We start from the raw sequence: 60,948 nt of genomic DNA on the forward strand, positions 1-60,948 counted from the left end.
AAAATTCAAAGACTAATGTATTAAAATCAGTGCAGTTTTCCTATAATAATAATGCCTATCACCTTGCTTTGCATGATCTACAAAAAAGAAGGCAGAATTCACAATTGTTACTCTGAACTTTATTGTTGTAGCAACATTCCTGAACCTCTGACATACCTTAATTCAATTCACAATTCATAAGAGGCTCTGATCTATCTGCTTGTACACCAGCCCAGAAGCTTCCTAGGGGCATCTTTGCATCAACACAGAACAATTTTTAGAAGTTAGTTAAGTTCTAACTACTAGAAAATGCACAGGTCCTGCTTTCAAGGAACTTACAATCTAGTGGGAAAGATGGAGTTAGCCCAGTGAGACCCATTTCAGACTTCTAACCTACAGAACTGCAAGGTAATATGTTTTTGTTGTTTTAAGCCACAAAGTTTGTGCTCATTTGTTATGATGGCGGTGGAAGACTAATTCCAGGTCACAGAATTAGTTCCACCATACTGACGTTTCATGAGAGATGACGAGCCTGGGTGCAGTGAAGGGAAACAGGCTTTGTTAGTTAAATCCCAGTTCCTCAAGGTGTGGTGCCCTCTGAGAAGCACTGGTGGAAACTGGTCTCTTTTTTTTGAGTAAACGGTCAGGCCCATCCCAGACCTACTGAGCCAGTAAGCACATTAACAAGATCCACAGGTGATTTGCATTCATATTAAAGTTTGAGAAGTGCTAGGTTAAATTTATTAAAAGCTACTTCTAAATGTTGAGAAATCTTTGATTCTTTTCTGGCACACAAGTTTGCTGGGAAAATATATGTAAACAAACCACTATAAGAATGTGAGGTTGCTGCTTGTTACCACTGACAAAAGAATATGTATTTCTTCTCTTAAATCATAAAGAAATCCTCTCAGTAAAATCCATTTGCCCCACCAGCAAAGGACTTTCCTTCTCTGAAAATTCCCATAAATTAAAAGACTATAAATGTCAAAAATTTCGTGTCTTTAAACAAATAGAATCCCTGGAATACTACTCATAGAGCCATTACATGTCGGACAAAATAACTTCATTCACATAATACATTTTATTTAATTAATATAAAAGACAGCAATGTTCCATATTTCACATAATATTTTAAAAGCTGTTTTAAAACTCTCTAATAAGTATTTAATGAAAATTAATTTATTCCAGGGTAGCCATGACTACAAAATTAACAAATCATTACTGATGCCTTTTGCATTAACAATTGGAAGATAGGCAGAGAAAACATTAAACAAAAATATGGGATGTTTTAAAAGTACACTCTATCCAGTCTTTACTTTTTGCTAAATCTTGTGCATATTAGAAGGAGTATTGAAGACAGCTGTAAAGATTTATATGGCATTGCAAATCTTCCCATCTGTTTGTAAAATTAAAACAATGATCCAGTAAGTCTTTCTAGGTAAAAGAATGAGCTAAAAGAGAACTTTAACAGAGAATTACTGATGGCAACCAGAATTAGAAAATTAGCATAACTGAGAAAGACATAGAATTACTCAACATAATTTATTCTGGTTAGATCACAGCAACTCATTCAATAAGTAAATTGACTGCCTTGGGAGGGAAAGAAGTAACATAAACCAGAGTCCTGTTTTTAGTTTTAATTTATTTTTAAATTTTTTTTTAATTGATTTGAGAGAGGGAGGGAGGAAGAGAGGGGGAGAAAATCATGTGAGAGAGAAACCTGGATGGGTTGCCTCTGGTACTCACCGGAATCGAACCCGACACCTTTTGGTGCATGGGACAATGCTCCAACCAAATGAGCCACACCAGCCAGGGCATAGACCAGAGTCCTGTTTTTAAATTCTCATCTAATAATCCTATTTCAATCAACCTGTAAAATAAAAGCACTAAATCCACATTAACCTTGTAACATACATCTTATAATAATACAAAAACCAAACCATTTTCAATATATCTTTTTCCTTACAGTGTACAATTTAAGAAAATGTCACAAGAGTGTGCACTTTTGAAAGTTATGATTAATGTATACAGTATAGACAAAAACAGGCGCCTCCACTGTAATCTTTTTAAATAAATAAAACCACATTAACCAAAAAAGAAGGTAAACAGCACCTGAAGCCTTTGACATTTGTAACTAAATGCTGGTATCCAAATGGTCTAACTGGTTAAGTTTTAAGAGGAGCAAAAAAGGAACCAATTTTGACTTAACATTTTAATTCTAGTAGAGACAAGACCTTGTCTGGTTACAGTCCTTTAAATGCCCTAAAGCAGGCCTGACTCTGGAGCACTCGCCTTAATCAGATTCTAAACGTCCTTGAATTTCGGATGGTCTTTGTCAGCCACCAGCTGGAGCAGAACAGCCTCACTCGAAGTCACTATGATCCCAGTTTGAGCAAGACACTTTAAAAAAAAATGGTAAAGACAAATCAAGAAGTAAGCACGAGAATGAACACTATATTAAAATAGCAAAAAGGATGCTGGGGCACAGTAATTAGTGTTCTCGATTGAAACCAGGGTCCTTAGCCACTCGCCATCAAATTCAGTGATGGGGTTAGATTCCAAACTAGCCACACCACAAACCCATTATGATTACTCTCAGTATTAGTAACATGGGCTAGGAACAGGTAAAGAAAGAAAACAGGTAGCCAATATTAGGACCTAAATGTGCCAGGGACAGAAGGGAAATCAAGGCTAATGATTAAAACAATGATGCGTAATTTTTTTCTGTCGCCAAGCATCTGACATATAGCACGTGTGTCCTTTCCATAAGTAAGAAATGACAGGTGGAGGAAGAGTCCCATGTGAGGTTTAAGAACGTGCCCCCGGATGATAAAAGAAACCATCACCACTGCCACTGCCACCAGGATGACAGAACCACCACCACTGCCACCAGGACGACAGAACCATCACCACTGCCACCATCATTCACTTTTTAGAATCACGAAACCAGAGGATAACAGTTAAGGCTGCTTAAATTTCAGTGACAAGTCAAAGAACGTCCTTGCCAAATTGCTCCAGTGGAATCCGAATAAAGAACTAAGGACAGCCCTGGCATTGGGCTGGGTCACAGGTTCAATTCCTGGTCAAGGGCACATACTTGGGTTGCAGGTTCCCAGTCGTCCCCCCCAGTCAGTGGGAGCGAGTGTGGGAGGCAACCAGTCGATGTATCTCTCTCTCATCAATGTTTTTCTCTCTCTCTCCCTCCCTCCCCATCCCTCCCGGCTACTCTCTCTAGAAATCAATGGAAAAAATATCCATGGGTGAGGATTTAAAAAAAAAAAAGGAACCAAGGACAAAAATCTCAAGGAGGGGGAGGAGGGGGAGAGTGAAGGAGGGAGGAAGAGGCAAGAGGGAGGGAGAAGGGCAAGAGGAGAAAGTGGTGGTGGTGGGGGGAATCGGGCAAGAAAAGGATTCTAAAGATTCAGCCTCTGGGTGTATTTGTTATCAGAAACCCCAGGCAAATAACTATCCCAACTGGGCCAACCTATGTCCCAATAATCACCCCCTGTAAGAACCGCGGAAGGTGAGGTGGTTAGAAAAATCCCCAGGCAAGTCAGAGGAAAAGACCCAGGTCAGTGTCTGGTCTTAAAGAAGGGGCCACTTGGAGAGCCAGGGCGTCACTGTGCAGCGCAAGCCATCCTCCCTCCGGTGGCCGTGGACCGCAGCCCCGGCCTGTCCCCTGGCATTCCCTTCCTTTCACCCCCAAGGATCAGGAGGGAGCCCGGGCCAAAGCCTCCCAGCAGGACGCAAGCCTAGGCCCGGCGACCAGTGCGGGAGCGCCTGCAGAGCGCGGGCCAGGCGCAGGGAGGCGGGCAGGGAAGGGGCAGGGAAAGCCAGGCTGCCAGTGCCCTCCAGCTGGGGCCGACACCACAGGGGGAGCTATCTCTGAGTTTTTTAAAGACTTCTAGAAACTCATTTCCTCCTATTTGCTTTTCAGGCAGCTCCTGGCTATCCTATCAAATCCCTCGGAAATCTCAAAGGTGTGCGTGCTTCAGACGGAAGGGCAGGGAGTCATTGTAAGGCTCCTGCAGCTCAGTCATTCCTCCCACCCCAGCCCCTGCCCTGCCCCGCCCCGCCCGCCCTCCTTTCTGCTCATTGTTGAATCAATGGGCTTTCGGTGACTCAGTCTGAATCTGAATCACGCACTTTGGATGTCTGTGAAAGTGCTTTATATACTGCAAAGTGCCAACAAAGGTCAGCTGTCACTAATTTTCTAGTTCTTGAGTGACGCAGGACGGGCAGAAAGCTGTTCCCAGGCCTGAGGAAGAAATCTGACGACCGGGGAAGAAGCCAGCTTTCCCTGGTGCTCTGCTGACCAGAGCCTGGCCCCCTCGGGGCCAACCACCCTTGGTGACGCTGAGAGCCAGGTCACCGTGGCAGGGGTGGGCTGGGAGGCGCTGGGCCCAGGAACACATCTTAGGAAACTGAAACCTGAACAGTATTACTTGACTTCCAGGCTGAGATATGGCCAATATCGACTAGATTCAAAAGCACTCAAGCCAAGAACCTGTATTAGGGGAAGGCATGGCTCAGCAAAATGCAAAGCTTTTAGATCAGGCATTGCCAGCCCAGCACCAGCCGGAAAGGTGCCCGAGCTGAGACGGAACAGCAGCTTTTCCAGACTCTGGCAGGTCTGGGACACCTCCCTGAGTTATGAGGACGCCCACAAACCTATTAGATTTCCAAGCAACACTAACAACTCCCCAGAAGTACAAGAACATCAAGTTCAAGACAGGGTTTTATTCTACTTTATTCTGCATTTACTCTACAATTATTGGTTGAAAGAAACAATGCCTGACAGATGGCAGGGGCTCAAAAAATGTTGTAGAATAAGCACTCAGCTCAGACCCAGGCACAGAGGTTTCAGTAACGGTAACTATAAATCTTACTAGTAGAATAATCGTAACGGGCAGAAGGGGAGGGCTCGGGAATTATCCTCAGTAGTTGTGTTCTAAAGGAATAAAGAAGAGGAGGTGGCCAGATTGCTGTTTAACATTCACAGTCACAGATTAAAAGAGAAAACTTAACATTTCTCCCCATCATTTCAGGACAAACTAAGAGACCCCCATATCGACTTCAGACTGAGATGAAAAACCTGAAATGTGGCACATCTTTCCTTCCCATCACTGCCTGACCTGATTCTTTTTCCCCTTTCAACCCCAACACCTTAACCCAAAGCAATGTTGTTTGGTCTAGGCTCTTCCAAATCCAGCCCAAACCATATTCTTTCCTTCCTTCCTCAAAACTTCTCAGGACTAGCCCAGCTGGTGTGGCTCAATGGATTGAGTGTCGACCCATACACCAAAAGGTCACCGGTTCGATTCCCATCAGAGTACATACCTAGGCTTAGGGTTCTATCCCCAGTACAAGAGGCAACCAATTGGTGTTTCTCTCTCTCCCTTTTTCTCCCCTGTCCTCTCTCTCTATCTCCCCCATCACCATGGAACTTTGGGCAATTCCCTGCATGCTCTGCTCTTGGAAGAGTTAGATTATCAAATAAGAAACAAGCTTTGGGTCTTATCCATGTTGGTATTCATGGTACCCAGCACTTATAGCTCTCTATAGTCTCATCTAGCCATAAAGTACCCATGTCTCTAGGATTATATAGCTAGGTTCCAAAAACATATAGTGCCTGTTTTCAAACCGATAACCCCTCTGGTCCAGGTACTGCTGCTAACGTGAAGCAGTGGAATCATAAACATCAAGAATCACTTCGTTTGGTATCTATGCACCCTCAATTAGTCAAATGTTGCCAGTTTCGTACTATAAACTTTATCTTTTATGTATACCCATAAAAAAATGTCCACTGGCACTTTAAGATAAATTTTCTTTGTTCAAAGCTTTGTCTGATTTCACCCATTATTTCAAATCAGTTAAACCTGAAAAGGAGTGAAAATTAAGTGAATTATCAGCTGTTAAAGTGTGTACGCATTTTTTGGGACACCCTATATATACACACATACATGTATATGTATATGCATATATATGTATATTTCTTATGCAGATACAAATAGGTATTAGAATAGTTATATGGATATACAGGGTGGGGCAAAAGTAGGTTTACAGTTGTGAGTACGTGAAACAGAGTTTATTCTTGTACGTATTGTTATTTAGTAATTATTGTATTATTTCCCATACAAACAACTGTAAACCTACTTTTGCCCCACCCTGTATGTAGGGGGAGGGCGTATGTATGTGTGTGTATCCTGCCAGATTACCTATTTTTAAGCTGGAGGAGGTACCTGGCTGAAGAAATCCAAGTATTGTGATTACTAAAGTGAGATAATATAAAAGAAAAATAGTTTAAAATATATAAAGTACTATATAACAGATACTTAATAAAGTGAAAAAAAAACTTTTAAAAGGATAGGATGGAATAGTGATTTTATTATAATCATTTTAAAGCACTAAAAACTAAAGATTTCCTATACCAAGCAAATTATTTCAAAAGCCACAAGTGACCTGAACTATATTATGCCTTTTGAGAATGTCTCTTGTATTTTGTAATACAAGACATTTCAAGTATACACATATACATTATTAATTTCCAGAATGTTTAATTAAAAAGAGTTGTCAGCCCTGGCCATTGTGGCTCAGTGGTTGGAGCATGGCCTGCACACTCAAGGGTCCCAGGTTCAATTCCTAGTCAAGGGTGGGTACCTAGGTTGCCAGTTGCTCCTGGGCGCTGTCGGGGTGTGTGCAGGAGGCAACCAGGCCAGCAATCGATGTGTCTCTATGGCATCCAGGTTTCTCTCTTTCTCTCTCTCTCTCTCTCCCTCTCTCTCCTCCTCTCCCCCTCCCTTCCTCCCTTCCACTCGCTCTAAAAATCAATGGGAAAAAATCCTCGGGTGAAGACTAACTAGAGTTGTGAGACGGGGGCCTTGAATTTTTAAAAATAAAAAAATCTTATCTGGGGGGGGGGGTACCTTACAGATAAGGGGAGGTCTGCCTCCTCGGGAGAGCCCCAGCCCTCCTCAGGCAGTATTTGGAAGTCACGGTCTAGCTAAAGCTGATATTTAAGGAGGTATTGCTGTCCTGGAGTCAAAGGACTTTTTTAATGTAGGCGACACATACGTATTCAGCAGATTCAGTTCCGTTACTAGGAAGAAGCTAAGCAAATGGTTATTTCCCTTAAGTTTAGGGGAGGCTGAAGCTTAAAGAACTGAAAATTGGGGAAGCGGAGGGGAAAGGGTCTGACTCCTGAAGTTTGTGTTTCCCCACGCGGTGAACACAACTCCAGGGACAAACCCTGAAGGCAATACTCCCACAATCTCTTTGCCCCATTCGGCAGCACCCCGAATTTTTTTTTTAATTAAAAAATTTTTAAAAACGGCCACTCCTGCACAGCCCTTTGGTCACGCAGGAGGCTGCGACTTGCTCCTGCGACACCAGGCGGATGCCCGCGGATGCGGACCACACATTCCCCGGGGCGGGCGCGCCGCAACCACGTGGGAGACCCACGTGTCTCCTCCCACAGGCGACCAAAAACAGCTGGTGACCGTCACCTTCGGACAGACACATTCTCTGGGCTGTTCCAGAGGCTTCTGAGAGCGGCGCCGTCGTTCCAAGCCGGCGAGGCGCGCCAGGCCAAGCGCCCCGCAACGCAGGCCGCCAGAGGAGCGCGGAGGGTCGGGGACGCCCGGGGACCGCGAGCGGCGCCCCCGGCTGCGCGCTCGCCGCCGCGCCCTCGGGCAGGGCCGCGTACCGGCCCCACCGTCCGCGAAGAGCTGCCCCGCGGGCCTGCGGCGCGTGCCGAGCCGGTCGCCAGGCGGAGGCACTTCTGCACCAGCAGCTCGCCGGCCGAGAAGCAGGAGAGCGCGGGGACCGTGTCCAACGGCGCTCCCGGGCCCCGTAGGGAAGCGCGGGGACCGCCCACCTCCGCCGCCGGCATCGCCCTGTCCCGGGAGCGTCGGCGGACTCCGAGGTCGCCGAGCCGTCCACCCAGCCGGGCGCCCCGCCCCGCCTCCCCGCACAGCCCGCGGGCACCCGGGGCGGAGAAACGCGCCTCGGCGGCGCGGGTTGGGCTGGGCGCGCGCGGGCCTGGGCTCGCCCCCGGCCGCCCCGCCCACCTTCCCGGCGGCCGCGCGGCTGCGCCCCGAGCGCGCGCCCCCTCCAGCCTCCGAGAGCCGGGCGCCTGGGGGACACGCGCCCCGCCGCGGGCGCTCGAGGCCACGAAGGAGGTGTGGCCCGTCTCGCCCGGCGTGGCCCCCCGAGAAGGCGCGGTGCTCTCCGGGGGTCTAGGGTTATGCTTGGGACACTGGGCTGCCCCCTGTGCGGCTGGGACGCGGTACCTTTGGCCTCGAGCGGAGGCGCGCAGCCCTCGAAGGTGGCGGCGGGAATCTCCAAACCAGTAGGACAGGCTGGTCAATATTCTAAGAGCAGCGAAGGTAAAATCCTTCCTTGGGGCCAGTATTGCGTGTGTTACCCTGGAACGCAGGATCTCTAGTAATGGCTGTGAAATATTGACCTCCCTTTATCTGAACCCAATTGCCAGGAGAACTTCGGTTGGGAATTGCAATATATAAAGACGGGTAAGAGTAAAAATCAAGATTTTTCTAATCCTCTGCCCTATGAACACTGTAAGGCATAATAATTAACTGGAATGAGGTAAGCGTACACTATGAATGAAGTCTCCTTAACATTGGGTCCCAGGAAGATAGGCACATGAGTCTAAATATGAAATTATATTTTAGATATTAGGGGTTTCCTCTTCTTACAAAGTAATAACTTTTAAGGCAGGATTTCTCAATGGTATTGCTGACATTCGGAATGGATACTATTTTTTCACGGGGTCTCTATCTGGTGTATTTGTGGGATGTTTTGCAGCATCCCTGCCCTCTGTCCACTAGATGCCAGTAGCACTCCACTCCTCCCTAGTCTTGACAAGCCAGTGTTTCCAGACGGTGGGAAATATCCCCCAGTGGGGCCAATTTGCCCCCTTGAGAACCACTGCTTTCAAGTGATGCTAAGAGCATCCTTTGGCCTTTATTACTCATTTTTACCCAAGCTACTGAAAATAATCTGTTTTCTAATTTTTCATCAAACTAAGATTCCATTTTAAACTCTTGGCTGAACGCATCAGCCCCAAAATTATATTTTTGCATGTATCACTCCATTGCAAGGTCTTCCATATGCAGACATGCAAACCTGTGTGAATAAGAGAAAGATACTTCCTCTAGTCTGACTGATTGCAAAAGGTACCTATTTGGGCAGACTAAATATAAAAGTTCCTTCTTATCTGTCAACAATAACTGATGGTCAGAACCCTCTCATTCACACCAGTGCTACCACACACGATCAAACCTTTTTGATTATAACACTATCCTCATAAGTTAAGCCCACGCTTTGATTTTTGACCCCCAAAGTCCATCAGCCATATGGCAGAGTACTACTTTTTAAAAACATAATTTCAAAGTGTATCACTTTCTGTTCACAATTCTCCAATGCATAGGGACACACCTCAAGAAAATCCAAATGTTGGAATTAAGAGAAAAGAACTTTATAGCATTTATTATAAGTATATTTAAGAATGTAAAAAAGGGTCATAAGGAAGCACAGATGGGGAATATCAGCAAAAAAAATGAAAATGACAAAAAATAAGTACAAGTTTTAAAACTGAAAAGTACAACATCTGGAACGAAAATTTCACCAGATAGTCTAAACATTAGATTGTAGGTTGTAGAAGATATGATCAGTGAAATTGTAAGCAGATTAATAGAAATTATCTAATGTGAAGAACAGAAAGAGATTTGGGGGTGTTACCTCCATTTTATTTCTAATTTTTAAATTTATTTTTCAATTATAATTGACATATAATATTAATTTCAGGTGTAGAACAAAGTGATTAGACGTTTATATACTTACAAAGTGACCACCCCAATAAATCTAGTACCCATCTGGCACCATATACATAGTTATTACACTATTATTGACTGTCTTCCCTATGCTGTACTTTACATCCCATGACTATTTTGCAACTGCCAATTTGTGCTACTCAACCCTTTCACCTTTTTGACCCATCTCACAATGGCCTCCCATCTGGCAACCATCAATTTGTTCTCTGTACCTATGAGTTTGTTTATTCATTGTGGTTTTTAGATTCCACATACAGGCAAAATCCTATGGTATTTGTCTTTCTCTCTCTGATGTATTTCACTTAGCATAATACCCTCTAGGTCCATTCATGTTGTCCCAAATGGTAAGATTTCATTCTTTTATTGGCTAAGTAATATTCCATTGTATATACGTACCATTTCTTTGTCCATTCATCTGTAGGTGAATACTTGGGCTGCTTCCATATCTTGGCTATTATAAATAATGTTGCAATGAATTCATGTGAGTGCACATGTCTTTTTGAATTAGTGTTTTGGATTTCTTTGGATAAATACCCAGAAGTGGAATTGCTGGGTCCTACAGTAGTTCTACTTTTAATTTTTGGAGGAACCTTCATAGTGTTTTCCACAGTGGTTGTGCCAATTTGCAATCCCACCAACAGTGCATGAGGGTTCCCTTTTCTCCACATCCTTGACAACACATTTTGTTGATTTATTGATAACAGCCATTCTGATAGGTATGAGGTGATATCTCATTGTGGTTTGGATTTGCATTTTCCTGATGATTAATGATGTTGAGAACCTTTTCATATGTCTGTTGACCATCTGTATATCCTTTTTGAAGAAATGTCTTTTCAAGTGCCCTGCCCATTTTTAAATCAGGTTGTTTATATTTTTTATGTTAAGCTGTATGAGTTTCTTATATATTTTGGATATTAACCCCTTATCAGATATATCATTTGCAAATATCTTCTTGAATTTAGTAAGTTGCCTTTTTGTTTTGTTGATGGTTTCCTTTGTGGTGCAAAAATTTTTTTAGTTTGATGTAGTCCCATTTGTTTACTTTTTGCTTATGTTGTCTTTGCCCAAGGAGACATATCCAAAAAAATATTGCTAAGACCAGTGTCAAAGAGTTTATTGCCTATGTTTTCTTCCAGGAGTTTTATGGTTTCAGCTCTTACATTTAAATCTTTAATCCATTTTCAGTTTATTTTTGTATATGGTGTAAGAGAGTGGTCTAATTTCTTTCTTTTTTTTTTTTTTGCATGTATAAGAGATTTTTAAAATATGAAGATAGCCTTGCCATGGCCAATGTGGTTCAGTTGATTGAGCATCACCCCATGCACCAAAAGGTCGCCAGTTTGATTCCCGGTCAGAGCACATACCCAGTTGCAGGTTCGATCCCCAGCCAGGGTTCATATGGGAGGCAACCTATCAATGTTTCTCTCTCACATCAACGTTTCTCTCCCTCTCTTCCTCTCCCTTCCTCTCTCTCTAAAATCAATAAAAGACATAGTTTTTAAAAACTCAGAAAAAATATATAGATAGCTTTAGTGAGTTGTAGGATAATCTCAAGTGGTCTAACACATGTGTAATGGGAGTCCAGAAAAGAAGGGGCGAGAAAGAGTGGGGCAGTAAGAATATATGAAGAAATAATGGCTTAAATAGTAGTTCCCATTAAGTCCAGCAATTTTTCCCAGAGTCTGCTTCTAGGGAAACCAACCTGTAACATTTAATGCCAGGAATGACCCAAGAAAGTCAATGCGGATGGGATTTGGGAGCTGGATCATTCATTATCAGGCTAGTAATGAATACTTCACCACTTCCAGAAAGTGGAGCACAGATAGCCACTGGCAATTGTTAAAAGTTCAACCAATGGTGAACTGGGATCGTACACTAGTGGAAAGAAATGCCTTTGCTGTATCAATCATTTGAAAATATGGGGGAAATACTAATTATAAAGATAAAGGAATTGAGTGACAATCGCAAAGTTTAGTTGATGTTCTAGAAAAAGATAATGAGATAAATAATTCACAATTACAAGCTAAGTGTGAAGTGGAGAATTTGAGATCTTGCTTTCTGGCATATCATCAGTTTGGCTCAAATAAACTCATAAAAATTATCTACAAATTTGGATGCTCTTACATTGACACTACCATAAAAAACCCAAAAGGGCAACGTTCTGAGAGCTTGCTGGGTTGGTGAATACATGGAGCTGCAGGAAAAATGATGCACTCAGAGAGGGCATGGAAGTTCCTCACCCCTTCCTACATTCCTTTCCCTATGCAACTCTCCCATTTATCTGTTCCTAAGTTATATCACTTTATATTAAAATGGTGATCTAGTAAGTAAAGGGTTTCTCTGAGTTCTGTGAGCCACTCCAGCAAATTAATCAAACCCAAGGGGGCAGTCATGGGAAACTTCAATCTGTAGTCAGTTGGTCAGAAGCACAAGTAACAAACCTGGACTTGCAACTGGCATCTAAAGTTGGGGTGTGGCATTCCCGTAGGACTGAGCCCTTAACTTCTGGGGTCTGATGCCAGTTTAAGTTGGTTTTAATTGTAGGACATCCAGCTCATGTTTGAGAATTGTTTGGTGTTGTGTGAGAAGCCCCTCTACACACCCATACACATATGTCAGAATTGGGTCCAGGAATTCAAAAAACTGTCTACCTGTCTATCTCATCTCTCTATCTATTATCTATCTACTTATCAACTGTCTATTTAATTAAAATTTATGAAGTCATACTGATTCTTCCAATACCATTTCAATAACATACCATAAGGTTAGTTTCAGCCTAGGGGGGTGGGGGGAAGCTAAGTGTGAAAGCCAGAAGGCCTTTTTGGTAGCACTGAGAGAGGCTCTCAATTCCTGCAGTGAGAAGACAGAGAATACTGAGGACTAAGACCAGGACTTAATATTAAGAGTAGTAGAGCTCCAAAGAAGGTTAAGATCTTTAAATGATGCGTATTTTCTATGCCAAAGTTAAGGCCCTGCTTGGAAAAGGGACCATGACACATTGGATTGGGTTGATCACACCAAAAATCTTGAGTTCTCAGATTTCTTAATGACTAGTATTTCCCCATTTTTTGAAGACAATGCAGAAACTTTTCCTCAGCAAGACATGAACTCCCAGGATTTCCCCCTCATCTTCTCTCCTGGTGCCTTGGCCCATACATAGGCTTAAGTAACAGCAAAACCAGGCCATAGACATACTGGGCTTGATAAGGAAGGAAAGAGACTATATCCCAAAGGAATTGCAGACTCTAACCAGCATATACCATCAGGAGCTGAGCGATTATGTGTGCCACTAAATTAGGAGGATTTATGATCAAGGATGTGGAACATAAGGTTATCAATTAAGAAACATTCTACTAGCATATAGGATTTAACACCTTAGTAAAGCTTTTGGAAGATGGACCAAATATAGTGCTTCTAGGATAGCTCCTACGTGAGCCATAAATTTACATTCTCACCCCAAAGTGATGTTAACTGTCTTTCCCTCTATCATAATATACTCTGAAGACACATAAACTGGCTGCAGAACATCACACTTGTCAACTATATTGATAATATCATGTTAATTAGATAAGACAAGCAAAAGTGACTATCCATGGAAGGACTTCGCAAGACACAAGAGCTCCAAAGGAGAGAGAGAACGTCTGAGAAGTTTCAGGCACCCACCACATTAGTAAAATTTTAGGGTCCAGTGTCCTAGGGCATTCCAAGACATTCCTTTCAAAGTACAGGAAAAATTATTTTTTCTTGCACTTGCATATCCCACCCTGAAGAAGGAAGCACCATGCCAACCAAGGAGACCTCTGGATCGTAGAGACAGTATAATTCCCCAACAGAGAATAATACTATGACTCATTCTGTAGGACATGAAATTCTGTCAGCTTTGAGTGGGGCCTGGAGTAGTAGAAGTAGTTTTGAAGTAGATCCAGGTGGCAGTACAAATTGCCCTGTCTGTCCTACCATATAACCTAACAGATCCTATAGTGTTGGAAATAGCAGTGGTAGAAAAAGATGCCATTAGATTTATGGCAAACTCTAATGCAAGAACCACAATGCAGACACCATCATTTTTGAAACAAGGCCATGTCATTTGCCGCTGAAATGTATATTGTTCTGATAGGGCATCAAGTGACCATGTACACGGAACAGCCCATCCTGAGCTGATTTCTGTCAGATCCACCACAACTTAAGATTAAGAAGGTCCAGAAGAAATCCAAAGAAATTCTTAAGTGGTACATATAGGATCAAGAACCAGCAAGACTGGACAGAACAAATGAACTACATAAGCCGCAATCCTAGACACTGAGGTCATCCACTTCCGTTCCACCAGCGCCTCTCCCTCAGGCCACGTGGGGAAATCCGTTATCACTAGTTGACGGGGCATAAAAATATTTGAGCGTGGTCCACAAATGGATTGGCATAATATGTTGGTACAAGCCTTAGAAGACAGGAATGAGGAGAAATCCAGTGGGCAAAGATTTGGGCAGTCACCTGGTCATCTCTTTACATGGAAGGAGAAGGTGCCAGAACTGAACTTGGAAAATACACAGAATCATAGGCAGTGGCAGATGGCTTGGCAAGCGAGTCAGGAACCTGGAAGAAGAAAGATTGGAAGATCAGGAACAGGAGATCTAGGAGAAAGATATGAAAATGTCCATATGGGAATGAGCACCAAGTGTGACAATTTTCATATTGCATGGTAATGCTCATAGAAAGACAGCCAAATAAAAACGGGATTAAAGACTCGAAGAGACACTTCATTAAAAAACGATGAACAAGTGTCCAACAAGCACATGACAAAGTGCTTAACATCACTAGTTGTCAGGAAAATACAAACTAAATCAACAAGAAAAATACTACTTTACACCCACTAAAATAGCTAAAATTAAAAAGACAATGACAACAATATGGACTAGAACTTTTTTTTAAATTTTTTTTAAAAATATGTCTTTATTGATTTCCGAGAGAGGAAGGGAGAGGGAGAGAAAAAGATAGAAACATCAATGATGAGAGTCACTGATCCGCTGCCTCCTGCACGCCCCGACTGGGGATCGAGCCCGCAACCCGGGCATGTGCCCCGACTGGGAATCGAACCGCGATCTCCTACAACCGCTGAGCCACACCTGGCCGGGCTAGACTAGAACTTTTATGCATTTGCAGTGGGTGTATAAAATGGCTCGACATTTTGAAGAAATCAGTATGGCAGCTTTTTACATAGTGAAACATGCACGTGTCCTTTAACCACGAAATCTCAATTCTAAGTATTTATGTGAGAGACATTAAAACCTATGTCCACAAAAAGACCGATACACAAATATTCATGGCAGCTCCAGTCACAATATCCAAAAACTGGAAATAACCCAAATATCAATGAGATTTGATAAACAGATAGGGATGTGTTCACACATGGAACACTACACAGAAATAAAAATAAAGAGTATCTGATACACATAATAACCTGGATGAATCTGAAAAAGAACCATGCAGCCAGACATAAAGAGCGTATATTGTGTGATTCCTTTCAAATGCAGTTCAAAAACCAATAAAACTAATCTCTGGTGATAGAAATCAGAGCAATGGTTGCCTGTGGGAGGACTGAAACGATTGGAAGGGGTCACAGAATTTTCTGGGCTGATGGAAATATTCTGTAATTCATTTGTGTACTTAGGATCGGCACGTTTTGCTGCATATAAATTTTTGCCTTAAAATAATTTTAAAAGTACAGTTCAGTGTCTTACATTATTTCTCTGATCTTGATTCCTGCCTCTCACTCTCTCTCCTCCAAGCCCACTGACCCTTTGTTGCTTTTCATCCTTTGTACTTGTTTTTCTTTCTGCCTGGAAACTACTCTCCTCCCAGATAGCCACACTCTTTGAGTTTTACATGAGCCTGTATGAGTTTTCTCTCCCTCATTTAATTTAGGTCCGTGTTCAAATATGAGCCTCAAGGCAAAGAGGTCCACCCTTACTCTCTTATATAAAATAGATCACTGTGATCACTATCTATACCCATTTCCTGCTTCATTCCTCTTCTCTTTCTTAACACTTATCACCACTTGTATATGTTGTGAGGGCAGAGCCTTGCTTCTGTTGTTTGCGGTTGTATCACAGCCCCTAGGCTACTTCCTGGCACATAGTAGGCTCTCTACAAATATTTGGTGAAGAATTGTTATACTAAATACATCTTCAAGCTTCCTGTACTGAAAAATCAAAGCTATAATTCAGTCAAAAGTAATATTTTTAGATGAATACTTTGTCTAGGTATTATTAAAGGATCATGGGATTTCTTGGCTGACTCCAAACAAGATTTTCTGATTCCACTGTGTTTTATGGATGCTTAGTGATAAGGAAAGCAAAGAAAGTCAAGTACCCAAAACAGCTTTTATACCCTCCCCCATGGGGAATTCTCACGATTTTTTCGCAAAACCAATGATGGGTGTCAAGATACTCATTTTATACAGAGAGAGAATGTGGTACAATCTAATTATTCAAAGAGCTGCAAGGTAAATTTTAGACACAAAAGAGACCTCAGACATCGTCTAATAGAGACATTTAGCAGAAAAACTCAGCAAAGTGGGAAAAGAGGGAACATGCCTCATCATAATAAGGCTATATATGACAAACTTACAGCCAACATCATACTCAGTGGGCAAAAACTAAAAATGTTTCCCTTAAGATCAGAACCAAGACAGGGATGTCCGCTTTCACCACCTTTTTCAACAGAGTACTGGAAGTCTTAGCCACAGCAATCGGACAAGAAGAAATAAGAGGCATCCAAACTGGAAAGAAAGAAGTAAAACTATCATTATTTGCAGATGACATGATACTGTACATAGAGAACCCTAAAGATTCCACCAAAAAACAACTAGAACTGATAAATGAATTCAGTAAAGTAGCAGGATACAAAATAAATATCCAGAAATCAGTTTTTAAGCACCAATAATGAACTATCAGAAAGGGAAACTAAGAAATCAATCCCATTTACAATGGCATAGAAAAAATAAAAAATAAAAAACCTAGGAATACATTTAACCAAGGATGTAAAAGACCTGTACTTAGAAAATTATAAGACACTGAAGAAAGAAACTGAAGGCAATACAAATAAATGGAAGCATATACTGTGTTCATGGATAGGAAGAATTATCATCATTAAAATGTTCATACTACCCAAAGCAATCTGCAGATTCAACGCAATTCTTGTCAAGATACCAATGGCATATTTCACAGAACTGGAACAAATATTCCCAAAATTTATATGGAAACACAAAAAACCCCAAATAACCACAGCAATCTTGAGAAAGAAAAACAAAGTTGGAGGAATCAGGCCAGCTGATATCAAACTACACTACAAGGCCATAGTAATCAAAACAGCATGGTACTGACATAAAAAGAGACGTGTAGGTCAAAGGAATGGAATAGAAAGCCCAGAAATAAACCCACACCTTTATGGTCAATTAATATTCAACAAAGGAGTCAAGAACATACAACAGGGTAAAGATAGGCTATTCAATAAATGGTGTTGAGAAAATTGGACAGATATGTGCAAAAAAAATGGCCTGCTTTTAGCAGATAACAGGGGCTCAGAGGGGTGAAGCAATTTGCCCAAAGACACACAAATACACATCTGAGACATGGCTTTTTTTTTTTCTTTCTAGCACTTATCACTATCCAACAATAGTCTACCAGATGATTTCTGGGCTCTTTCCCCCTTAAAATGTAAGCACGATGAGGGCAGGAGCTTGTCCTGGTCTCTCTACTGGGAGGAAGCAGAGTGTAGCAGTCAAGAACTTGGACTGTGAAACCAAATTCTCTGGGTTTGCCCTTCTATGACATCTCCATTCTTCAATATTCTTGCCTATAAAATGGGGATAATCATGGTACTTACCAAATAGGCTTGTTATGAGAATTAAATGAGTTCATATGTGTAAAGTGCTTAGCATCTATTAACCAATCAATATTTGTTGAATGAATGAAAGCCAGAGCCATGTGACGGGTACAATGACTGCCAGCGCAGTATTTTGTTTGGGTGGCGGTTGAGATGGGAATTGTTCTTGGCATCCACATGCAGAAACCCCTGGACTTGGCATACAGAGAGGGTGGGCCCTGTCCCCAAACAGCCAGCTTAGGAAATAGGCTTGCTAGCCCTCACATGTATAATCTCTCCCCACCCTGCCCCCATTTCCTTCTTTTCCCCAGTTCCTTGAGCTCTGTGCCAAGGTCTTTGCTAGACCCAAGCAAAGATATGCAGTTGACTAGACACTTTCTCTGCCTTGGAGGAGTTTGCAGCATTGTCTTGCGGCCTCTGGTAGGGAAACACTGTGCTGAGCGCTATAATGGATGAGGGACTGGGAAGGGCAGAGGAGATACAGAAGATAAAGGTGGAGGAGTGGCACCATGATCAATCCTGTGCCCTCTTCTCCTTCCGCCAGCCTGAAGACCCCCGACACTCTGTGCCCTTGGAGGGCCCCCAGTCCAGGACCAGGGCCCAGAACATCAGCTGGAACCGAGTTCTCAGTCAAGGTATTTCGAAGTACCTTGAACTCCTGTCCAAACCCAGGGCCAGGAAGCCAAAGCTACAGATTCCCTGCTGTGTGCCAGGTCCTGGGCTAGGACCAGCTGCTCCCGGAGTAGGCGCCCTTTCTATGAAGCAAAGTGCCAGCTGTGGTGGGTCCACAGGGCAGGCCTTTCCCAGCCATCAAGAACTCCTGCTTTTGGCCGCTCAACTGTCATGCTTCACATTTTACTGGGCACCCGTAGGGGCAGGACCTACTGCTTACGAGGCTGGTCAGGATGGTAGGAGGGTGTGTGGGGATGTGGCCTTCTCTCGTTTAAAATGAGAAGTGCGGCCTTGTCCAATTGGATACTAAGTACTGGCTTCTAGAACATTTTTAGAACCCAGAAACCTCCCGAGTGGAAAGAGTTCTCTGCTGTGAGTCTCAGTTCTGACCTTGGGCAAGTCACTTAACCTCCATGAGCCTCCATTTCTTCACTATAAAATAGGAAAAATAATAATAACAAACCTCACAGATTTGGTGAAATGATCAAGTGGGATTATGAATTTGAAAATGCTTTTTAATTTTTAACTAATTATCATCAAATAATGATGTTGGGCATCTTTTCACGCGCTTACTTACCACTTACCTATCCTCTGTGGTGAAATATTTGTTCATCTTCTGCCCATGTTTTTTATCATTATGTAGTTTGTCTTTTTATTGAAGTTTGAGAGTTCTTTATATATTCTTGATACAAGGCTACTGTGGGATATGTGCTTTGTGAAGAGTTTTTCCTGGTCTGTGGCTTCTCTTGAAAAAGCTTTTAAGTGGCAATATGCTACCTACATGTTAAGAGTCTCTGAATGATTCAGAATGCAGACCCCACAAAATTCCACCTCCAGTGCAGATGATGTTGAAACCTGTATGGTTTTGTTAACTATTGTCACCCCAATCAACTCAATAGAAAACATTTAAAAATAAAATAAAAAATGTTTTGAAGCAAAAAATAAAAGAAAGAAACTTCACTTCCATCTATGGTGTGCTTACCCTAGGCCGCTTCCCTGAAGCAGGTCAGGCTCTCTCAGCAAGGTCAAGGGCTGGAGACACGAGTGCCCATAACCTGTCTCGGGGGAGTGAGAACAGAATCGGAATAGATTTATCCTGCCTCCGCGTTCCTCAGCCACTCTCGGCAGGTGTCTGCAAGGTTGTGTCTTCAGCAGCCTGGTCCTGGTCCCCCACGGGAGCATCTCATTGCCACCTCTCTGACCTTCCCCACCCTACATTCCACACAGTTTGGATGTGTAGGTTATTGTTAGGCTGCTGGGACAGGGACAGGCTGGACCCAAACCTCTAGGATACTCAGGTTCTGGAGCCCTCTGATCTGGAGAAGGGCAACTACTGCCAGCGTTGGGCCTGGAACAGCCCCTCACCAGGCACTGCCCACCTCAGACATGCCTCAGCTCTTTGGGGGGCCTCTTTAGAAGCCCAAATGCCATTTGCCTTCCTTCTCCCTTCCTCTCTCCTCTCTCTCCTTCCTTCCTTCAGGCAGCTCTGAGCTGGCTTTCCATAGAAGGGAGCAGAAGGGGACCTTCTGCAGGAAACTGCTATTGGGGTGGTTAAACAAACTGTGAAAATGAAAAGTTGGAAACAACCTAAGTGTCCATCCATAGAGGATTTGTTAATAAAGTGAAATATAAAGTTAAATAAACGTACAGTGGACATTTTTTAATTGACCATGTAAATTCCTGTTTGGTAGCACAGAGCAAGGACCACAGCATATTGGGTCTTTTTTAAAAAGGCTCTAGAACAGCTCAAGTCCATTTTGTGAACAGATGCACCAAGAGCTTATCTGAAAGGATGTTCAGCCAGCTGATCACACCCATTAGTGGAGTTTCAGGTGATTTGTTGTTAAACGTTCTTCAAATTTATCAGTGTTGCCTGAAGTTTTTTCCATGAGAAGGGCTATTCTAAGGCTCTGAAATTATTTTTTAGGAAAGAAAAAGAAAGAAATGTCAGTTGATATGTCTTAAGAGGCTTCCTTTTCTCTCTCTCTTTTTTTTTGGTTCAGAGTGGTGGTCAGAAGGTCCTTCCTGGCATACCCCAGAAGCTTCATTTCCAGCTGTTGTTCAAGCCTTGGAGGAAGGGTGATCACTGCCCTCCCAGGAGGGGCATGAAATGAAGCCTTGACAAGTTGAGGAAAGTTCAAAATGTGCCACTTGAAAACTGAACATGGATGTGGAGCCTAAGCCCAGAACCAGCCCCTTGTCCCAGAGGCCCCTGCAGGGAATTCTGCAGGGAAAGCCTGAGTAGGCCACTGCCAGAAGCTGCGTCACAGGCTAGGAGATGGCACATGGGGCTAGGACAGGTTCCTCTGAGCAGAATGCTCTGGAATTGGGCAGAGACAAGCTGAGACCTGGACAGGGAATTCTCCAAACTCAGCCTAGCTTGAAAAGTCTCTGGAGATTTTTGGACTCTGGACTCAAGCCAACTGGAGATTTTTTAATTAATCTTGAATTCCATGGGATCCCAGAAATATGGTGGTCAAGGCTGCTAGAGAGAGATTTCTCCAGCTGCGTTTCTCTCTTTTTCATACTACATTTAAAATTATATCTCAATTTTATTTTATTTGGCACTAAAGTGCCCCTTTCATTTTATCTCAAAAGCCTTCAACTTTTTATCCCTCCCTCCACCCTGCCCTCCAGCAACATTCCTTTCATCGAGAAGTATTTAGTATTATTTTTCTAAAGGAGAGCTTCTCTTTACTTTCTGTGAATCTTGCAAGGTCAAGTAAAGCCCAGTGTCTGAAAAGCTCAGATGGATTCAAACCCCAACTCAGCTGGGTAATCTCTTATTCATTCATCCATCCATTTTATCATATATCCATCATCACTCATCTATCCATCCATCCACTTATCCATCTATCATCTACCCACCCAGCCATCCATCATTCATTCATCCATCACCCATCCATTATCCACCCATCCACCCATCCATCCATCCATCCTTCCATCCATCCATCCATCCATCCATCATCCATCATCCATTCATTTTTTCATCATCTGCTCATCCACTTATTTATCATTCATCCACCCATCATCCATCCATTCATCCATCCATTCAGCATATATTTATGGGACTCTCTCTGGGGCCAGGGACTGAACTGGGGCAAACCTTGGCTTATTCCCCTCCTCTTCTCCAGCACTCTGTGAAGACAGTGTGTCCCACAGAGCCACCGCAGGGAGTGGCAGCATCCTGTGGGACACACCGTGCTGTCTTTGAATACCTACCTCACTTTCCCATCTGGGATGATAATACTATCTATTTTCACCAGGTTGTTACACAAGTTGAGACGATAACAGTGGACAAAAAGGCCCTATGTGATTATTAGAGTCTAGACACTCAAGCAGTGACAGCCGTGAGTCCTGAATTCCTTGGCTCTGGGGACCCTGTCTGGTTCACTCCTCAGCATAGAGGGGTGTCCAGTAGCTGCTCCCAGATGGAGCCTTGTCCACAGTCCAGCTCCTACAGTACATGGTGTCAGGAAAAAGCCACACATAACCCTGGGCTCATCTCAGTTTCTGCTTCTGCTATTCTGAGGCCACAATGAGGAGAAAATTTTGTAGACCACCCCAACACCTCCAGAAAAGAAAACACTTAAGACAATCAGGTGGATGAGAAAACTGGGAGCAATGGTGCTGAAACAGCCCATAAGACAGAACACAGTCTTAGGAAATAACAACTGTATGGGGGGAGTCAGGTTCTGATTTCACTGGAGAGCCCTCTGATACATAACTAGCCTTCGGTTTCCTTTGCTGTCTTTCCACCTGCCTTTTTCTTTCCTTAATATCCCCTTTCCTCCTCACCTCCTGGTTCTGGGCCAGATAGCATCTACCAAGAGTCTAAAATCAGCTCCTTAAGGGTCAGCATCTGGGAGTTCAAATCCCTCCAGAATCTGGGGACTTTCTGACACATGTGAGCACACACACACACACACACACACACACACACGCTCCCCAGTGCAGAGGCCAAGGGTGTTTAACAGCTGCCTTCATCAGGAGCCAATGGATCCCAAAGACTGACCTTGAGCACAAAACCTTCCCTGAATCCCCTGAGCAACTGGGTCATCAACTCTCCAATTTCAGGCTTCTTTTTTCAAAACCCTTTTTTATATTAACAATATAATGAATGGGCATTTATAAATAACCAGTGATGTACCAAGTTGGGGGGATGGTGAAAGCAATTGGCCAGGGGTATGGCAACAAAGGAGTGCATTGACTATGGAGCATTCAAGACAATAATGAAAACTGAGCAGAAATCAGTCTGCTTTTATTCCCACCCTGCACCGACCATCATCAACAATGTCAATTATAAATGCTCCTCCCTGCCAGGGGGCGCCATGCCCCCCGCACCACGTGCTTGGGGTGCCACTGTAAATAGCAGGATTAATGATACCACAAAAACATGTCTTTGTTTTACAGAAAGAAATCAGAAGGAAGGGGATTCTGACACATGCTACAACGTGGCCGAAACTTGAGGACATTATGCTAATGCAATAAGCTACTTGGGAAAGGACAAATACCGTGTGATTCCCCTTAGAGGAGGGACCTGACGTGGTCAGGTCGCAGAGACAGAAAGGAGAGCAGTGGTTGCCGGCGCTGGGGGAGGGGGAATGAGTTAGTGTTTCACGCGTGCAGTTTCCATTTTGCAAGATGAAAATAGTCCTGGCGATGGATGGTGGTGATGGTTGCAAATAATATGAACGCACTTGATGCCACGGGACCATACACTCGAAACTGGTTAAAATGATCAATTTTATGTGTATTTTACCACCTTAAAAAAAAAAAGTCAGGTGCAGTCCCAACATAGGCAATATAGAGCCAGACAGACCATCATGTACCCTCGGGCAGGTCACGTGGATGCTGGCAGCCTCAGTCCCCACGCTGTGAAATGGGATTGGCAATTCCTGCCACATCAGAGGAGCCAAGGCGGCTTAAACCAGGTAACGAACCATCTGGTAATCCAGTCGCGAGAATTGAATGTAAGAGTTTGTTGGAGAGGTATTACGGGAACATGCCCCCGGCCCAGTGGGCAAGTGGCCCCCAGGGCTCAGCCGGGAACAGAGGTCGGGAGGTTGCGGAGCAGCGCTCAGTGGAGGGCAGGGAGGTAGGAAAGGGGAGACTGACCAGGCTCCCAGCCTGGGCGGGCGGTGTGGCCCTTACGAGTGACCGGGGCTTAGGGATAGAGGAAGATGCCATGACTTCCATCCAAGGACTCCGATTCCACCCAAAGTGCTTTTCTGGGTCCTGTGGGTAGTGACTGTGGGCACTTTATAGTGAGTTGATCAGATTCACTCAAAGGACACCAGCTGGATACTCGGCTTGGGAAGGGTCTGAGCACTGCCCGCTGTACATCTGGGAACATCCTGGGTGATGGAGGAGGGATACCTGAACACAGTGAGGGACAGGGGGAGTGCCTGGCTTTGGGGCCAGCATCCCATGTATGCATTCAACAAAAGTAATGAGCAATGGCTATTCCAGGCGTGGGGATAAAGCTGCAAGTAAAACAGACAACACCCCTGTCCCCATGGAGTTTACATTCTATGTGGGGCGGGGGACAAGCAGTGGTAAATGTATTGCACTTCACACGTTAACAAGTGTTGCTAGGGAGGATGAAATGAAATGTCAGGCGGGAATGTAGGGTTGGGGTAAGGCTTGATTTCAAACAGGGTGACCAGGAATGGTCTCTAAAGACAGACCTGAATTTAGGGGGTGAGGGAAGCACAGGGAACAGCAGGTGCAAAGGCCCTGTGGCCAGTGTGGGCCTGATGTGTTTGAGGGACAGTGAGGAGGCCAGGGTGGCTAGAGCATGACAGTGTGGGAGTGAGGTCAGGAGGAACAGGATGGGGGGCAAGGCAGAGTATGAAGGGCCTCGTGGCTGATTGTAGGGATACTGGGGAGCACTAGAGTGTTCAAGTAGCAAAGTAGTATAACCTGACTTAAATATTTAAAGGATCCCTCAGCTGTATGTGTGGAAAAGCCTGTAGGGACATAGGCTAAAGCAGGGATAGCTGTGATGAGGTGAGAGGAACACCACTGGGTCCCAGATGGAAGTTGAAAGAGGTGGGTCGTCTCAAAGGCTGTAGGCAGGATGGGGAGGCCTGGGGCAATCCCTCGTGAGAGCCTTGGATCCTGCAGGATCAGGCCTCCACAAGTCACCCTGAACCGCCCTCTTCTGACACTACCACTCAACAGCCACTTCAGTTTAAAACTATGGCATCAGCTATGCGTCTATATTATTGTCACCCACCTCCACCTCCACCTCCAATGGGCCACCCAGTCCTGCCCAGCTCTGAACTGACTGGCCTTTGCTGCATCCCCACCTCGGTGTCCTTCAGGCACCTGGGTGTGTGGATCCAACCCTGAACTCCACACTGCACCCTCTCAGAGCCCCCAATTCTCTTCACCCCTCACTTCCTGTTACCAGCGCATCCTGGGGTCAGATCCTCCTCTCCCCAGTCTTACCTCCAGCCACCTCCTATCTATTCTTCCTCCATTCAGCCCCACCCTGGAAAGGACCCTTCTCTTACCTCCCCAAGGCTAGCCTAAATATTCCAAAATTACACACTCGGAATGATTGTTCATTTTGTTAGATGTGATCGAGGTCTTTTGGTTTTAGTTTTTAAAGTCCTATCTGTTAGAGATTTATTCTGAATATTTATGGGTGAAGTGATATGACGCCTGAGATCTCCTTTAAAACACCCCAGAAAAAATAAATAAGAAATAAAGAAGGCGGGGGAAGAAGAAAGAAGATGGTGTTGGTTGGACCTGAGTGAGGTACTCGAGGATTCCTTTTTACTGTTCTCTGCTTTTATGGATTTGGAACTTTGCATAATGAAAAAGTATAAACAATGCAAATAGAAGCACAACCCTGCTGAGGCCTTCAGGGCTCCCTGGTGCCCTCAGGACAAAGTCCAAACACTTTCAGGGAGTGAGGAATAGGGCGGGTGCTGTTCACCAACACTGTTCAGAATTCCTGGCCAACGATGGTGATAGAAAGCAAGCGGACTTGTAGTCAGTTTGTCTTTGGTTTAAAACCCTCTACCGACAGTGCATCCTGGGCCAGGATGGACAGCTCCCACCCCCCACCCCCGCTCCCCTGTACACTAGCCCGCCTTTGCCCTGGCACCTGACCCCATTGTTTCTCTGGCAATCCTGAATTGCCTGTGTTCCCAGGGGAACTGTGGCCATTTTTCTTGCCTCAGTGCCTTTTCCTATGCTATTCCCTCTGCCTGAAGCATCTTTCTCAGTTTTTCACCTGCTAACTGCTTTTCCTGAGGACTTGGCTTCAACACTACCTCCTCCAGGAAGCCCTCCCTGACTTCCCTGGCCTTGTGTTGTCCCAATTGCTGTCCTGCTTCCACTGTGCTGGGATAACCCATCTCTGCTCCTGATGGGAGGGCAGGACCAGGTGATCTTGTTCACTGTCACATGTCTGGGCCTGGCACACAGCGGGGACTCAATAAATATTTGTTAAATATATACATGAAAATCAGTTCCTATTTCCATTTCAATACTAAGCAAAGCCACCACCCTATCTCCTTGCCTACCATGGGAAGAAACATTTATTAACTGCTCAACATCAGCTTTAAGCCTAATACTCTGCTTTGAGGAAGAAGCCTCTCAACCTAGCCCTCCCAGAGCCTTAAACACCCAGAATGCAACCCTTCCTGCAGGGAGATGCCCCTGCCGCTCACCTTTAATAGTTTGTCTGAGGGCCTCAAAAGGCTGCAGCTGCAGAGCTCGAAGGTCCATGGTGCCTCTGAGGCTCCTGTCCGTACCTCACCGGGCCATGAGAATCACCTGGAGACCTTCCTCCACCCCCCCACCCCCCCCCCAGACCAACTCAGTCTCTGCGCTGAGGCCCAGGCGCAGAGTGTTCAGAGCTACTCACATGATCCCAATGTGCATCCAGAGCTAAGTCAGAAACCACCCCAGTGGGGAAGGGCCAAACGCCCCAAAACACCTGCTACCCGCTGAGGGTATTTAAGGCTGACCAGGCCGCTGGAGGCTGCAGTTTGCTGCCAGGTGAGTAACGGCCGTTCCTGTGCGTGAGGGTGCCCGGAGCTCCTGGTGTGGCCGTGTCCTCCCAGAGCCCTCTTTCTAAGGATTGACCAGACAGACACCTTGCTCTTGTTCAGGTAATGGGGCCCCTGCAAGGCGCTGCAGCCGGGCCCTTCCCGAAGCCAGCGGCTCCCAGACGGCCTCAGTGGGCTTCCTTGTTGAACTCAGCCTCGGTTTACAGAAACTGTGCTCAGGGGCCCGTGGCCTGTTTCCAGGGTGGGTGAGGGGAATGTGGCAGATGTCAGGTGTCTGTTTACTCTGGAGAGCCCCGATGGGCGCTTGCAGGCTGCGTAGAGCCGTGTGTGACCATACAGCAGCTGTGGGTGGGTGTGCCCTGTGCCTTTGCTTGTGTTCTCTCCCCGAAATATCCCTCGGGACATTTTCACCTGTGGGAATTGTCCACCCAATTTTGCCCCGCCCACAAAGCCTTCCCAAGCCGGGGAGGTGGGACCACGGGGGAGAGCGCCTGGTCCTGCCTCCACCTTTGCTGTGACACCTGCCTTCCCTCTGGGCCACTGTGAGCCCTGCAGTGGGGTCTGGCTGTGTGCCTCCCTGCATCAAACGTGCTGTCTGGATGTGTCTTAGCCATGTCGGCAAAGCCCTGCAGGGAGCCAAAGTATGTCGAGACTGGGCCCTGCTCCTGGGGCCCACAACCCCTGCCCAGGAGCCCCCCCCCAGGCCCCGGTGGCGTCTGCTAGCTGACCACTTGCTGATGTGTGCACCTCGGAGCAGAGGTCGGCTCAGTTCTTCCTGGGGAATGAGCCTCACTCGCTCCAACCCCATGTGTAGTTTTAGCTTAAAACAAATCCCGCTTTGCTTGAGAAAGTGTCTGTTAGTGATGCAGATCTCAACATGCTGACATCAAAAGATGTCCACAGTAGAGGCAAAGAGGAGAAACGTGTCCCAAAGCCACGAATCAAGTGCCCCTTCTGTAATCGGCCCCTTGGCGCACATGCAGAGCACTGAAGCAAGGAGAAGGTGGTGCGAGCATTCAAAGGTTAACTTGGAGGAGGAGTGGGGTTATTGGAAGTTAATGCTCAACACATTTCTGAAGGCTGTGTTAATTTAAAATCAGAAAAATACTGCTTTAGAGAAGCCCGCTCTTGGATGATGAAATATGTCTTAATTTAACACAGTTCTCAGTTCATGAAAGATGCTCACAGTCAAAGCTTGGCTACATTGAGAAATGCATAGAAAATAACAAAATGTCCTGGCACTGGCCTGTGTGGCTCAGTTGGTTGGGCATCGGGCCATGCACCAAAGGGTTGCTGATTCGATTCCTGGTCAGGGCACATGCCCTGGTTGCAACTCCATCCCCAGTGGGGGGCATACAGGAGGCAGCCGATCCATGTTTGTCTCTCACATCGATTTTTCTCTCTCCCCTCTCACCTTCCTCTCTCTAAAAATCAATAAAAAGATGTGTTTTTTGAATGTCCTATGATGCCTCAACCAGAAAAAGTGACTCAGGGCCATTAACAAGACTTGGCCAGGATCCCTTGACTAGGTTTCCGCAGCCAGGGCAGGGGTGTCTGAGTGGGGAGCAGCAGAGCTGGCCTGAGGCTGGGGTGGTGCGTGTGTAGATAAAGCCCTTTAGTTCATGGTGTTGGTGGCGTTTGCCTAAATAACAAATTCGGCTTCCTCTGGAGCTGAGATTCAGAAGCGACTGGTAAGGAATAGCAGGGTAGCCGGCTCTCCCAGACGCCACAAATAGCAATGTGAGGGAAGGAAGCACGCTGTGAGCTGTGACTAGAGAAGCGTGTGAAACCCAGAAGGGTTTGCTTTGCAGCTGGTTTTTGCAGAATGTTCCCCAATGAAGTGGTTTGGCCAAATCTGTGAATTTCAAACTGTTCCCTCAAGACGCCTCAGGGAGAGGAGAGAACCCTGTCTGATCTGAAGCTGAGCTTCCTCTGCTTATGCCATCTCATATTTGATACTTGATGTGAAGGAATGTGGCAGCCATCTGAACCCCCAGATCCACTTTCAAGGTTCTTTTTGGCCATACCTTCTGGAATGTGGCAGAAGGATGAATAGTTCCCATGGCCATGGTCCTAGAGCTAGGCACTGCCTTGGGCCTCCTCAGAAGCAAAAGCATTTTATCTCCTTGTACCAAACTGGCCTTTTACTTATGCACGTTCAGACAGTCTCGTGAACTGAGCTGGTTGGATCGCTTACGGTGGCTGAGCAGCACTGAGGTGGGAGCACAAAGCAGACTATTTCCGAGGTGGCTCCATTGTTTCCATTGCCTAAAGCATGTGCTTTTCTATTTTCCAACATCTCATCTTACATGTTAAGTGTCATGGTGGTGACTTGGTGTTTTCCTAATCAGACCTTTCTTACAGATTGTTTGCTGCAAAGCTTAGTGATCCAAAGCACTGACGCAGGGATCAGATAGATATAAGCTGAAGTCCTGGCCCTGATATGTAACAGCTATAGGAACTCTGGGCCTCTGTGGGAAATGATGTGGGAGATGGTTTCCCTACCTATGAAATGGAACTATTTCTACCTAACTATGAATGTTGCTTCGTTTAATTGTAAGTGTCCAACAATCCTGGAATGTAATCAATATGTTTGGGCCATTGCTCCCTGAAATGGGCACATAATACTAGTCTACTCCAGACTTATAAAATGCCATATGTCTTCTATCTTGAAGATGTAGGATATAGCTTCTCATTAAACCCAAATCTCAGATTCCCACTGATAATCCTCTTGAAACTGGTTATTACAGCAACTAGAAAACTCTTTTGAGATGATTTTTTAAAGAGGGTCATAATTAATGGCAATGATTTACCTTTTGGTCAAAAAGCAACTCTTTTCTTTTTATGGGGCACAATTTGAGATTACTTAAAAATAGATGAGAGGATATTGACATAGTTAAGCTCTGGCCTGAGCTTCCAGGGCTGAAGTTGTCCTGCAGTACATTTCTCCTCTTTCTGATATTCTGGCTTCTGATGTGTTGATGGAGGTAAATCTGCCTCCAGCTTGAACTTTTAATTGAATTAATCTAAAATCTGAGATTGTTCTAAGCTAATGTCTGTGAGGTGCTTCTCCTGCTAAATATACAGCAACTGAAGGACTATGGATGTCACAGAGGCCCCTCTACTCTGCATGGGGGGGTGGGGATTGGGGAAGTGGCCACCATGACCTTGTCAGCAGAATGGTTGAAAACGTCCTTAATGTCCTTTGAACCGTTCTGTCACTCTCCACTTCTCCCGTTGGAGCTGTCCTGGGGGTTGTCAGAGGGGTTGGTCAATTCCAGGAAGTCATTTGCGTTTTCCATTTGCAGATGTGCAGACAAGTTGTATGCTATTCTTGCCCAAGCTCCCAAAGAGACTAATGCTTTAAAACGGGCAAAGTCACCACAACAAAGCCTCAGTCAACATGTTCTCCTGTCTTGCTGTGGATGGCTGGTAGTGCTTTGGTCTTGAGACTTGTCCCTGGCCTAGTAGCTGGCCGTTACCTAGTAGCTGGCTGTTTCAGTAGAGCCTCTGAAACTGTTCTGTTGTTCTGTCTCCAGTTCCATTCTTTCTCCTGGTCTTTGGCTGGTTCTCTTGGGCCCTAATATGAGTATCACCAAGACACAGTCCTTGTGTTGCTCTCCCATAGAGTTCATTTCTTCTTAAGACGTCAGTCTTGGCTTTCTACCCACTTATGGAATTCTTCAAGTTGTCTACATTATCCTTCCAAATTGGTATGTCTAAATTAGTCCTTCCTGCCAAAATTATTCTCAGCTGTTACACACTCAAGAATAGAGTCAATAGACTCGGGTCTTCTTTGTCTAGCTTTCTCTTTTCTATAGTGTTGTCTTGCCCGTCCTGTATACTTGGAAACAGATATTCATTACACACTTTTAAGAAATGTCATTCCCTGCAGCCTTGTAGAAAGTTCAAACTGGCCTGATTTTAATAACCTTCTCTAATTGAGGGTCAATACCCTTTGTGACCTTATCACCCACCACCTTCATCCAACAAATATTTAAGTACCTACTTACTATATATCATGCATTGTGAAGGGCCTGAAAAATTGTACATAAGACACACATGGTCCTGTTGTCATTGGGAGTAGTGGGGAGGAAGACGCACAATAAACAAGAAAATATTGTGTGGTGGTGAAGAGCTATGGAGAAAATAAAACAGACTGAGAAGGTACTTAGATTCTTGGATGGGAAAGAGTTGTTGGAGAGGGAGTGGGTTGGGGACAGCTCACTCAAGGCATCACCAGGAGTTTAGGTTTTCTTTTAAGATCAATGGGCAGCCAGTAGAGGGTTTTTAAGTGGGAGAAATTACATGATCAGATTCTTGTCTTTAAAAGATCACATGGTTTCTATGTAGGAATGGATTAGAATAAAGCAATGGTAGAAGCAGGAAGGATCATTGGGAGGCAATTGCCATAGTATGAGTGAAAGATAGTGGTGGCAGTCTGCTAAAGAATTAAAAGGAGTGGGTTACATTTGAGACTGTCCTGACCCAAAAAACTGGTGGCCTGGGTGTGGGAAGAGAGGGCCATGCTCCTATCATAGCCTGGCTGGATTCCTTACTGTCCTACACATACAATCTGTGTAGGACTCCTTGGACACAGCCACATGGAAGGGTTCAGCGCTTTATTTCTAGCCTACCCTAGCTATCAAGGGCCCAACTCAAGCCAAACTGCCTCTAAAAGGTGTCCCTTCCATCTATTGGTCCCCTCTGAGCTCCCACAGTGCTCATCACCTGGTGTAGTGATGCCTATGGGAGAGGACTTCCTGAGTCTCTCCATTCCACTGTGAGCCTTTAAGGGCTTAGAACCTGGGTGGCTTTAACATAGTAACCCACACACTGGACACTGAAAATCTCTTTGTAACTGTTCTACCTACAGGTGGTTTACTTCTTCCAGTCAATATGCCAACTTTAGAAGCTCCAGAAGAGAGGCTGAGGAAGTTTAAGTACCGAGGCAAAGATGCATCTGTAAGTATGAGGCAAGAGCTTCACTCTCTCAAGGACTAGTGCAGTAAAACTACATGGTTGAAATGCATCAAATATAGAGCGGAGGGTGGGGAAAGGGAGTGACAAAGCAAATACAGCAAAATGTTCATTGTGGGTAGGTGCGTGGGTGCTCACCAAATAATTCTTTCAACTTTTCTCTGTTTGAAATTTTCATAATAAAATATCAAGGGTGAGGAGGGCAAAAGCTCAAGGACTTAGGAGACAGGCAACTGTGGACTCAAATCAAGGTTCCCATGTGATCTTAGGACTATTTCAGTTTTTTCATCTATAAAAAACAGGGTTGATACCTCCCTCTCAGGGACTGGATAACAGTGTCAAATGCCTGGCATATAGATGCTGCAGCCACTCATGTCAAGTAGGCTTACCAAGGAGCTAAAATGTTTGGAATACAGTATAGCCAACAAGCATGCCTTATAGAAATAAGACTTGGAAATGAAAAGTCCAGACTGTTCTTCTAACTGCTGGGCTGAGCATGAGGGCCTGGGGTGGGGCGCCTGAGCTGTGTGTGGATTCTAACTCTCATTCAGTTTCTCTGGGCTCAATTTTCTGGCTCTAGCTCTGTGTCCTACATCTATGTAGTTTTATGTAGTAGATCACACACATCTATGTAGTGTGATATCTATGTGATATCACACAAAGTTGGGTACACCTTGGGAATCCGAAAGACAGCTGAGGATGGGAGAAGCCACTTGGTTAGGGTACTATCACTCTTACACCCTTTCCAACAAGCATGGCTATCTGGCTTCCAAGGCCAGTGTAGATTAAAGGAAACCAATTAGAACAAAGGAATTGAACCCTCTGTGTGAAGAGCAGCAGGAAGGGCCAGGAGATGAGAGAAGGGAGAAAACACAGGGAGGGGCCACTTAGTGATGGGGCAACAGTGCAATTGGCTCGGTGGGCCCAAAGGTGTTCCTGCCTTGCCATCTAACATCACAGTGACCCTATCCAGCAAGAATTACATGGCTTGTTTAAGGAACCAGAAGTGTCTAATACATGTAAATTTTCTTAAATCAAGAAAGTCTTCAACCTAAAACTCCTCCATCCATATAGGTTAGATCATTTCTCCAGGATTCTCAATACTATAAAGTCTGAGTTTTCCTTGATATGAGAAAAGGGTTGTTTTTATTTTAAATTTTAATCTTCCTCAGTCTGGTGTCCAAGTAAAACTCTTGGGACTGGATTAAGATTTGAATGACCTAGAGAGTGATTCCCTAACAGTGGGAATGATCAGGGACATCTGGGCCTGAGCAGCCCATTCATAGCCCAACTGGATCCCCATAGTTGGAAGGCCCAGGCCTGCGCTTCAGGAACTAATCAGCACCAGTGAAGATGTCTCAGTGCAACAGGACACTTTGCTCAGATGTCTCTACTGCTGAGAATCCTGGTCTGCTGAAGGCATATGTGATCTTCCTTTACTTTGGGAGGAAGACTGACTATTCTTCTAGATATGGTGTAAGAAAGCAGAGGAGGTCAACAGAGCTGGGACTATTTACTAGCTGTGTGATTTTAATTCTTCCAGCCTGTCAAATCTGTAAAGTGAAATCAGATGCTTTAAGTGTGTTCTAAAGGCTAATTTAACAGCCTAACTTCCCAGCTCTAAGTGCACCAACTTTCTTTCCCTCACTAGATGAGGCGACAGCAGCGGATAGCAGTGAGCCTGCAGCTCCGAAAGGCCAAGAAAGATGAGCAGGTCTTAAAGAGAAGAAATATCACCAACCTCTGCCCTGACCCAGCTTCTGAAGAAGGGACCAAAGGGGTATGTTGGGAATGTGGTGTTTAGAGCAGTTGTGTGTAAAATATAACCTTGGTAAATTTCTCTGGCTTGAAATGTTTCATTCAGAACTTGCAAGCTCTAATCGAGGGTCTTGAAAGAAAGGGGTGGAGAGATTATGTTTAGAGCTAAACTGGGATCATCAGAAAGCTAAGGGTCATTATCATTGTGGCTGTGAGTCTGGGATCTGGGTTCTAGTGGGGGGGAAGTACTGCTTCTAATTGAAAATTCACTTGCTGCCACTCAGCCAGAAACAGGGAATGAGGGGCCATGAAGGTTACCTCTCAGCAGAGGCATCTAGTTACTCAACACGTAGTCTTGCCCAGGACTTGAATGCTGCCTTCTGTCTTCCCTTCTCCATCCACCCTAACCTCGCTCGATAGAAATCCTGGGTTGACTTCCAGGCCAATACTAGTTTTTGTGGTCTTTTCCAGAATGCCCTGACCAGGAGGTTTCCCTTCTTAGAACTCCAATAGCATCAGATCTACGTGCCTTTGTATCTACGAGCCTTTTGTGATCGGACACTGTGTGTCATCACTGCACTCTGCTCTTAGAGGCAGAGAGTGGCTCGATCCAGGCAAGGGGATTTGTTGATGTGTTACCAGCCATCGAACAGAGGGACTGTAGCCATTCTCTGAACTGCTATAGGACTCTAAACTGTACCTCTAGTTAGCTTCATTCTTCTAGAATAGTCCCTGAGAGTCCCCCACTCCAAGAAAGATGAATCTATGAAAGGAAAGAGTTGTTTTCCTTTTTATCCTATATTGCTATGCCTTTTTTTAAAAACTAAAATATAATTCATGTACCACAGAATTCACCTTTTTAAAGCATATAATCAGTGTTTTTGAGTATATTCACAAAGTTGTACAACCATCACCACTAGCTAACTTCAGAACATATTCATCACTGCAAATAGAAACCCCATGCCCGGTAAGCAGTCACTCAGTCCTCCTTCCCCCTACTTTCTGATAACTATGAATCTACGTTCTGTCTCTGAATTTACCTATTCTGGATATTTTATATAAATGGAATCATATAATATGTGGCCTTCCATGCCTGGCTTCTTTTACTTCGCATAATATTTTCAAGGTTCAGCCATGTTGTAGCAGGTGTCAGTCCTTCATACCTTTTATGGCTGAATAATATTTCGTTGTATGGATATACCACAATTGGTTTATCCATTTATTAGTTGATGGACAGTTGGGCTGTTTCTACATTCTGGCTGTTGTGAATAGTGCTGCTATAAACATTTGTGTACAAGTTTTTATGGGAATATGTTTTCAGTTCCCTTGGGTACATACCCAAGGGTTCTATGGTAACTCTATGTTTAACTCTTTGAGGATCTGCCTGTGGTAGGCTGAATAATGTCCTCCCACAAATGTCTCCATCTCCTAATCCCAGAACCTATGGCTGTTACCTAATATGATGAAAGGGACTTTGTAGACATGATTAAGTTAAGGATCTTGAGATGGGGAGATTATCCTTGATTATCTGATGGGCCCAATGTAATCACATCAATCATTATAATAAGGATGAAGGACAAGTCAGAGCAGAAGGTTATTTGATGACAGGAGTAGAGATTAGTGTGCTGTGCTTTGAAGGAGGAACCGGTCACAAGCCAAGGAACACAGCAGCCCTACTAGAAGCTGAAAAGGGCAAGAAAACAGATTCTCCCCTCAGAGCCTCCTGGAGGAACCAGCCCTGCCAACACCACAACTTTAATCCAGTGACACGGATTATGAGCTTCTGACCTCCAGAACTGTGAGAGAATAAGTTTGTGTTGTTTTAAGCCTCCAAATATGCAGCAATCGGAAATATGCTGGAAAACTGTTTTCCCAAGTATCTGCACCATTGTACATTCTGATATTCTAACCAACACTTGGTATTGTCCATTTTGGGACGATAGCCGTCTAGAGCATGCGAAGGGCTATATTGTTCTGATTTTGATATGTTTTTCTAATGACTAATGAGCATTTTTTCATGTGCTTATTGGCTGTTTGTTTATTTTCTTTGGAAAAATGTCTATCCAAACTCTTTGCTCATTTTTAAAATTAAGGAATTCGTCTTTTTATTCTTGAATTGTAAAAGTTCTTTGTGTATTCTGGATAATAGACCCTCACCAGGTATATGATTTGCAAATATTTTCTCCTATTCTATGGGTCACCTTTTCACTTTTTTGATAGAATCCTTGAAGCATAAAAGTTATTAATTTTGAAGCAGTCCAATTTATCTACTTTTTTTAAAGGAACTTTTAAAAAATATGTTTTTATTGATTTTTAGAGAGAGGAAGGGAGAGGGATAGAGAGAAAGAGAAACATCAATGAGAGAGAAACATCACTGATCAGCTGCCTCCTGCACACCCCCTACTGGGGATTGAGCCCAAAACCTGGACATGTGCCCTGACTGGGACAATGCTCAACCGCTAGGCAACACTGGCCAGATCAATTTATCTACTTTTTGCTTTGCCTGCATGTGCTTTAGGTATCATATTTAAGATCCCATTGCCTAATCCAAGGTCATGAAGACTTATCCTTTGTTTTTTTCCTAAGAGTTTTGTGGTTTTAACTCTTATATTTAGGTCATTGGTCCATTTTGAATTAATTTTTGTAAATGGCATAAGTACATTACGATGGGTCTAATTTCATTGTTTTGCATGTGCATATCCAGTTGTCCCTTCACCATTTGTTGAAAAGACTATTCTCTCCCCATTGAATGTTCCTAACAGCATGTTAAACATTGATTGCCCATAAATGCAATGGTTTATTTGTGGTCTCGGAATTCTATTCCATTGATTTACATGTTTATCCTTTCGTCAGAACAACACAGACTTGATTAATGCAGCTTTGTAGTAGATTTTTGAAATTGGGAAATGTGAGTCTTCCAACTTTGTTTTTCTTCTTTAAGATTATTTTGGCTTTTCCAGATCCAGATTTTAGAACCAATTTGTCCATTTTTTCAATAAACTCAGCTCAGCTTTCAATGGAGATTGCATTGAATCTATAGATCAATTTGTGGAGTATTGCCATCTTAACAATGTTAAGTCTTCCAATTCATAAGCATGAGATAGTTTTACATTTATTTAGGTCCTCTTTAAATTTATTTACAATTTTCAGCATATGTGTTATATGTTTGTTAAATTTAAAGTTATTCTCCAATTTTTTATTCTTTTGTTTTTTATTGATTAGAGAGAGAGAGAGAAAACATTGATTTGTTGTTCCACTTATTTATGCATTCATTGGTTGATTCTTGTATGTGTCCTGACTGGGGATCAAACCCTCAACCATGACCTATCAGGATGACACTCTAACCCACTGAGCTACCCAGCCAGGGCCCCAAATATTATTTTATTCTCTTTGATGCTTTTGTAAATAAAATTGTTTTTTAATCTTAATTTTGGACTGTTTATTGATATTATATAGAAATACTATTGATTTTCATATGTTAATTTTGCTACCTAGCTAAACCTTGTTTGTTCTAAATTTTTTTGTGTGTAGGATTTTCTACATCCAAGATGAAGTCATCTGCAAATAGAGATGGTTTTATTTCTTCCTTTCTAATACGGTTGCCTTTTATTTCTTTTTCTTGCCTAGTAACCCTGTCTAAAACTTTCAATACTAGAATAAAAGTAATAAGAGTGGACATCCTTGTCTTGTTTCTGATCTTAGAGGGAAAGTTTTCCATCTTTTACTGTTAAGTAAGATGCTAGCTGTGGGTTTTTTGTAGATGTTTTTATCCAGTTTAAGGAGGTTCCCTTTTATTCCTAGTTTGTTGAAATTTTTTTTTTAATCACGGAAGGTTGCTGAATTTTGTCAAATGCTTTCTATGCATTGTTGAGATGATCATGTGATTCCCCCCCCCATATTCTATTAATATAGTATACTATATTGATTTTCTTATGTTGAGTCACTCTTACATTCCTGAGTTAAATCCCAATTGGTCATGATATGTAATCCTGTTTATATATTGGTGCATTTTGTTTCCTAGAATTTGTTCAGGATATTTGCATATATATTCATGAGAGATATGGTCTGCACTTTTTCTTGTAATGTCTTTGTCTGGTTTGGTATCAAGGTAATGCTAGACTCATAGAATGAGCTAGAAAGTTCCTTCATCTTCTATTTTTTTGGAAGAGTTTATGGATTGCTTTTAATTCCTCTTTAAATGTTTAGGAAAATTCACCAGTGAAGCCGGTCTGGGCCTAGGCCTCTCTTTGTGGATTTTTTTTTTTTTCATTAATGGTTCATTTGTTACAGGTCTATTAAGATTTTCTATTTCTTCTTGAGTCACTTTTGGTAGTTTATGTATTCCTAGGAATCTGTCCCTTATTTGATAACTTCATTTGTTGTCATACTTTGTTCATCTAGTCTCTAATCTTTTTTCATTTCTGTAAGTTTAGTAGTAAACTAAAATTTCATTCCTGGTTTTAATCACTTGAGTCTTCTCTTTTTCTCTTGCTCAGTCCAGCTGCAGATTTGTTTTTGCTGATCTTTTGCACCAACTTTTGGTTTCATTGCCCACCCATTTTTCTATTCTTTATTTCATTTCTTTCCTCTCTAGTATTTAATATTTTCTTTCTTCTGCTAGTTTTGGGTTTAGTTTGCTCTTATTTTTCTAGTTGTTTTATTCTCACCTGAGTATATATTTTATTGATTTATTATTATTATTATTATTTTTTTAGAGAGAGCAGTTTGGAGAGAGAGAGAGAAACATCAATCGGTTGCCTCCCGTACACACCCCAACAGGGATCAAACCCACAAACTCTGGTGCCCTGACTGGGAATCAAACCCACCACCTTTTTCCTGTGTACAGGACAATGCTCCAACCACCTGAGTCACATGGGCCAGGGCTCTACTTTTTTTTAAGGTATAAAGTTAGATTATGAATTTGAGATCTTTCTACTTTTTTAATGTATGGATTTATGGCTATATGCTTCCCGCTAAACTCCACTTTAGCTGTATCTTATCAGGTTTTTATGTTGTGTTTGTTTCATTCATCTCAAAGCATTTTCTAATTTCTCTTGTGATTTCTTCTTTGTGTCTTTTAACATCTACAAATTTGTGAATTTCCCAAGTTTTCTTCTATTATTGGTTTCTAATTTTATTCCCTTGTGGTTGGAGAACATACTTTGCATGATTGTGGTCCTTATAAACTTGTCGACATGTTTTATGTCACGTGGTCTATCATGGAGAGCATTCCATGTGCCCTTGAAGAGAACATGTATTTTGCTATTCCTTACTGTAGATGTCTGTTAGGTCTGGCTGATTTGTAGTGCTGTTCAAGTCTTCTATGAAGTTGTTGACATTCTACAGTGGTACCTCGGTTTTCTAATGTAATCTGTTCCGGAAGACCCTTCGAGTTGTGAAACGTTAAAAGCCTGAGGGATCAGCAGCCAACAGCTGGGCCGCAGGATCTTGCCCTCAGCGGAAGCCGTGTGGCATGTTCAACTTCCGAGGCATGTTGGAGAACCGAAGCATTTATTTCCCGGTTTACGGTGTTTGTAAACTGAAATGTTCGTCAGCAGAGACGTTCGAAAACCGAGGTACCATTGTATATAGTTGTTCCATCTATTATTGAGTGTAGGGTTTGATGTTTCCAACTGTCTATGTTGGATTCTCTATTTCTCTCTTTGATTCTGTCAGTTTTTGCTGCATGTATTTTGGGGGTTGTTAATAGGTGCATATATGTTTATAATTATGTTTTTGATGGATGAATTGACTTATAAAATGTCATTGTCTTGAGTAACAACTTTTGTCTTAAAGTTTATTTTATCTACTAGTAATATACCCACTCCAGCTCTCTTTGGTTATATTGTTTTCAATTCTTTTATTGTCAACCCATTTTTGCCTTTTAATCTAAAATGTGTTTCTTGCCCGCCCGGGCGTGGCTCAGCGTTTGAGCGTCGACCTAGGATCCAGGAGATTGAGGTTCGATTCCTGGTCAGGGCACATGCCCGGGTTGCGGGCTCGATCCCCAATGATTCTCTCATCATGGGTGTTTCTATCTCTCTCTCCCTCTCCTTTCCTCTCTCTGAAATCAATAAAGATATATATTTTAAAAAAATTAAAATGTGTCTCTTGTAGACAGCTTACAGTTGGATCATGATTTTTATATCCATTCTGTCAATCCTTGCTTTTTATTGAGAATGTTTAATGTATTTACGTGTGCAACTGATAAAAATAGGATTTCTGTCTGCCATTTTGCTATTATCTATGTCTTATGTTTTTTGTGCCTCTATTTCTTCATTACTGTCCTCTTTTGTGCTAAATAGTTTAATATTTTAATTTCTGTTTCTTTTGCTTTATTTTTTAAATTAATTTTTTAGTTTTTTTCCTGGGGTTACTTAACATCTTAACTTATAACAATCTAGTTTGGAGTAATATTAACCTAATTTTAATAGTATACAAAATTTACTCCTATATAGCTTCATTCCCTCCCACTTCCTTTTAGTCTTATTGTCATACAAGTTATCTCTTTATACATTGTGTGCCCATAAATATAGATTTATAAATATTGCTTTATGCAGTTGTCTTTAAATCATGTAAAAATGTTATAATGAAAAACATTAGTATTTTTGTCTTTTTACTTACTAATATATATCTTTACTGGTGTTCTTGATTTCTTAAATATAATTTTAATTATTGTCTACTTTTTAGTACCTGAAGAACTCTTTTTATACAGAGGATTTGCTAACAACATATTCTCTCTGTTTTTGTTTATCTGGGTATGTCTTAATTTCCTCTTCATTATAGTTTGTTGGATATAGAATGCTTGCTTAACAGTCTTTCAGCATTTAAGATATGTCACTCTGCTGCTTTGTGCTTTTTAGTGGTAAATCAACTCTTAATTGTTCTGAGGGCTGGTGCATGATGAGTTGCTTCTCTTTTGATGATTGTAAGATGCTCTCTTTGTTTTTTGCTTTCAACAATTTGATTATATGTCTATGTGTGGATCTCTTGGGTTTTTCCTATTTGGGATTCATGAAACTACTCAAAGGTGTAGATTATTTTTTAATCAAATTTGGGAAGTTTTTGGAAATCATTGCTTCAAATATACTTTCTGCCCTTTTCTCTCCTTTTCATCCTTTTATGCATCACATACTGGTATGCTTGATGGTGTCCCACAGAGCCATAAGGACCTGTTAATGTTCATGTTTATTCTTTTTTATTTATCATCCTCAGACTGATCTTAACTGACCTGTCTTCAAGCTTAGTGATTGTTTATTCAAATCTCCCCATGAGCCCCTTAGTGAATCTTTTATTTCAGTTCTTGTTCTTTCCAATTTCAGAATTTCTAGTTGGTTCTTATGTATAATTTCTATCTCTTCATCAATATTCTCTATTTAGTGAGGCATCATTCTCATACTTTCCTTAGTTCTTCAGGCATGGGTTTTTTTGTTTGTGTGTGTGTGTGTGTGTGTGTGTTTCAGGCATGGTTTTTTAACTCCTTTGAACATATTTAAAGTCTTTGTCTAGTAAGTTCAATATTTGGGCTCCTCGGGGACAGTTTCTATTGATTTTTTTTTCATGTGTACATGCCATATTTTGCATGTCTTGCTATTTCTTTGGCAATGGTCACTTTCAATAATATAATGTGGCAGCTTTGGGCATCAGATGCCCTTTTGCCCATGTTTTTTTGTTGTTGCTGATTGTTTGCTTATTCAATGACTTCTGAACTAACTTTGTAAAGTCTGTTTTCTTTTATGTGTGGTCACTGAGTTCTCTGCTTAGTTAGCTCAGTGACCAGCTAATGATTGAACAGATTTCCTTAAATACTTGGAACCGAAAATTCCCCAGTCTTTGCCAAGGAGTTCGGTGTGCATGTTGGGGCATGCCTTCAATACTCCACCAGGCAGTTGACAACCCTGCCTTAAACCTCCGCTTCCTGCTTGCACAGAGCCTCAAAGTCAGCTGGAGATGAGGGCTCAGGAACTTCTCCGTTTTTTGTAAGCATGTGCACAGCCTATACATGCACATGGCCTTCTAGGTTTTCAAGACTATGTCAGAGCTTTCAAAGCCCCAATGAACATCTCATCCCCCAGATTTTCCTTTTAAGTCTTTTGGTTAGTCTATTGTTTGCCCCCAACTCTTATTCAACACCTCTCTTTCTAAAAGCAACTGTGAAGTTAAACAAATTCCTCTAATTACTTAAAATAAATGCCCCCGGGGGGGGGGGACACTTTTGCACTGAGTAATATCTGAGTCAAATAAAATACAGAAAACCTTACAAATGGGATCTCCCAGGAAACTACCAGACAGGTCAAATAATTTATGGGAATAAGACTTTTGAAAAGCACTAACACATTCTGCCTCCTCCAGTGGCTACTGAGTTGTTGGTTTCCAGGGCTAGCACTGAGCTGGGAATAGCTGGGAATAGGGCAAAGCACAATGCCACAGTACTCACTGGCTGAGATCTAGACTTTTTCTTGCATAAACTCTTTTAAGCTTAAGTAAAACAAATTGCTGCAAGCCTTTGGTCAGTTTCTAGAGTTCTGAAAAAGTTGATTCTGACTATTGTCAGTTTTCTTGTTGCTTTTATTGAGAAGAGAATTTTTGGAGGTCTTTACTCTCTCATTTTTGCTGACATCCACTGGCATGTTCTTACTGCAAGTTGTAAAAAGGTTCTGGGGATCCAAGCGATGATAGGAATCACCTCTCCCCCAGAGCATGAGGAGCATCCCAGAGATGTGTGAGACCTATGAGACCAGCAAATATTCCTCTCTCCCTTAATACAGACCAGCGTGCAGATTGAGACATATTCTTCATGCCAGCCTGTTCTAATCAGATAGATGGATAGACTAGATGACCTTCACAGTTCCTTTTAGCAGAGACTCTGACCTGAATGTGTGTCTCCTTGCAGGTCAGCCTCACACTGGAAGAAATAATCAATGGTGTGAATGCCTCAGATCCAGACCTATGTTTCCAGGCCACCCAGGCAGCCAGGTATCACCAGACTGCTGCTGTTTACAGGTTCATAGTTAGAAATGAGCTCCAATGGCCCATTTGGTTTCTTGGCAGTGGCAAAATGCCCACAAAATATAAGAAAAGGCGAGTCCATCCAAAAGTGAGACTCAGTATCTCCTCTACACTGTCCTTGAGAACAACTTACGATATACAAGTGTTGTCAGAGATGAATTGCTTAATTTAAATTGGCCTCTACAGGAGTCTTCGTGATAGATAATACCTGAAGGGAAAGTGTTGCTTCATCACTGCAAAGTGCTATAGGCTGAACTCTAGGATATTAAGTGGCTCTGGCCCAGCTATTTGTCTCATGTGATAGTTAGGAATGCCAGGAACATCTATAAAGGAGGTTCTTAATACCTGCTTCATGAGACTTGGTTTTTTTCTTTTTCTCTTTCATTGCAAAGGAAAATACTGTCCCGGGAAAAGAACCCTCCTCTAAAACTGATCGTTGAAGCAGGGCTCATTCCCAGGCTGGTGGAGTTCCTGAAGTCATCGCTTCATCCCTGCCTGCAGTTCGAGGCGGCCTGGGCTCTGACCAACATCGCTTCAGGAACATCCGAGCAGACTCGAGCTGTTGTGGAAGGGGGCGCCATCCAGCCCTTGGTGGAGCTCCTGTCTTCCCCCCACATGACTGTGTGTGAGCAGGCGGTGTGGGCCCTTGGTAACATAGCAGGTGAGACTCCATTCGGGGGGCTGAGAAGATAGTGGGCCAGGCACATGGCATGATATAGGAGTCCTTTGGGTAGTATTGTAGACATGACACTTGAAGTATAAATGCCTAGAAATGCTGAAGAAAGTACAACAGGCTTTTCCAAAATTCAGAGTCAAGTTCAGGGGCCATAAATTGAAGCTATAACCAGATAATGCAGTATGTCCTGAGCTACAGGTCACCTAGGGACATTTGCCAATACCAAGCCTTATGCCCTTAGGTCTTAATGGCTACAGGAAAAAAGGACAAGCTTTTGGCTTATGCAGTATTGGGGGTTTTGACAGCTGCACTACCTCCAGAGAAAGTTGCCAAGGGAACATACAAAACAGTGTTTTCTTAGCTTGGGGTAAAAGTCTCCCCTGAAAACACAATCCTAAGACTGGCCTTATAGGTTTGAGATGATGCTGTATTACCTGTGGGGTCCAGGAAAGCAAAAGCTGGGGACTTAGTGCTGCAGGGCTGGGAGGTCCCTGATTCTTGGCTGAATATAAATATAATGCTCTCTGGGGGAAACTAACTCAACTGGGTCCCTCAGGATTTTGACAAAGTAAGATCAGCCAAATATTAGCAATTTCAAGTCCAGAGAATCAACAACCCACAATGGCTGGCTGAGTCAGCAGAAACAGTGTGATTAGACCCCCAAGGACGTCAGATATTGGGATTAGCAAGCACAGAATATAAAATGAGTCTGCTTTTGAAATGCCTGCAGAAGTAAAGCACCTATTGCAGAGACTTTGTCTCTCATTTTGAGTGGTTCAGTAAGGAACAGGCAAAATTGGGTTGTATGATATAACTTATGCCTTGCCTGATGGTTGAAGAATTACAAACTGAAACTTGAAGGGCCTAGAAATATGGTGTTCTAGTCAAAGTCACTGATAGCCGATGCCTAACACCTATCCATCTCCCAGACTTTGTTCTGATGAGTTGCTTCTAGAAGTTACTCGCCTGTGCCAGTCTTCTGTGAAAACAGTTTGGTCTGCAGTGGCCTTCATCTTCCTGAGAACCATGCTGTAAAATGCTATTAGCATTTAGAAAGCACTGCCTGGGCCCAGTTCGCTGGCTCCTTTATGGGTCCACAGACTACTAATGGCAGTTGCTGCTGTGTGGGGCCTGCTTTCACACCAGGCCTATCCACCCAGCCGACATGTTCAAGACTCAGGATCAAGTTCATGACTACACTCTCTACTTGCCCAACCCCAGGAATGCGTTTTGGCCTCTCAGCCTTTGCACAGACTTTTAAAAATTGGTCACCTATCCCAGGATTCTCTTTGTTCCCTCTTTGAATGTCCTGTTCTTACCTATTTGTAGGTGACGGCCCAGAATTCAGAGACTTTGTTATCTCAAGCAATGCCATCCCACACCTACTGGCCTTGATTTCATCAACCATACCAGTGAGTGTCTAAATTAGAAAACCTAGCTGGTAACAAGTTCCAAAGCTGGGAAATTGAGGAAGTATTTCCAAATCAATGCTAGGTCATGTGGTCACCGTCTGGCCCCATATGACGGCAATTATAAAGAAGGCCTAGAACTGAATATCACTTTGGGTAGAAATTGATCCAAATTTGTCCTCAGAAGGCAGTAGTGCTGACCTTTCTTTTGAAAGCATTGGAAGAGGTTTGTTAAGATTATTTGCCGCTTACAATCCTGCAAAATTAGATGACTAAACTCTACCATTCAAGGGGCATAAACAAAATCGGCTCACTGGTCCTGTTCCTAGGTAATAAGGTTTAGGTTTAAAGATTAGATGTGATTAATGTGGCACCCAGGCTGGGTGGCTCAGTTGATTGGCAAGTCGTCCCATGCACCAAAAAGGTTGTGGGTTCTATTCCTGGTCAGGGCACAGACCTAGGTTGCATGTTCAATCCCCTATCAGGGCACGTACTCGAGGCAACAGATCAGGGTTTCTCTCTCACATTGATGTTTCTCTCCCTCACCCTCTCCCTTTCCCTCTTCCTTCCTCCCTCTCTAAAATCAATAAACATTTCCTTGGGTGAGGATTTTAAAAAAAAATTCGATTGATGTGGCAACAATAGAGGACTCCATGGATTAGAAATTAAATTCGGATTCTACCTTTGCCTCAAACAAAAATGAAGAGAAACCCTGGCTAGTATGGCTTAGTTGGTTGGGTGTCATGCCGCGCACTGAAGGGTTGCTGATTCGATTCCTAGTCAGGGCACATGCCCGGGTTTCAGGCTCGATCCTGGTGGGGGTGTGGAGGAGGCAGCCAATGGATGTTCTGCTCTCATGTTGATGTTGCGCTCTCTCCCCCCCCTTCCTCCCTTCCTCTCTCTCTAAAAATCAATTTAAAAATCTTTTTTAAAAATGAAGAGAAAATAGCTTCCAAAAGCCAAGGAAATATACACCCAGCCCTCAAGACGGGAGAAAACCTGACATGGTTGAATCAGTGAAAGGCTGGCATGACCAAGGGAGTTTGCAAGGAGAAAGCAGTGTAATATAAAAGGTAGGGCAAGGCACTTGGACGTCCTGGTGGCAAAAGGGAGCCTTTGGAGGATTTCAAGACAGGAAGTTAACTGGTCTGATCTTTCAGAAAGACCCTCCTGGCTGCTTGCTGAGGATTGTAGCACAGGGAGATGGTGAAGCAGATGGACCTGGGATGCTGCTGTGCTAGACATGAATGTGAGACAGAAAGAAGCAAGGGTGCCCCAGGTTGTGGCTTAGGTTCTTTTAGATGACTATCCTCCTAGAGAAATGGGAAAGATGGAGGGAGAAAGGATGAGAGTCTTAGTTGTACATATGAAGTTGAAGTGAGTGAGAGGCACTGTTGCAGCAACATCAAGTAGGTGGATATGTAGGTCTAGGTACTTGCGCACACATATGCCATCCAGCAGGGCAAGATCAACTAGAGCAGGGGTCAGCTGCTTGCTTTTGTAAATAAAGTTTTATTGGAGTATAGCCATGCCCAAATCTTTATGTATTTATATACATAATTGTCTGTGACTCTTGTAGTGTTACAAGGACAGCGTTGAATAGTTGTAACAGAGACCCTGTGGGCTCATAGAACTGAAAATATTTCCTGTCTTTACTGCCTGGCCCTTTACAGAAAAGTTTGCCCATCCCTGACTAGGTTCTAGGAGCTCTGACATTCATAAGCCAGGCAGAGCCTGCCAAGAAGATTGAGGAGAAACATCCCATACAGCAATAAAAAAAAAAACAGGCTTGGTGTCACAGATGCCAAGATGAGAACAGCTGGCAGCTAAATATGACCAAGAGGGACAGTACAGAAAGCAGCTGTGGGATTAGTGACTTGGAAGAAGCTGATTTCATCACTAACCACAAAGAAGTAGGTCAGAAACCAGACTAGGGAGGGTAGAAGCACAGATTGGGAGCTACAAGGTAGATAGTGAAATACAGATGCCTCCTTGAGGATAGACTCTGGAAAACAGAAGCGGGGTGATGGCTGCAGAGGTGTCAAGGGTAAGGGTTGAAGGTCACACAGTGTGTGTTTCTATACCAGCGGGAGTGATCCAGGAGAGAGGAGTGATCCTGGGCACAGAGTCTTTACAGGTGAAAAGTGATGGAATTCAGAGGCAAGGTAGGAAGACTAATCCTCGAAAAGAAGATCAGAAATGTGGCTATGACATTTTGGTTATAGACTAGTGGAAAGAACAAGGAACCCCTGCTTTACCTTTGTTTGGCCAATGAAAAATGAAATTAGGTCATCAGCTGAGTTGAGGGGAAGGACATTTTGAAGAATATAAGGAAATCATCTAACATTTGAATGGGCAGCATAAAGCTCATTCTCTGCGTCCCTAGTATACCAGGTGTCCCAAAAAATGTACACACACGTTAAGAGCTGATAGCTCAATTCTGAAAATGAAATGTATTTTAATAAACATTTCTTTATAATTATTCAAAGTGTGTGTATGCATGTTTTGGGGACATCCTATGTATACACTACTACCTAGAACAAATTTCTTTTTGTAGCTCAAATTCTTTGGCTCATGCTAGTCAATAATATTGATCAATGATGGCAAGGATGCACTGGCCTTTGCATTTTTTCTTCTTTGCACCTGATGCTAGAAGAAGTCTTTTTTTTTTTTTTTTAATTATTTATTTGAGAGAGAAGAAGGGGAGGGCGAGAGAGAAACATCAATTTGTTGTTCACTGATTTATGCGTTCACGGGTTGATTCTAGAAGCAGCCTCTTGTTACAGATCACATTTCTGCGGAACATCACGTGGACCCTGTCCAACCTGTGCAGAAACAAGAACCCGTACCCCTGCCGAAGGGCCGTGAAGCAGATGCTGCCGGTGCTCTTGCACCTCCTGCAGCACCAGGACAGCGAGGTGCTCTCTGACGCCTGCTGGGCCCTGTCCTACCTCACCGAGGGCTCCAATGAGCGCATCGGCCAAGTGGTTGACATCGGGGTGCTGCCCAGGCTGGTTCAGCTCATGACCAGTTCCGAACTCAATGTCCTGGTAAGTGCCCCAGGTCTTGTCTGTCTCTGGGCCTTCCGATTAGAGCTGTGAGTCATATTTACTTTAGCAAGTTCTGTTCTTTCCCCACCCCCTGGTTTCCACACTCCGTTCTCAACCTTTACCTAGAACAAAGATTATTGTCTGCATTTCCTTGGTTTCTGCTACTCTAGCCAAACACTTGAATCTATCTTGATCCAAAATCCTAGTGGGTATTAAGTAACGTACTTTTTCTTAATCAGATAACTGGAAATTATAGAGAGCACCAAATTAGAATTGCCTATAATCCCTTCACCCAGTGAACTATCCTTTTGTGGCCTTTCCTTCTAGTGGTCTATGTGTGTAGACGTTAACAAACTGGCTGACAGTGTGTGTGTGTGTGTGTGTGTGTGTGTGTGTGTGTGTGTGTGTGTGTGTAATGTAAAGCCCATGCAACATTTGAATTTCTTACTCAAGTATAAAAAAAAATTCCATCTTATCCTCTCCCCAGTTTGTTCTCTAAGACTACTTCAGATATAGGAGAAAAGCAAGTAAAACCAATACCAAATACTTTGCTATGTTATGAAACATGTCACTTACATAATATACTTCTTGAAAATGTCTTGTAAAATGTGGGTGCCCCTTTTGATTTCTATGCCTAATACTATGTATTATGCAGCCTTAGTGATCATCTGTTCTGAGATTAGCATAATATTCCTCAGCTGTCAAGGTGAGTTTGAGGAGAGTGCTGGTAGCCTGGAAGTGCGAAGAGAGTATCTATAAGAAGTTGCTTATCCTGGGGGGTTTGGGGGCAAATTGCCAGGCCCTGCAAGGCTGTGCTTGGCCTATAGCACCACTACTACTTCTCACATGAGTGGCAGATGCCCAGTATAATAGGCTAGGAAAATTCTAGAACTGTTATCTCTCACTAAAGTCTGTAGGAACCAAAATAAATCCAAAATCAACCCACCAAGGACAGTTGTCTGGAGTCCAATCGTAGACCCATCCTGGAACCCTTCAGAATTGTTGAGAGGGGGTTTGTGAATATATTTTTAAAATGCCATTGGGATCTCATTAGCTCCAATAATATATACAACAGAAACTTGACTCTGGTGCTAAATATAAATTCAATAGATATTGTTACATTATAAACACTACAATCAATTTAGCCGTTTTCCCAATGTAAGGATATAAAAGGGAGAACATCATTTCTTTTTTTCTGATTGGGTTTTTTTGTTTGTTTTAAATATATCTTTATTGATTTCAGAGAGGAAGGAGAGGGAGGGAGGGAGAGAGAGATAGAAACCTCAATGATGAGAGAGTCATTGATCAGCTGCCTCGAGCCCGCAACCCGGGCATGTGCCCTGACCGGGAATCGAACCCCGATCTCCTGGATCCTAGGTCGATGCTCAACCGCTGAGCCACGCCTGCGGGCGGGAACATCATTTCCTGATAAATGTATCCCCTTCACCTCTATCCTGCTTCATTCTCTGCTGGGAAGCTGGCAAGCACCTTCAAGCTATATAAACAGGCGCCAATGTGCTGAATTAATAAGGGTCATGGATCTCGTCATTGGTCACAGGCTTCCAGAGAGCCATCGGCATAGCACGCCTAACGTCTAGGAGGGCACAGATCTTGTATGATTGTCGCCTTCCACTGTGACGCATTTGCAGTACTTGATTACACTTCTAGCCTTGTTCTTGCAGACGCCCTCTCTCCGCACTGTGGGGAACATCGTCACGGGAACCGATGACCAGACCCAGGTGGCCATTGACGCGGGCATACTGACAGTGCTGCCCCAGCTCCTGCTGCACCCCAAGTCCTCCATCCAGAAGGAGTCAGCCTGGGCCCTGAGCAATGTGGCTGCGGGGCCGCACCAACACATCCAGCAGCTGATTGCTTGCAACATTCTGCCTCCCTTGGTGGCTCTGCTAAGGAATGTAAGTGGCACACTCAGTGTCTATGACAAAAGGCTACTTTCCAGCTGGCCCTGTGTTGAACTCCTTCAGGAACTCACACACATGCTCAGAAGCAAATTAATTGAGACCACAACAAAACTATGACACATTAGTATCCCGGCTCCACTGCCCCCCAGAAAAGGAAGGGGCATCCTGTTTGGACAACCCATGGACAATTTAGATGACTGAACAAGCATTGTTCAGTGAAAAGGTGGCCTCACAGCTCGAATATCCAGAAAAATCTTGAGCCGGTAAATAGTGTTAAAACAACGTGCCATCCACTTTTTACTTGCCAAAAGAGGAGGGAGGTTTTGTTTTGTTTTGTTTTGTTTTGTTTTGGAAGGAAAACCGTATCCGGTTATACTGATATTATACACTGAAGAATGGTGGCCTTTTCAGAATCAAATCACATTGATAAAAGTGATAATATATACAGAAAATCCAAATATAAAAGTAGATATACAACAAAGCTTCCTCTTTCCTCCTGATTTCCACTTCCCTTCTCCAGGACAATCACTATTATTAGCATTTCTTTTCACCACCTTCTCCTGAATGAGCTATGTTTTTCTGTTTAGGTGTTTCTGCTCTGAGGTTGGATGGTGGATTCTCAGGTTTTCATTAAGTATGAGAAACTAGGCCAGGTGTGCAACCCAAATTATAGCATCTTCCAAGCTATTAGACACTTCCTAACCTGTGTTCTACTGTGAGTCTGTCTGTACTCTAGTAAGAAACATCTAGCCATGAATCAAGAAGTAATCTTGTTTCAAACTGCCTTCTGAACTAAACTTGCTTGGAGCCATAAGCTGTTTGTTTTTTTATTTTTGTTTTAAACTGTGGTCACAGTTTTCCCCAGCCACAAAATGGGAATAACTTCTTCTGCCCAGGGACAGTAGGATCCATAATCATTTACTCCCATATCTCTGGAAAAATGCCTTTTATAAATGTAAGGGATGCATTGAGTGATATTTCAATGGCCTTCCTCTGTAACCTCTGGGCTGTCTCCGTCACCAAGATCACATTTGTGTGCTTAACTTTGTAGCTATAGCACTTCTTAGCCAAAGTTTTATTAGGGCAGAAAGACTAGAAATGTAGACACAGGCCACTATAACCTAAAATTCCAAGCATAATTCCTAATCTATATTGATTACCTAGATTGGTTTGTATTGGTTCTATTTTTCCCATAGCCTGAGTTAATGAAACGAGGCTGTTTGAACTTAGAACCTCCCTCTAGAACCCCATATGAGTCTGTTTGCCTCCTTTTAGGCTTCAAGTCCCCAGGGTGTTCTATGTAAATTGCACATTTAGTCCTGGCTGTCCCCAGCCTATCTAGAAACTGAACCAAGTTAGCATTACTATATTTAAGTTCTTCAGGATCCGTACAGAATGTAAATGTTCTCTTTCTGCAGGGAGATTTTAAAGTCCAGAAAGAGGCTGTCTGGACAGTGGCTAACTTTACAACTGGGGGCACCATGGACCAGTTGATCCAGCTTGTCCACTCTGGAGTCTTGGAGCCCCTGGTGAAACTGCTCACCATCCCAGACATCAAATTTATTATCATCATCCTTGACATCATCTCTTTTCTCCTCCAGGTGAGCTGTTCTGAGCAGGTCGGTTTCTAAATAGCTGTCTCCAAACTTAAGCCATTTAATTTGGTTCTTAAAACCCAAGTAGGATTCTCTGTCTTCCCGACTCCCCTGCCTCCTCCCTCTGTGCATCCATCCTACGGATAACAGCAACGCGAGGCCTTGCAAAGAAGGTAGGTTACCTTTGTCACATGAGTGTCTTGTGCCCAGCACTGTTTTAGGTGGTCAGGACGTGGCCAGGGCAAGGTCCTTGCTCTCAGAGGATATGTAGTAGTGGGGAGGGGAACAGACACAGGGAGGGAGTTACAGATAAATATAGCAGACAAAGAGGTGGTCACTGCAGCTCAGAGTGGCGAGGGGACGGTGACCTCTTAGGTGCAGTAGTCAGGAAGAACTTCTCTGAGGAATAACCGTTGAGCAAAGCCTCAGAAGCGAGTGAGTCTTGTGGCCAGAGCAGAGGGAAGGTGGTGGGAGGGCAGGCTCGAGGCACCCAGGCGCCAGATCACAGAAGGTCTGTGAGAACTTCGACTTATCTGAGTGAGCTCAAGAAACCAACTGAAGATTTGAAGGAGGGAAAAGACGGCCACATGGGTGGCTCTTTTAGAAAGCTGAAACATCGGATATCCTGGAAGGAGCGGCAAGAATACAGACTAGAGTTCCTTTTCCATTCATCTGCATGGCTAAGAAAATAGACTACAGAGCCTTGAATTATAACTCTAGAAAAGTCTTATTTCTGAAAGAAAGGGAAGTTAAGGCACTGTTTTTTATACTATTTGTCTCAGTTCTATATGGCTGCAAACAAATTACCCCTTGGTGACTTAAACACTTATTATCTCACATAATTTATTGGGTTAGGAATCTGGGAGCAACTTAGCTAGATGGTTTTGGCTCAGTGTCTCTCATGAGGTTCAAGATGTCATTTGGGGGCTTTAGTCTCGTCTGAAAGTTTGATCGGCTTCCAGGATGGCTCACTCATGTGCCAGCCAAGTTATTCTCACCACACAAAACCTCTCCTGGGACTGCTGGGGCGTCCTTACGTGATGGCAGCCGGCTTCCTCTGGAGCAAGTAATCTAAGAAAGCCGGGTGGAAGCCCCTGTGTCTCTTATGGCCTACAAAGGAGGTCATTTCAATAACACCCAGTGGTTACACACATCTGCCCTGGTTAACGCTCACACCAACACAAGGGCACGAATACTAGGAGGCAGGGACCACCTGGGCCCATCTTGGCTATTTATATACACCTGGTATTTTATATACAACTAAGCCTTTTGAGAAGTTTCAAAGTAACATGAGGGAACTCCTTTTGAAAACTCACTTTAAGCACCCTTTTCATGTGACTGTCTTGGAAAAAACTGACCTGATTCAAGAACAGATTTGAAACACAGCCCAACTAGGCACTGAGACTTTGAGCAAATCACACAGACCGTGAGTAGAGACTTGGCGGCCAACAGCCTAAGTTGAACATAACAAATTTGTAAAAGCAAATTTGGGCTCTAGAAGTTTTACTTCACCGGCTTCATTTAAATTAAACACTTGGGATTCTTTCTCGGGAGAGTCTGGGCAAACCCGGTCTGGTGGACCGACCAGTGCAGGCCCTGGATCATCTAGAGGTGCTTGGTTCAGTAGGTTAGAAAGATCGAGACGGGAAGGAGTTCAAATAGGCAGCAGGTGTAGCTGAGGCTCTTTGAAGTAACTTTGGGGCCATTTGCTGTTAAGGGTCCAAATCCTTGGCCGGGGCTCCTGCTGCCCACGTTCCAGTTTTCTTTCTGAGGCTAACCTAGCATGTTGATTCCTGCCCTACTTTCTTCACCCAAATCCAGTCACTCACAGGACTAGAGCATATCAGGGCTTAGGCATACAGTGCAAACTGTCATCAGGTAAATAATGGGGCCCAAAAAATTCAGTTTGACCCATAGGAGGTTTTTTATTACTGCTCACGAAATAGCGAGCAGAACCCTTCCAGATATGACAGCAAAGGTTTTTCACCTTCCTCCACTTCCCCCAGATATGCTGTTTAGCTGAACTATTCCCTCTTCTCATAACATGCAGCTCTTATTCCTTCAAAACTTCATCCTCGCCATTTCCTTTTTTTTGATATGTTTTTATTGATTTCAGAGAGAAGGGAGAGGGAGAGAGAGACATCAATGATGAGAGAGACATTGATCGACTGCCTCCTGCACACGCCCTGCTGGGGATCAAGCCCGCAACCCGGGCGTGTGCCCTGACCCAAATCGAACTGTGATCTCTGGGTTCATAGGTTGACACTCAACCACTGAACCACACCGGCCAGTCCTTGCCATTCCTCCTTTTGGGAATGTCATTACCCTATGACTGAGCCCGCACAGTATTGTTCATTAAGAACTTGTGTTACTTTCCAAGCCTTCCGTGCATATCGTCTATAATTTAAACCTCTGATCATTTACTAGATTATACTTTCTACACCATAACAATTATTTACTTGTCTCTCCTGAGCGTATGAGTTGCTTACTCTAGGCCTTCTCTGAATCACATCTGTATCTCAGTTTCATGTGTGTGAGCGAATGAATAGCCCTGGGTGGTAAATCCCATGAGCAGCATTGGGTTAAATCCTCTCAAGTTATTCGTTTCCAGGGACTTCATTATTTGCCATGGTGTGGCTTTTGTTACTGAGGGTCTCCCCTCTCACCTTTCAAGGCTTTCAGGGCGTGCAGGGCCAGAACATCTGTATTTATGTGGCATTACTTGAATGTTCTATATCAAAATAATTTCTATTCATTAGAAGGGGGATATCTGCTAAACAGTGGTAGCGATGTGTTTATGGATGGCAGGCAGCATCTTCAGCAAAAGAAATACTGTATTTTTTCAATGAAGAAAAAACCTAAGTACATATAACGTAAGTATGCAAAGTGGGAGGAAGACCGTGCAAGTCTAAATGGATTTGGGACAAATGAAGCTGCAGCTGCCCATTCGGGAACCGGGAGCCTTTGGTCACTTTCTCTCCTCTTGCCCCCAGGCAGCAGCGAAGCTTTCCGAGAAGGAAAACCTGTGTCTTCTGATCGAGGAACTTGGTGGGGTTGATAGAATCAAGGCTTTGCAGTTCCACGAGAATCATCATGTTGCGCTGACTGCTCTGAGCATCATGGAGAACTACTTTCCTGAGGTAGGTGACTTCAAGTGTGAAGCCGCGTCCATACCCCCTGGTGGGCCACTTCAGCAGGTGATCAGCTGGCAGGTGCTCAGACAGGTGGCTTCTCTCGGGACTGAGCTGAGTTGCTCCCCCAGCCGTGGTGTATGGGCTGCCTGCGAGCAGCAGCTTTCTGGCTCCTGGGAACTGTCCTAATCCCTGGAAACTTCTAATAGACATTTGCCCTGTTGCCTCCGGTTTCAAATATTCCTTTTTTTTTTTTTTTCCTACTTGACTCTTTTTAGGGGAGGGCAGTAGTACAGGAAGGGATATGATATTAAAGTGGCATTTTATTGAAAAAAATGCAGACAACCAAGGCAGGCCCAGCTTTTGAAAAACCATTTTGCTGTTTACTGCATTTTTTGTCTCTTTCTATAATACAGTGTTTGGGGATGAACTCTACAAAAGCCTTTTAAGTTTTCTGCAGGAGCTGGGAATAATGATTGGATAACATTAAACATTTTTTAAAACTTTTTTTATTGTGGTAAAATATTCATAACATCAAATGTGTACCATTTTAACCATTTTTAAGTGAACATTTGGTGGGATTAAGTACATTCACATTACTGTGCAACTATCACCACTGTCCATCTCAGAACTTTTTCATTTTTCCAAACCAAACTCTATATCCATTAAATACTAACTCCCATTCCCCCTCCCCAGACCCTGGTAACCACCATTTTTACTTTCTGTCTCAGTAAATTTGACTAAGTACTTCATTTAAGTGGAATCATATAGTGTTTGTCCTTTTGTGATTGGCTTATTTCACTTAGCGTAATGTCCCAAGGCTCATCCTTGTTGTAGTATATGTCAGAATGTCTTCCCTTTTTAACACCAAAGAACATTCCAGTGTATGGATATATCACATTTTGTTTATCCATTAGCCTATCAATGGACACTTGGGTTGTTTTACTTTTGGGCTATTGTGAATACTGTTGTTATGAGCTTGGGAGTGCAAATATCTATTCAAGTTCCTGCTACCAAGTCTGTTGGGTATAAACCCAGAAGTGGAATTGCTGGATCATTTGGTAATTCTATTTTTAATTTTTTATGAACCACCTACTGTTATCAATAGTGGATACACAATTTACATTCCTACCAGCAGGGCACAAGGGTTCCCATTTCTCAGCATCTTCACCAGTACTTATTTCTCTTTATTTTTATCATAGGCATTCTAATGTTTGCGAAGTAGTATCTAAGTGTGGTTTTGATTTGCATTTTTGGTAGATATTTTTCATGTAAGGAAGGTGACCTCAAAGTTTGTATGTGGCCAGATCAACATGGGAGCTCGAGATTTATAGAGTGAGTGATACTGTTAGGTGTCAAACTTGATTCATCAGCAAAACCCAGAACCATACAATAAATGTGACCAAGGTGGTGGTTGGTGCTAACCAGAGGCAGCTAATCTTGGTTTGGAACCAAGAGGATGCTCTCAAAGCAGAGAAGACCCAGAGCAGTGACTAGCATACTTTGAATGTAAAGCTCTTATGAAAACCTTATAATTAGGAGACTTGTCCCTTAAATAGGGTTTGTATCCATAGGACTCGTCTAAGGGCTCCAGGTGAAAAACTTCTGATCTAGAAGTGACAGCTACACCCACTGTATCCTTCCAGTAAGGCTAGTATTCTATGTATCAAAAAGCATTTAAAAATAAGCCAGGCACAAAATGACAAATGCTGTATGATTCCACTTACGTGAGGGACCTAGAGTAGTCAAACTCATAGAGACAGAAAGTGGAGTGTTGGTTTCCAGGGGCTGAGAGGGCGAGGGGAAAGGGAGTTGCTTGATGAGTACAGAGTTTGGGTTCGGAAAGATGAAAAGGTTCTGCAGATGCATGGTGGTGGTTGCACAGCAATGAGAATGCGCTTAACGCTGCTGAACATGTCCACTTACAAATGATCAAAGATGTTAAATTTTCTGGTATGTATCTTTTATCACACACACCAAAAAACTGCATTTAAGATCCATCTCAAGAAATATTTCAATACTTCCCTCTTCCAAATTCTCCTCTAAGGAAGCCTCGAGGCTAATTTAGAGCAAATTCTAATCCACAGAAGATGTTAAGGAGTCAGTTGGGTGGTAATGATGTGTTGAGAGCCTGGAGGTATAATAGTGTCTCTTCTCCCCTGAAGGAAGAAGAAAATTACACAATATTACGATCCTTGGACCAAGATCATGAATTCTTAAAGCAGTTAACATAGAAATGCCAAAGCTCCACAACTTCTAAACCAGGGACTACACCCTGAAGGATAACTTCTTTAAGAAGCAGCACTCGTATATTTTGGTGTAACACGGGTCTAAAGCTTTTAAAATTGAATGTTAATAAAATTTTTCACACTTTCACCTCTATCAAAGAATGCCGTTAAACCACTTGTGTTTGAAAGCCATGTGGAATTCATCTCCTAAGAATATGTGGTTTAATGGTTACCTTTAAGGGTCTTAAAGTAAGATCTTCAAAGCTGAGTAGAATGGTCTATTAGCTATCTAGACAAACTTTGACTTGTAGATTTGGTTTAGCCAGTATTTCTTAAACATGTGGGTACCCTTCCTTTTTCACTTTTATGTAACACCTATTATTACCAGACCCAAACTGGGTCCAATTACTCAGTAGTTGCCAGCCAAAAGACAACTCCGAGAAGATTTTATGAGAAGGAACTTTGTTGCAAGCCAGCATGCGAAGAACACAACTGGGGGTTGCTCTCAGAGCAGTGTGTCCCCAAACAAAGGACTGGATTTGTCTTTATTCAGGGAAATCATTCATGAATCAAGGTAAGCTTCATCATCACATGTATGGGTGGGGACGTTCCCTCACCTGCACAGTTAGCAAACATGCCTATACGTACATCGCATGTTCAAAAATGGTGGAAAATCTCTACCCCTGGGAGATTTTAGTAGTATAATGAGAAAAGTCCATGAAGAGGTCAATAAAGGGTCCTTCAGGCGGCTTCAGCCAGACCCAGGCAGTTTGAGCCAGATTAGCCCTTTGGTTGTGTGAATCATCCCAGGCATCTGCCTGAAAAGACAGGCCTGGCAATTGTCAAAGGAAAGGATGGCAAAGGTATGGAAGAAAGTGTGTGTGTGCATATACATAGATTAGGTTACACTAGTAATATAGAACTTGTTTCAGGGAAAGCTGTATGGGCCATCAAAAGGAGGAGAAAAGGAGAGAGGCTGGGATGAGAAGGACCTAGGCCTTGATAATGGATGTGGGGCATGTTTAAAGGAGGGTTGGATTTGATTCATGTAATTTGAGTAGATATTCAAGTTATATAAAGCATCCATCACACCAAAATGTCATGCCCAAAGCATGTCTTCGCTGGTTCTTGATAAGTGAGGAGGAAAGATGTGCGGGTATCCATCTAAAACACTGCTGGAAAACAGTTCATGTCTCAAACTTCTCGATCAGTGGTAAGAACAAGTCTACAACTGAGTGGACATTGGGCCTTCCAATCGGTATTCTCATCTCCTTTTCGGGTGACTGCCTGCCCACTGCTGAGGGCTGCATTGGTGAGATGGGATCCTCAATGTGTTCTGCTTTCCACATGGAAATGAGGGGACCTGGGAGAGTCCTTTCAACTCCCTCTTTAGTTCATCAGCTCAGGACATTCTAGTTTGGCACATCTTTTGCCAAGAAAAATCTTATTCTGCAATGGCTTTGCATCTTAGACCCAGGGACTGAACAGAAGAAACAAATAGTTGGCGCATGTTCACTTACTCCAGTGGCAGGGCCTTATGTTCAGTGAAGGGGACACTGTCAGTGGCTGCTTGCTTTCTGCTCCTCTAAGGCCTTCCTACAGGTCCTATACTCTCTCCTATATTTTTCCAATACATTTTCTTGCTTAAGTAGCCAGAGCTAGTCTCTGTTGCTTGCAGCTAAAGAATCAACAGATACACATGAAGGGTGAAAAATTAAAGCATAAGTAGTTATTTAAATCCAAAAGAGCTATTAATCCCATTCTGTCAAGACATTGTATAGAATCTGAACTTTAAAAACACAGTGTAAATTATATATATAAATTTATATATATAAATTATATATAAAATATGTTGCCACATAGTATATATATAATGTTTATACATATTATTTATAAATACATTTTAAAAAATTAAAAACAAAACTAAGAATGGAAAAAAATTATCCTACCAGTCCAAAACAACTATTGCATGTTTTCATTTTCCCTTCCAGGTTAAGTCAATATACATGCTTTTATTTATCTGATTCTTTTTCAACATTTTAAAACATCACTTTCTCCCCTATCAATAGACTGAAGCACAGGGGAAAGCAGAAGGTAAGGTGGTTTACAACAATACTTTTTTGAGAGAGAAAAAAATTTTTTTAATTAAAAAGTTTGAAACCCCATTGAGGTTAATCATTGTTGCTCAAATGGTCTGCCCCTGTAGTCTCAAAATACTGTTAGCCTCTTTTCTCCTCTCAGTCAACTATTTTTATTTTTTACTAAAATTGCATAACAAAAGAGTATTTATAGTTTAAAGTTACTGATACTAACTTGCCTAGCAAGGTTTTAAAGAAAGGAACTACTTGCCTATTGTACGTGGTTTGAATGCAAAGAGATGGTGTTAGTCACCTGGCTGGGTGCCCACGTGCTTGGACTCAGCATGTTGGGATGACTGGCAGAACAACAAAGAGTGGAAAGAAGGCGTAACTGGCTGTATGTTGGCTTTATGATGTAAAAGCTGAATTGGAACAACTCTGACCCTCTTGCATTTATTCCACATTTGTCATGAGCCATAGAAGAAATGCAATTCTCTTAGTTAACCACACACAGTCCATAATTTACTGTCTATTTTCCTGAAACATGGAGTGACTGTTTAATGATAATAGCATGTGATACTTTAGTCTTTGTTCCTTTTCTAAATAGTTGATGCCAGGCAAAGTCATATAATTCCTCTGTAACCTAAATGCCTCATCAGTCAGTTCTTTTCATTCCTTTTAGCTTCCCATTTTCTTCTGTAAATTAGGAGGATTAGGTTTGAAAATTAATAGTTATATAATGTTTTAGCTTCTATGAGACTCAACAACCCTGAAAAGCAGATGAGCCAAAAATGGTCATCAATTTCCAAGTAAAGAACCTGGTGATCACAAGCTTATTCAACTTGTTCTGAATCTTTTAGTAAGTGGTTTAGCAGGGACCCCAGTGAATTAGTTACCTGCTACATAATAAATTTCCTCAAAACTAAACAGCTTTAAAAAATACTGCATAGTTTCTGTGAGCCAGAATCTGGAGACAGCTGAGCTGGTGGTTCTGGTTCAAAGTCTCTCAGAGTGCATTCAAGCTTCTACTGGAACTGCAGTTTCATCTGAAGGCTCAACTGGGGGATGATATGCTTCTAAAGTCACTTATGTGGTAGATAGTAGATTTCAGTTTCTCTGTGGCTGTCGGCTGGAGACTAGTTTCCTACCACGTGGGTGCCTCCGAAGGCTGCCTGAATCTCCTAACCTCAGGGTAGCTCACTTCTCCCAAAGCAAGTGATTTGAGCATGTGTGGGGGGGAGAAAAAGCATGCCCAAGACAGAAGCTACAGCATTTTATAACCTAATGTCAGAAGTGATAGGCCATCACTCCTGCCATATGCTATTGGTTACACAAACTAACCCTGGTAGAATGTCAGAGGCGCTACACAGGATGTGAAGACTAGGAGACAGGGATCATTGGCAGCCAGCTTAGAGGCTGACTACCACATCCTGCCACTCTACCATGTGCTCACAATTTTTAAAAATCATTTAGATGATAGCCTAGGGTCAGTGAATCTCAACAAAGAAATAGAAGAGAGAAAGAATCAAATGGGCACAGCCAGGCATAGCTCAGCATTTGAACATCAACCTAGGATCCAGAAGAGCCCTGTTGGATTCCCATTCAGGGCACGTGCCTGGGTTGTGGGCATGCAGAAGGCCCCCACTCATCATTGATGTTTCTCTCTCTCCCTCTCCCTTCCTCTCTCTGAAATCAAAGATTTTTTTTTAAAAGAATCAAATGGAAAGTTTAGAACTGAAAAATACAATAACTGAAATCAAAACTTTACTGAATGGGCTCAACAGCAGAATGGAGTAGAGAGAGGAAAGAATCAGTGAACTTGAAAATAGAACAATGGAAAGAAACAATTAAACATAGATCCAACTACCAATTCACAGGAAATACAGAAGACAGGAAAATGTTAATCAACACTTCGGAGATGCATCAGAAAAATCCAAACTGAGAAATTCTCTCCTCATCTAATACATTCTGATTTAAAAATTACACGCGGGGGAAGCTATGAATTGAGACAGAAAAGACATATCGACTATCCAGATAGTGTGTACTTTATTTGTATTCTGATTGCAACAAACAAATGTAAAAATAAAACATGTGACATTTATGAGATAATTGGAAATTTGAACATTGAATGGAGGTTTGATAATAAAGAATTGTTTGTTTTTGTTAGGTTTTATAATCAAGGTTATGTTAATATGTCTCTTTAAAAGGTATGTACTGAATGATTGCAGATGAAATGATGTTTGGCATTTGTTTCAAAGTAATATAGGATAAGGGAAGTGGAAGAGATAGGTATACATATGGGTCAAAACTAACAATGTAAAAAAAACAACAAAAAAAAACTAACAATGTGATGATGGCTGGAGATGTGCCCATGAAGCGTTATTACACAATTTTTTTTTTCTTCTGTGGATGTTTGAAGCTCTCCATAATTAAAAGGTAAAAAGAAGTCATATCAGTGTACTCCATGAAGCTGATCATCTACCCTTTCAGCCAGCAGTGAACTGGAAGTTCATTTTTGCAGTTGGAGGGAAAAAAGGTCTCTGTACTGGAATACACTGGGCAAGGGTGAAAGCAGATTTATCATGCTGAATGCAGGGGGATTAAGTAAATTACATAAGGAATGGTGAGCTCCCCTCATCCCACACCCCACTGGGTAAATGGAAAGCTGCCAGACAGGTTTTTATCCCCAGGCAGGA

The 60,948-nt window shown here is 42.9% G+C and overlaps 1 protein-coding gene across 1 annotated transcript; it reads left to right on the forward strand.

Moving 5' to 3' along the window:
* Positions 1-31,315: 31,315 nt before the first annotated feature.
* On the forward strand, positions 31,316-56,180 carry KPNA7 (karyopherin subunit alpha 7). The gene is made up of 10 exons (XM_016197128.2): positions 31,316-31,381; positions 33,048-33,176; positions 42,048-42,130; positions 42,556-42,824; positions 44,169-44,251; positions 47,035-47,298; positions 48,981-49,214; positions 50,639-50,821; positions 53,809-53,955; positions 56,112-56,180. The coding sequence occupies exons 1-10, from the start codon at positions 31,316-31,318 to the stop codon at positions 56,178-56,180; spliced, it is 1,527 nt and encodes a 508-aa protein (XP_016052614.2).
* Positions 56,181-60,948: the final 4,768 nt, after the last annotated feature.

Source organism: Miniopterus natalensis, chromosome 4 (assembly GCF_054644295.1).
Source record: "Miniopterus natalensis isolate mMinNat1 chromosome 4, mMinNat1.hap1, whole genome shotgun sequence".
NCBI classification, from domain to species: Eukaryota; Metazoa; Chordata; class Mammalia; order Chiroptera; family Miniopteridae; genus Miniopterus; species Miniopterus natalensis.

What these genes read in the sequence shown, in the direction of transcription:
- KPNA7 (XM_016197128.2), top strand. Translation starts at nt 31,316, where the DNA reads ATGCCAACTTTAGAAGCTCCAGAAGAGAGGCTGAGGAAGTTTAAGTAC. An exon ending in TGATTTCATCAACCATACCA is followed by an intron (nt 44,252 to 47,034) that starts GTGAGTGTCTAA and finishes CTCTTGTTACAG; the next exon opens with ATCACATTTCTGCGGAACAT. An exon ending in TGGAGAACTACTTTCCTGAG is followed by an intron (nt 53,956 to 56,111) that starts GTAGGTGACTTC and finishes TCTCCCCTGAAG; the next exon opens with GAAGAAGAAAATTACACAAT.